The sequence below is a fragment of the Scomber japonicus genome, chromosome 13, assembly GCF_027409825.1.
Source record: "Scomber japonicus isolate fScoJap1 chromosome 13, fScoJap1.pri, whole genome shotgun sequence".
Lineage (NCBI taxonomy): Eukaryota > Metazoa > Chordata > Actinopteri > Scombriformes > Scombridae > Scomber > Scomber japonicus.
Window position 1 is genome coordinate 3,502,568 of NC_070590.1, and position 72,089 is coordinate 3,574,656.

Here is a 72,089-nt window from a genome sequence, read left to right on the forward strand (position 1 = left end):
GAAAGGAGTAAGGTAGGAAGGAAGGAAGGAGGGAAGGAAAGAAGGAGCGAGGCAGGAAGGAAGGATAGAAAGAAGGACAGAAGAAAAAAGGAAGGAAGGGAGGGAGGGAGGAAAGAAGGACAGAAGAAAAAAGGAAGGGAGTAAGGTAGGAAGGAAGAAAGAAAGGAAAGAAGGACAGAAGAAAAAAGAAAAGGAGTAAGGTAGGACGGAAGGAAGGAGGGAAGGAAAGAAGGAGCGAGGCAGGAAGGAAGGATAGAAAGAAGGAAAGAAGGACAGAAGAAAAAAGGAAGGAAGGAAGGAAGGAGGAAAGAAGGACAGAAGAAAAAAGGAAGGGAGTAAGGTAGGAAGGAAGAAAGAAAGGAAAGAAGGACAGAAGAAAAAAGGAAAGGGAGGTAAGGTAGGAAGGAAGGAAGGAGGGAGGGAAAGAAGGAGCGAGGGCAGGAAGGAAGGATAGAAAGAAGGAAAGAAGGACAGAAGAAAAAAGGAAGGAAGGAAGGAAGGAAGGAAGGAAGAAAGAAAGGAAAGAAGGACAGAAGAAAAAAAGGAAAGGAGTAAGGTAAGGAAGGGAAGGAAGGAGGGAAGGAAAGAAGGAGGGAGGCAGGAAGGAAGGATAGAAAGAAGGAAGGAAGGGAGGGGAGAGAGGAAAGAAGGACAGAAGAAAAAAGGAAGGGAGTAAGGTACGAAGGAAGAAAGAAAGGAAAGAAGGACAGAAGAAAAAAGGAAAGGAGTAAGGTAGGACGGAAGGAAGGAGGGAAGGAAAGAAGGAGCGAGGCAGGAAGGAAGGATAGAAGGACAGAAGAAAAAAGGAAGGAAGGGGAGGGAGGAAGGAAAGATGGACAGAAGAAAAAAGGAAAGGAGTAAGGTAGGAAGGAAGGAAGGAGGGAAGGAAAGAAGGAGCGAGGCAGGAAGGAAGGATAGAAAGAAGGAAAGAAGGACAGAAGAAAGAAGGAAGGAAAGGAATAAGGAAGGAGGGAGGAAGGAAGTAAGGAGAGAAGGAAGGAAAGGAGTAAGGAGGGAGGGAGGAAAGGAGGAAGGAAAGGAGTAAGAGGGAGGGAGGAAAGGAGGAAGAAGGAAGGAGCGAGGGAGGAAGGAAGTAAGGAAAGGAGTAAGGAGGGGAGGGAGGGAGGAAAGGAGGAAGGAACGACAGACGGAAGGAAGGAAAGAAGGAACAGTCAAAACAAACAGGGTCAGTTTGACCCGGGAGGACGACAGGAAGGTTAAATAATAAAATAATCGTTTGACAGCTTTACTTTAAATAAATCCTAAAACTGGAGAGGAGAGGAGAGAGAGAGAGAGAGAGAGAGAGAGAGAGAGAGAGAGAGAGAGAGAGAGAGAGAGAGAGAGAGAGAGAGAGAGAGAGGAGAGAGAGAGAGAGAGAGAGAGAGAGAGAGAGAGAGAGAGAGAGAGAGAGAGAGAGAGAGAGAGAGAGAGAGAGAGAGAGAGAGAGAGAGAGAGAATGAATCAGTGAAAGGCTTCGAGGTTGGACGTAATGACATCACTCCGCTCGTCTCTTGGCAGCAGCGTTTTGTAGCAGCTGCAGTCTTTGAACGCCCCGCTGACACCAGAGTAGAGTGGAGGAGATAAAAGCCTGGATAACCATTTCTCTACGTCTGCAAGATGAAAAGGAAACGGCCCTAAATTTAAATAATAACTGTCTCAAATTGGGCAAAAACAGGATTGCAGCACTTTGGTCACTTTGAGACAAAAACAGAGTGAAATATAAGAGTTAAGTTGCAGGATGAACAATAAGATAAGACTGTGTGTGTGTGTGTGTGTGTGTGTGTGTGTGTGTGTGTGTGTGTGTGTGTGTGTGTGTGTGTGTGTGTGTGTGTGTGTGTGTGTGTGTGTTGCAGGGACCAGCGGGGGGTAATTATAATGACAACTTCAAAACATGACATCCAGGGAAATACAGTCGTCCATACAGCTGCATGCATCCTCCTTTAAATATTTAAATATGGAAGGAAGAAAGGACAGATGGAAGGAAGAGAAGACAAGAAGGAAGAAAGGTAGGAAGGACAGACGGAAGGAAGGAAGGAAGGAAGGAATGAAGGAAGAAAAAGAAGACAGGGGAGGAAGATAGGTAGGAAGGACAGACGGAAGGATAGACGGAAGGAAGGAAAAGAAGAGAAGACAGGGAGGAAGAGAGGAAGAAAGGTAGGAAGGATAGATGGAAGGAAGGAAAAGAAGACAAGGAGGAAGGGAGGAAGGAAAGGTAGGAAAGACAGGCGGAAGGAAGGAAGGAAGGAAGGAAGGAAAAGAAGACAAGGAAGAAGGGAGGAAGAAAGGTAGTCCTGATTGACAGGTTGATTGACCAATGTCCTCCAGATCCAGCCCTCGCAACCATAGCAACCTCCCTGCTCCGCCCATGGCCCCGCCTCATACCCATATAAGTAGAATCTGTGTTTTTATTTTTCCCAGCATGCACCTGAAATTTTCAAGATGGCGCTGCCTAGATTAGAAACTATTGGCTTCTGAGCAGCAGTCGACGAACCAATGGGTGACGTCACGGATGTTACGTCCATTTCTTTTATACAGTCTATGGTTTATGGGGATATGATACCTGACAGGTGAGGCTATAGATCAGGGGTGTCAAACATGCGGCCCGCGGACCAGATCCGGCCCGCCAAGGGGTGTGATCCGGCCCACTTGCTATCCAGTGCTCTTTTCCTTCCCTCCATCTGAACTTCCTACCTTCCTTTTTTCCTTTCTTTGTTCATTCCTTCCTTTCTTCCTTTTTTCCTTCCTGCCATCTGTCCTTCTTTCTTTTCTTCCTTCCATCTGTCCTTCCTTCCTTTCTTCCTTCTTTCGTTCCTGCCATCTGTCCCTCCTTCCTTTCTTCCTTCCATCTGGCCTTCCTTCCTTTCTTCCTTCTTTCGTTCCTGCCATCTGTCCCTCCTTCCTTTCTTCCTTCCATCTGGCCTTCCTTCCTTCTGTCTTTCCTTCCTTTCTTCCTTCTGTCCTTCCTTCCTTTCTTCCTTCTTTCCTTCCTGCCATCTGTCCCTCCTTCCTTTCTTCCTTCCATCTGGCCTTCCTTCCTTCTGTCTTTCCTTCCTTTCTTCCTTCTGTCCTTCCTTCCTTTCTTCCTTCTGTCCTTCCTTCTATCTGTCTTTCCTTCCTTTCTTCCTTTCCCTTCTTCCCTTCCTTCCTTCCGTCTGTCCGTCCTTCACTATCTCTCTTTCTCACCTTTCTTACCTTTCTTCCCTCCTTCCCTCCTTCCTTCCCTTCTTATTTCCTTCCTTCCATCTTTTTAATGATCCGGCCCACATGAGATCAAAATGGTCTGTATGTGGCCCTTGAATGAAGATGAGTTTGACACCTCTGCTATAGATCATTGGGTCGGGAACCTTTCTTTCCTGGAGAGCCACTTTTACGTTACCACACATCAACGTTAACAAGTCTTCTTGTTGACGGAAATGGAGGGAATGTGAATTGCTGTAGAGACTAAATATGAGCCAGAATATAAACAGTATGTGAAGGGTTAAGTTGTAATTGTATTTCATTTAAACAGGGACGGTACAGTAATAAAACATTAACCTCACATTAAACAAGGGTAATGGGCCGTAGTTCCTCGGCAGGAAGGTGGAAGAATAAATTAAGGAGAGGAATTTGATGTAATTGGAGGACAGAATTGGGCAAACTTGTGAAGGCCATGAGATAATCTGAGAGGTCAGGAGATGATTGGGAGGAAAAGAGATGAAAAACCAGTTCTTCTGCAGACATCTTGATTCCTTTAATCTTTGCATAGAGTAACTAAAGCTGCCAAATAAATGTAGTGGAGTAGAAAGTAGAACATTTCCCTCTGAGATGTAGAAAGTAGAAATCACATGGAAATACTACAGTAAAGTACAAGTACCTCAAATACCTCTGTCTGTCTCTCTCTCTCTCTCTCTCTCTCTCTCTCTCTCTCTCTCTCTCTCTCTCTCTCTCTCTCTCTCTCTGTCTGTCTGTCTGTCTGTCTGTTTCTCTCTCTCTCTCTCTCTCTCTCTCTCTCTCTCTCTATCTGTCTCTCTTTGCCTCTCTCTCTCTCTCTCTCTCTCTCTCTCTCTGTCTCTCTCTCTCTATCTGTCTCTCTTTGCCTCTCTCTCTCTCTCTCTCTCTCTCTCTCTCTCTCTCTATCTGTGTCTCTCTCTTCACTTCCCTCTCTCTCTCTCTTTTTCTGTCTCTCTCTCTCCCTCTTTTTCTCTCTCTCTCTCTCTCCCTCTCTCTCTCTGTCTCTCTATCTGTGTCTCTCTCTTCACTTCCCTCTCGCTCTCTCTCTCTCTCTCTCTCTCTCTCCCTCTCCCCCCCCCCCCCCCCCCCCCCCCCCGCCTGCCTCTTCACTTCCCACTATCTAATAAAAACAGAAACGCCTCTTAGATCTTCACTTCCCACACACAGAGGTTTCAATTATCACCCTTTAAAATCTGACCGTGATGTCATCGCTCTGCTGTGAACAAACTCTCTAAACCGGCCCACAGAGGAGCGTGTAACCCTTTTTTAAATGTCAATAAATAAAACATGACAAGCACCAAAACTCACATTTAATAGGTTTCTCTTATCGTCATGCGCCACACGACGTTACGAATCACTGATTTAATTGTGATCCTGAATGGATTCCCCACAGCTTCACAAGCTGACGAGCTTTCCTTCAGGACACTTTGTGATTTAGACAAGCTGTGAGTTTGTTGTGGTGTTCTTTTTTTTTTTTTTTTTTTGTAACGTTTGACTGACTCACACTTCCTCACGGTCACAGTAACCTGCAGAAGTGGCTGTGTGCTGTGAAAACACTCTGCCAAAGAGTGACGTCTCAGCAAAAACAGCTTCCTGTTCGACCAGTTGTGGAACTTTGCCCAGAAAAACAAGGTCAGGTGGTTTCGGACTGCTATAGATTTTATCTGTTTGTATTGATGTGCTCAGTAAGTGGACACGGGGGGGAAAGACTAAAGACTTGTTTGTTAGAGGAGGATATCTTCTTATAGATCCACACAAGTTAAGACACGTTCATGTGTGTCTTAACCCTTAAACAGGAAGGAGGGGAACATGTAAATAACATAATGTGATGTTACTAGTTATCTCATTTGTACGGAAGCACAAGGCTGTAGCCAGAATTTTTCAAATACCGAGGTCAAAAAGAAGATCACAATTATAATCCATGATTACACTTGAACATGAACGCTTTCTAGCTGTGTATTTCTCAGTCATGGTCACTCTTGTGCTCCAGTTCTTTCTCATCACTTCTAGTTTTGCAACTTAAATCAACTCCAATTTCAGTATTCTACAACTTCCATGATTGTATATTTAATAAATGATAAATGCAATATATCATTTTATTTGTTTGTTCTTAAAAATGTGGACTGGAGCACGGCATGCTGGGAAAGAGAGAAAAGGGCTCATCCAATAAAAAGTCCAATTCACAAAAGTAGACAACATATTTCTGGCGATTTTCAAGTCGCAGTTCAACATCTACTGCAGCCAATATTTTTTCTGTGAGTTAGGGGCCATCCACATGGAGACGTTTTTTGGTTTAAACGCAGATGTTTTGCACCATTTTGGCCGATCGTCCAAACGAATACTGTAAACGCATTGCCTGAAAACGAAGCTTTCTGAAACCTGGTCCCAGGGTGGAAACATTCGCAAACACAGCCCTTGAGTGTTCGTTTGGATGGTGAAGACGCATACCTGCGTTTCGATGTCATCGCCACACCCCTCGAGCTTAGCCTTCCACCTCTTATAGCCTCTTCCTCTCCGTTTTTGGTGAATTTCTGAAACTGAAACAGCGCCGCCTATAGGCTGGAATATGAAGTAGCGTGTTGAGTCGTGTTGAGATGGATCCGTGTGTACGCAAATATTCTTGAAACGATGCGAGGGAAAACGGAGGGGGAAAATATCGTTTTGGTACGTGTGGACTTGGCCTAAGCACTATATAGCTGCAGCTGCGACTTAAAAATCTCTAGTAATACACTGGTTGTATATATTTGTGAATTTGTGATGAATCTGCTGACGGAAGCGCAACACAGCTGGAGCTGTTCGGTAAGGAAACCAGTTAAATTGGAAACCAGTTGGGACATTACACCGGGGCCGGTGAAAAAGGGACGATACAAAGGTTAAATTAAACCATAACGTCCAAAAATAAGTGTGAAGTTGGATAAAAAAAGAGTTTAACACAGAATTTGGTGATAATTTATGCAGAGTTGATGGGAGGAGAACAGGAAGGTTAAAGCAGCATTCAGGTCTGTATGAGCAGTGAAAGGTTTTCCTCGCTGTAAAGATCTCCTTCAAATCTGCTTTCAATGTAAAGTGATGGAGGACATAACCCACAGTGAGTCCACACAGTCATTTAACCCTCCTGTTGTCCTCGAGTCAAGGAAGGACGGGAGGGAGGAAGGGAAGAAGGAAGGAAGGAGGGAAGGACAGAAAGGAGTAAGGAGGGAGTTGAATATTTGACTCATTTGGACGCTGAAGCTTCATATTACAGACACACATTATTAATTTGACTGTTTATTATTCCCAGAGATTTAAAGATTTCACACAACTTAAAAAGTACATATAGATATGTTTTATCAGAATAACATACCACAGTACAGGATGATGTAGGATCAGTCCTCCTTTAGCTTCACATGTTTGAGGAGGAATTATGTTATATGATAAAAGTCTCTCATAGCTCACATTCAGCTCTTATTACCTTTCAGTTGGTATCTGAGATCATTCAAGTGTATCAAGTGAATCTGACCAAATAAAAAGTTATACATTCAAATAAACGGCTGCTCTTTTATAGATATATTACTTTATCTTATAAATATCTACATTTACATTTTCTGTTGAAGTCTTGAAGAGACAATGAGAAAACATGACAACATGCATGGGAGTCATATCTCACAGATGGGGGTCAGTTTTGACCCGGGAGGACGACACAAAGGTTAAAGTAAGAAAAAAAACTGCACTTGTTCATTTTATACATTCAAACACGAACAAGTGATACGAGTTAACATCCAAGTGTCGTCTACTGTGGAGCGAACAGGATCGGGAGTGTTTACAGTCCGAAAGGAAATGAGATGAAATCCTAAATGAGCAGAGATGCAGTGATTATATATTCTTCGCCTCCCTTCTTGCTTACTTTCTCTCTGCAGCTTCAATAAAAGAGCAAAAAAAATTATTATTCTTATCGTCAAGAAGTTCTATTTAAAAAACACCAAAACTATTTTCTATGTATCAAAAGCCTGATATATATATTTATATGTTTCTCCTTTTTGTGCTACAGAGCGCCGAAGCTCCAAAATCTACTAAAAACACTGAAAACGAGCCACAGGATCACGCTAGCTAGCTGCGGTCTTAAATTTGCACGATAAAGAAAGTTTGAAAAAAAAAATTGCTTGCTTAAGATGAAAACGTTGGCGTATTATAAAAGGATTTCAAACAGTATCTCTCCTCCGTATCGGGACACATTTCCAAACGAAACAAGACGGATGAGCTTTTGACGTATCATTATGAAATATTTGATTTTAACGTTAAAATGGGCGTGAAGATGTAAAAAACTGATTAATAGGTAAATTGGTTTGTAAGCACATGTCATATTTTGTTTTTCAGGGTTAGATTTTGATATAAGAATATAAAGAAAAGGATATATTATTGTTAAAGGACCAGTGTGTCGGATTTAGTGCCATCTAGTGGTGAGATTGCAGATTGCCTCCTCCACCTCAAACAGTGGCCGCTAAACTGAAACTCAAAAGTCCCTCACTAGAGCCAGTGTTTGGTTTGTCCATTCTGGGCTACCGTAGAAACATGGTGGTACAACCAGTGTTGCCAACTTGGCGACTTTCTCGCTAAATTTGATATTCTAACATTTAACAATACAGAACAAAATTGATTTAAATTAAGAAAAAACAAACCAATTATCAACATTAGTAAGTTCATTTGTAGTTCTAAACATATTTAGGTTTTTTTTAAAAACTTTCACTTCACTTTTTGTCTCTCCCAAGACGTTATTCCGCTCTCCTACAGCGTCCATTACAGTTAAATGCAAATGGTCAATTATGCTAATTAGGTGATGACATCATTTAGCGACTTTTAGGACAGCCAATAGCTACTTTCCTTACTGAGGAGTTGGCAACACTGGGTACAACATGGTGAAAGAGGACCTGTAGATATAAGGGCTCGTTCTAAGGTAACAAAAACACAACAATTCTTATCTTCCGGTGATTAAACACCAATTAAAACATACTTATGAACATTATAATCCATTTCTGCCACTAAATTCTACACACTGGAATTTATTAACCTTTGTGTTGTCCTCCCGGGTCAAATTGACCCCGTCTGTCCTTCCTCCTTTCCTTCCTCCCTCTCTCCTTTCCTTCCTTCTTCCTCCCTTCCTTCCTTTCCTTCTTCCTCCCTTCTTTCCTCCCTTCCTTCCTTCTTCCTTCCTCCCTCCCTCCCTCCCTCCTTTCCTTCCTCCTTCCTTCCTTCCTTCCTTCCTTCCTTCCTCCCTCCCTCCCTCCCTCCTTTCTTTCCTTCTTCCTTCGTTCCTTCCTCCCTCCCTCCTTTCCTTCCTTCTTCCTCCCTTCCTTCTTCCCTTCCTTCCTTGACCCAAGGACAACAGGAGGGTTAAATAGGTGCACAACATGACTGGGGATGTCATCTAAAATCATTTAATCTTTATTTTAAACATTCACTGAAGACACAAAAACATCAGATCTGTGTGCAGCGATGAGGAGACAAAGTCATATTTCCATCATGTTTTCTACATTGTTGTTTTTCATCTATTGAGTATTCACTGCTGCTCATCTCGCTGCACCCTCCCTCCTCCTCTGCAGTGGTTCAATGGCACAGATTTTTAAAAAATGAGCTCCACAAGCTGCATATATCAACAAATCAACTCATCATATTAGCATAATGGCAGTGAATGGAAATGCGCAATAATTTGCATTTTCTTTTGGTGATTTTCTTTCTGGAAACTCGGTTGACATTTGCACTTCAATTGGATGGAAACTTGACTATTGAATGACTTGTTCCTTCATTATCATGAACACACACACACACACACACTGGTTTATTTTGACTCAATCCCAAACACACCATCCTGCATGCTGCCAGAAATACTCGCTGGAGCACCAAATGTGGACTGAAAGTAGTCCCAACCCAACAAATGTACTATTTCTTCCAGTTTTTAAGGGTTTAAGGGTAATGTTTGAAAACTACATACAAGATTTTAGAGATTTATCTTCTCAATAGGAACCAATGGGCTTGCAGTTTTGACAAAGGGACAAACTCAATGTTAATTTTGGCCTTTGGGATTTATTAAAAAAAGACCAATATAGCACTACAGTTCTGCTATCTGATGGGTGCAGTCAACATAACAGGTTCTGAGTTAGTTGTATTGCGTAAATCCCTGGACTCAAGTTTAGGTTTAATTCGTTTAACACTTAATTTGTTAAGAAATCGATCTATCTCTCTGGCTGCTGGAGGCTGTGGGTAGATGGGGAAGAAGTTAGAAAGCTTAGCCTAGTTCGTTAGCGTTATCCTGTTGAGCTAATTAAGTAATTAAGAAGCTAAACTGTGCTTAAGATGAGCGTTTGCTACCGATAGAGGGAAGGATTTGACGCGCCTTGCACCGTTAAGTCCTTGATTAATTCCTGATTTGTGTCATCTGGAAAAGAAACTGTACATTTAACGCATTCATTTAGCTGTTTTGGAAAAGGCAAAGTGGAGTGTGATATGTGGAAGTGGGTAGGGCTGGGTATCGTTTAAAAAAATGATGATACCAGAACCAATCCAAGTACCTTTAAGTGGGAGCGTGTCTATGTTCCCACGTTTCTAAGACATTTTTAAAATGTAAGCCCTATGTTCCCACAGCCCTATGTCCCCAGAGCTCTATGTGTTGGAAGGGGAATGCAGCATTGAACCGTGGGTGTGGATTGAACTCACAGTTGCTGTGGGAACATAGGACCTAAATTTTAATAATCTCTTAGAAATATGCGGAGGGTTAGGGTTACATAGAGCTGTGGGAACATAGAGCTGTGGGAACATAGGGCTGAGGAAACATAGGGCTGTGGGAACATAGAGCTATGGGAACATAGGGCTGTGGGAACATAGAGCTGTGGGAACACAGGGCTGTGGGAACATAGAGCTATGGGAACATAGGGCTGTGGGAACATAGGGCTGGGGGACATAGAGCTGTGGGAACATAGGGCTGTGGGAACATAGGGCTGTGGGAACATAGGGCTGTGGGAACATAGGGCTGTGGGAACATAGGGCTATGGGAGCATAGAGCTATGGGACATAGAGCTGTGGGAACATAGGGCCTAAATTTCAATAATTTCTTAGAAACGTGGGAACATAGGGCTGTGGGAACATAGAGCTGTGGGAACATAGAGCTGAGGAAACATAGGGCTGTGGGAACATAGGGCTGTGGGAACATAGGGCTGGGGGAACAGAGTTGTGGGAACATAGAGCTGTGGGAACATAGAGCTGTGGGAACATAGAGCTGTGGGAGCATAGAGCTGTGGGAACATAGAGCTGTGGGAACATAGAGCTGTGGGAACATAGGGCTGTGGGAACATAGAGCTGTGGGGACATAGGGCTGAGGGAACATAGAGCTGTGGGGACATAGGGCTGAGGGAACATAGAGCTGTGGGGACATAGGGCTGTGGGAACATAGAGCTGTGGGAACATAGGGCTGTGGGGACATAGGGCTGTGGGAACATAGAGCTGTGGGAACATAGAGCTGTGGGAACATAGAGCTGACCCCCTCTTAAGTGATACCAACACCAATTGAGTACTTCATTCGATACCCATCATGTGAATAGAAGCATTAAATTGCAAAAAATGTTGTGGGCCAGTTGACAGATAATCATATTTTCTAGCTCTGGGTGCAAAAAGGATAATTTGCAGGTATCACTTGATGGGAGACGTTTCAATACTACTTGGTATCGATACCCAGCCCTATGTCTGGGACAAAAAACAAACAAACAAATGCAAAGAAAAGAAAGAAAGAAAACTCTGGTTTCAAAACAAAATGTTCTCAAGAAAGTCTTAAAACTTTCCCCCATAGTCCGACAAGAGTCATGAGGGAAAAACAATAAAATATACTACGTTTCAAAATGTCAAGAGGTCCTTTCAAATTCCCTTGCAAAAATTCCCCTAGATCTCAGAAAAGCCTCTGTGTAGAAGTCGGCGAGTATCCTCTTAAGACCCAGCTGATGAATTCACAGAGCTGGTGCAGTTCAAGTCTCAGAGGGCTCCAACCTGGAAAACCCTCAATGTTGCCTGTTCTGCTCTGCTGACTTCTGTGATCACACATAAAATAAAATAAAAGATAAAATAAAAAGGTTTTTCAAGTTACAGCAAACCGGACGACAATCTGTATGAGCATCCACAGACTCGACAGCTGACATTACATTTATATATGTACAGTGTAAATCTACATGCTTAAATTAACCCGTCACAGGTCGACATTAAGACTAGTCCGAAGTCTGAGTCACTGGCAGGAGTCGAGCAAACCCTCATATTTCTGTCCCCACCATCTGTCCTCATCCTCCTCCTCCTCCTCTCTTCACCTCCTCTTCTTCTTCGGTGAGTAAGACAAGACAAGGCAGACAAAAAAGTGTGAGATGACACGAGCTGAAAGAGGAGGAGGATTTTAGCTTTTTTCTTAAATTATGTAGTTTGAAAATAATTAGAAAGTAGACGAAGAGGAGGAGGAGGAGGAGGAGGAGGTACTTGGCATCTTCTCAATCTTCTCTTCTTCAAACAGCAAACTTCATCACCTCCTCCTCCTTTTGAACCAAAGCTTAAACAAGTAGGAGGAAGAAGAGGGCAAGATATCTTCTAGCCATTCCTTCCTTTCATTTCCATCCCTCCATCTCCTCCTCTGCTGCTCTGTGGGTGGGGGGTGAGATCAGACAAGTTGGAGCAGGAGGTCCTGGAAGGTGTCCAGGCCCTTGCAGGAGTTCCTCAGGGCTCCATCCGAGCCCAGCTGGGCAGCCAAGAGGAACAGCTTCCTTTCCTCGATCACGGAGCTCAGAGACAAGGCTTCATGGAGCTCGGACACGGTCACAGCGTTGGGCTTATCCTGTAAAAAGTAAGAAACAGGTCATTTGTTAGATCATAGATGAAAAAATTAGTTTTTCAAGTATAATAATCAAACTTTGCCAATATTTTGTACAGTACAGTCAACTATTGGACAGTATTTAGCAAATTGTGTCTTATAATTATGGTTATTTGTCAATCTGTGTGATTAATATCATCCAAACATTCATATTTGGTTGCTACTGTGGTTAGCTTCAGAGCTATGAGGTGAAGGTTTCATAGTCAAAACACAACGCAAACCTTAAATTCTGTTTAAAGTAAGAATAAATATGTGTTCTGAGTTTGACATACCACAGAAAAGTGTGTTGTTAACCACCCTGCCAAATTTGAATGATTAAAAAAAAAATCGCCAAATATATAAAATTAGGCTTCAAAGTTGTGTAAAAATCAGCCTCTTTCTCTGCTCCCAAACGCTGAAGCCCCGCCCCCTACCAAGTGTCACCTGTCAATCAAAGTCACCACCTCTACCAGAAACATGGACGCTACATCTGAGAGCTTTCTGCTGCTAGCTCAGCTGCTAGCTCGGTGGCTAACTCAGCTAACCGGCTAACTGTAGACTGTAGCTGGAAAAGGTTGGGCAGCGGCCTCTCGGTCTTATATAGTAGAGGAGTAGCCCTTTTTTGCAGGCTCAGAAAATCAGGAAAAATGAGAGAGTGAGAAACAGTTTAAGGCTCTATCAGCATAGTTATCAGACTGTTCACATGTTTTCTGTAACCATTTTCCAACATGTATAATAGCCTATGTTTAGAAGTAATGAAGCAATGAACGGACTTTACACTGACTTTATTTGTACCTTTTTAACTTTTGACACACAAATTATAGTTGTTTGTTCTGTAGTTTGTAATCAAGGATCGACAGTCACAGTACGATATCCACAGTTAACATCACCAACACATATTCCACACTCACAAAACACTGACTGAACAGTTTAAGAGTAAATTTACTATGAACTTAAAGCCATTACAAACGACTACGTGTCATATTTTCATAAACGGTTGATGTCTCAGCTTTGATCAGAACTTCTCTATGTGTGAAGACAGTCGATTTTAACGCCACCCTCCTACACGAAACCATTCAACCCAGGCTACAGTCTATAGATGTCCGCCTCGTTTCTCTTTTCCAACACACAGACTCTGCCGATGCTATTGTACTGTTTAAAACAGAGCGAGTGTTGAGGCAGAGAAGAAAGTGGAGGTGGGTGAAAAACACTATCACTGTCAAAAAAAGAGCTCCTCCTACTGAAGACATGGTTGCTTTTACTTTCACCTGCGTCATGTGAACAGCACGACACAGGCTTTAGACTTTAAGCTGAAGGCACTTTGATCATCTCGGAGACAACCTGTGCCAATTCTGCTCCAGTTTTCTTATTTTACTTATTTTTAGCTGGGTGTATGTTTTCATAAAGGCAGACATTGATTTCCATTCATTTCAACATGCTAAAACTTAGAGTATATCCTCTTTTATATGTGTCAAAGTTGCATTATCATTTCACAGTAAGGTAGTATACTTCACTGAAAACTATAATTATTAATATCTAAACCTTTAGCTGGTACAGTGAGCTGTTAAAAACCTTTGTCACTTGTATATTTAGTCATATTTTGGTAAAATTATGGTGAGAAGTTTAACCAACATATGCAGCGTTGGGGAGTAACCGACATCTAACCATAGACTGTATAAATGAAATCCGTGACGTCACCCATTGGTTTGTGGACTGCTGCTCGGAAGCCAATAGTTTCTAATCTGGGCAGCGCCATCTTGAAAATTTCAGGTGCATGCTGGGAAAAATAAAAACATGGATTCTACTTATATGGGCATGAGGCGGGGCCATGGGTGGAGCGGGGAGGTTGCTATGGTTACGAGGGCTGGATCTCGAGGACATTGGTCAATCAACCTGTCAATCAGGACGTAGACACGCCCTAATGCATACCCTGCTTTATCGTCAAATATAAAATCAGGGAGGCCAAAATGTCCCAAATGAACATCATACTGCATTGAAGAAGGCTTTAAACTAGCGATTGAGACCATAAACACATTTTGAAAACGTTTACTGAGGTTAGAAATCAAGTGAGAAGTTGGTGAATTCTCCATTGACTTGTATAGAGACGGTTGCCCCCTGGTGGCCTTTTGATAGAATGCAGTTCTAAGTTACTTCCTGGTTGGCCTCATTTCAGAGGACCAGAACTCCCCGCCTGCATCTAACAGTGTTACGTAATTTAATAACTAAATAAATTTAAGTGTAATCTGTTACATCTGAAGTCAGACCTTTTAAGATTTTGCTCAGGAGGTTTTTTTTAATAGTTATATGTAACGCAGACGTCTAATAAATGTTCATTACTCATCCAAATGTAGCCCATATGTAACTTAGACGTCTTCACATCACCAAAACCTTGTGCTTACTGAGAAATATCAAATTTGTTCTTCACATTTTTAATGTTTAATTCAAAGTTTACCAGCGGGCCCTAAGAGAAACTCACCCCTGGATAGAAATTCACATATCAATACGCAAGGTTTAAAAAGGCTTACGTCTTTTTTTTTTTTCCCCCATTTTGCTTTTTATACTTTTTGATTCATGTTTTTTATAAAATATTCATATTTTTTTGGTCCCATTATTCATCTCAAAATAGGGAAGGAAGAGAATGTTCCCTTCACAACAATAGGGATTTAAATGCCTCCTATTTGGATGTTTTAACCCTTAAACAGCCCTTACTAGTTATGTCATTTGCACCTCAAGTAAGGAAGGAAGGAAGGAAAGAAGGAAGGAAGGAAAGGAGGGAAGAAGGAAGGAAAGGAGGAAGGAAGGGAAGCAAGGGAGGAAGAAGGAAGGAAAGAAAGGAGGGAGGAAGGAAGGAAAGGAGGGAGGAAGGGAAGGAAGGGAGGAAGAAGGAAGGAAAGGAAGGAGGGAGGAAGGTAGGAAGGAAAAGAGGGAAGAAGGAAGGAAATGAGGGAGGAATGAAGGGAGGGAGGAAGGAAGGAAGAAAGAAAGGAAGGACAGATGAAGGAAGGAAGAAAGGACAGAAGGAGGGAACATTTACCCTAACAGCTGAACTTAGATCTGAGGAAGGAAGGAAGGAAGGAAGGAAGGACAGATGAAGGAAGGAAGGAAGGAAGGAAGGAAAGAAAGGAGGGAGGAAGGAAGGAAGGAAAGGAGGGAGGAAGGGAAGGAAGGGAGGAAGAAGGAAGGAAAGGAAGGAGGGAGGAAGGTAGGAAGGAAAAGAGGGAAGAAGGAAGGAAGGAAATGAGGGAGGAATGAAGGGAGGGAGGGAGGGAGGGAGGAAGGAAGGAAGGAAGGAAGAAAGGAAGGACAGATGAAGGAAGGAAGAAAGGACAGAAGGAGGGAACATTTACCCTAACAGCTGAACTTAGATCTGAGGAAGGAAGGAAGGAAGGAAGGAAGGAAGGACAGATGAAGGAAGGAAGGAAGGAAGGAAGGACAGATGAAGGAAGGAAGGAAGGACAGAGGAAGGACCCGGGAGGACAACAGGAAGGTTAAAGAGTCTGTATCTCCTGGTGCACGTTGTCTGTTTAAGGGTTAACATTGAGGTTTTTTTATTTTTTATCACAGATTCCTTTTTCTTGATAATAATGCAGTTAACCCGCCGCAGTCACTGAGCGGATGAGAGCCGCAGCGCTCTGACAGTAGATGTGACAAATATTCCTGCTTCCCTTGAAGCGTCATGTATAATTCCACTAGTGCCGCGCGGGCTGAAGAAATATGAGCCGAGGAGGAAATGTGGAAATGTTTATTTCAGGAGCCTGACGGATCATTTCTGTTGGATGAATGATGAAGAAATGCTGTGAATCAAACTCGCTCCGAGGCATCTTCTCTCTCTCTTTTTTTTTTTTTAACCTTTTAAAAATTTTAACCTCATGTAAGATATATTTATTTAGAATTAGACTTCAGTATCTTTCTGAGGGTTTAAACCAGTTCACCAGAGCATTTAATTGAAGATAAAAAAGACACTCCACTGTTTCCTTTTATATTTTTTACCAATATTAACCTTCCTGTCGTCCTCCCGGGTCAAATTGACCCCGTCTGGTTTGACTGTTCCTTCTTCCCTTCCTTCCTTCCTTCCTTCCTTCCTTCTGTCTGTCCTTCCTTCCTTCTGTCTGTCCTTCCTCCCTCCTTCCTTCCTCTCTTTCCTCCCTTCGTTCCTTTCCTTCCTCCCTTCCTTCATACCTCCCTTCCTCTTTTCCTTTCTCCCTTCTTTGCTTCTCCTTCCTTCCTCTTTTTCCTCCCTTCGTTCCTTTCCTTCCTCCCTTCCTTCTTTCCTTCCTACCTCACTTCCTCTTTTCCTTTCTCCCTCCCTCCTCCCTTCCTTCTTTCCTCCGTCCTTCCTTCCTTCCTCACTCCCTTCCTTCTTTCCTCTGTCCTCCTTTCCTTAGTTCCTTCCTCCCTCCCTCCTACCTTGTTTCCTTCCTTCCTCCCTCCCTTCCTCTCTTTCCTCCCTTCGTTCCTTTCCTTCCCCCCTTCCTTCTTTCCTGTCCTTCTTTCCTTCCTACCTCCCTTCCCCTTTTCCTTTCTCCCTCCCTCCTCCCTTCCTTCTTTCCTCCGTCCTTCCTTCCTTCCTTCCTCTCTCCTTTCCTTCCTTCTTTCCTCTGTCCTCCCTCCTTTCCTTCCTTCTTTCTTCTGTCCTCTTTTCCTTCCTTCTTTCCTCTGTCCTCATTTCCTTCCTTCCTTCCTTCCTTTCCTTCCTTCCTTCTTCCCTCCTTCCTACCTCCTTTCCTTCCTTCTTCCCTCCTTTCATTCCTCGACTTGAAGACAACAGGAGGGTTAAACAAGTTGTTAACACGGTAGCTTATTATTCTTGTTGTAAAATGTTAAGATCTTGCTATACATGTCTTACAGGTATTATTATTGACTTCATCTTGTTGTAAGCCTTGTTTCCTTGCTCCCTCCAGGCAAGGAAACACTTATTTATTGGATTATGGGGGTTGTGCTTTTTTATACAGTGTCTAAAGAGACGGATATGTCATGCCTCAGTCTGCCTCCGAGTGTTTCTTGGCTTCCTGTTTTCATTTTGATTCTCACCTCTTCTTTGTCTCGTTTCAGGTCCTTCACCTCCTGCCTGTGTGATTGCCTGACCCCCCCCCCCCCCCCCCCCGTCCTAATGTGTTGCACCTGTGTCTCATTGTCTCCCCTCCCCGTAGAGTATATAATCTGTTTTCTGCCCTCTGCTCCAGTTTGTCTTGTTCCCTTGTGACAGTGTTCAAGCATTGTTTAGTGTATTCCTTGTGAGCCTTTAGTGTTTTTTAACCACTTTCTGCTTTTTATGCCAGCTGATTTTTTCTGCATTTGAGTCCCTGCTCGTATATGACTATGCTTTATGTTTTATTCCTGGCTGTGGCAATTTTGTGCACCTCTGTACTCTGTATGCTGCATTGGTTGACTCAAATGACTCCATCTGTCCATGTGGTTTAGTTTAAATTTAAAGGGTTAAAATGTGGAAATAAATGTATGAATGAACTTGCACACATTCTTTTATTTTGTGGACCCAGCATCAAATTTCTGCTTTTAATCCATTTAGAGAGAATATATTAGAGGATTATAGCAAAAATGTCTAAGTGGTGTAACCATAAAAACTTTGTACCAAATAATTCAACTTGCTTAAAAACAGTAAATAGTCAATAAAACAGCATATCAACTAGTTTGGCATGATCTTACATTATAACTTTTATATTAAATAAAGCTAATGGAATACTATTGTTCTAAATATTACATTTAATCTGGTAACCATGGAGATCAGGACACTTAAATACACTGTAGGTGATAAAATATTTAATATATATCATTCTTTTGTGGTTACACCATTTGACATTTTCAGGAGCATTCAGTCTTACTTTTGGTTAAAAAAAAATGGTGCAAATGTCATTTCAAATGATATAAAACCAATTTTAACAAACTAGATGCTGCTTTTAAAACTATTTTTAACATATTTTTTGAATTGCTTGTCTTGCCAACCCTTATTTGTCACTGACCCATATACAGAATGTAGAAACAAAAAACAATACAGTCTGACGCTTGTTCCCCTCAAAAATCGATTAAATACGCTGCCCCTTCCTCCTGGAACAATGTACAGACGGATCTGAGATAGTCAGAGCTGATTACTGTCGGGGAATTTAAGTCAATATTAAAGGATTGAGAGAAGAGTCCTCTTGGTCAACGTGTCTTTCTCTGAGATTGTTCTCTCAGAGGAAAGTAATCTGATGTAATTGTTCCAGTTCATGTATCATAACTGGATTTTGTCCATAATCTTGTCCTGTATATTAATCTGGATGTTGTGTTCACTCGTCTGTAGCGCGGCAGATTATTGTTGTTTGTAGTTATTGTACCGCTAGTCCTGATTGTGCCAAAACAAACCAGTATAAGATATCCATGTCAGGGTCTGTCATGTGTCTGTTTCCTGTTTTATTTTGACACCCTAGTCTCTGTGCTCACTTCCTGCTCCCCGTGTGATTACCTGTCCCCGCCCTTATGTGTTTCACCTGTGTCTCGTTATCCCTTCCCTCCTGTGTGTATTTAACCAGTGCCAGATCGTCTTGTCAGTTTACTGTAAGAGTTCCAGCGTTATTCCTTGTTTTGATCCCTAGTGTTATCGACCCGTTTTGCCTTTTTGGATTCCGAGATTTTGCCTTGTGATTTTGTACTTCTGCCCTGTGGTTTTGGACTTCCTGGTTTTGGACTCTTGGACTGAATAAATACACTTGAGAACAGATCCTGCCTGCCTGCATTTGTGTCCGCCAGTCTCAGAGTTCTGATAATCCAGGACATTTGGTTTACCTGCTTGTTTCCCAGGATGACGACAGGCAGCTGAGGCTCCACCCTGAGGAGGCGGTGCAGTTCGGTCTTAGCCAAAGGGAGGCGGCTCCGGTCAGAGGAGTCCACCACGTAGACCAGAACATGAGTCCTGCTTAGGTATTCAGACCAGTACCGCCGCAGGTCCTCCCCACCACCGACTGCAGAGGAGAAAATACGAAGAGTTATAAAATACAGACATTTTGCTGTGAACTCCATAATCTTTCCTTTTTTTTAGGTTTCTGCAATGGTTACACGTGTGGGAAATGTTCAAAAATTAGTAAAGTTGCAGTATATTTTTGTTCTTGGGGTCAAGAATGAATCTCCACCTTCAAGTTTGGGTTGTTGTTTCACTAAAATGGGGCTTTTGTTATCACCTTACAATACAATATCTTAACCTTTTCTGCTGTGTTTCAAAGAGTTAAGGTTTAGGTGTTGGTTATATGTTTCGTTTTTTGCCTGTATTTACAAGTCAAATCACTTGGACACATGGATGAGTTTACATTTGTGTGGGACATGTTAAAAAAATGAATAATGTTTCAATATATTTTTGTTCTTGGGGTCAAGAATGAATCTCCACCTTCCAGTTTGGGTTGTAGTTTCACTAAAATGGGGCTGTTGTAATCACCTGTGTGATGTTGTGGATATCTGCAATTACGAATCTAACTATTAAATCAGGTTTCCCTAGCTAAGTGCCAACATGGTCTAATTCCATTTATTGTTGTTTGGAGACTAAAACAACCATGACGCTAGTGTCTCTCTCTAAATGGTCATATCAGCATGCTAACATGGTCACAGTGATGATGTGAGCGTGGTGAAGTTTACGATGTTGATTCAGTAACATTTGTGAATTAGCAGTAAACACAAAGCTAAGTTGTGGCAGATGGGAATCTCATACGTTTGGGAGGTTCTTGACAAATGATGAAAAAGCAGAACATCTATTTTTTTACAGTTCATCTCCTCGTGGGGACCATGAATGTGTGAATGAAATTTCACAGCAATCCATCCAATATTTGTTGAGTTATTTCAATAAATAAATAGAAAAGGTTATGGTGACACTAGAGGAAGAGTCAGAAGAAATCTAGAAACCAATCCATGAAGAAGATGTTGAGATATTTCACAGTAGAAGTGAAAACCTTAACCTGCTGTTGGCACTAGAGGAAAAATCTAGAGTGTTTGGGAATTTTCTATAATTAAGGTCAATCATGGGCTTTGAGTTCACAGTAAAGGCAGCACTATCATCTTGGCAGAGACACATACTGTTCCTCTCCTTGAGACGGTGAAGGCAGCTGTTTGTGGTGTTTTGGGGAAAGCAGGAGTCACTTTGATAACGGTGACAGTCAGAGGATATGAATGTCTGACTCCCTAAAAACACAGATGAGTAACTGTGTGTCCTTGTTTGTAGAATAATGAACCAATAGGCTAATTCGATTACTGTAGATGCATTGAGTATGACCATTTATTGACATAGAGTATTCGTGGTACTATCCATGGAGGACAGTTTCCTCTGAATCGTGGTGCCATCATGCATCAGATGGTGTATTTATAATACTTTGATTCTCCTCAGTCGAGCTTCAATAAACACTTTCAGCAGCAAGACATCATGGACGTCCGAGCACTCCGCAGCAAGACATCATGGACGTCCGAGCACTCTGCAGCAAGACATCATGGATGCCCGAGCACTCCGCAGCAAGACATCATGGACGTCCGAGCACTCCGCAGCAAGCCATCATGGACATCCGAGCACTCCGCAGCAAGACATCATGGACGCCCGAGCATTCAGCAGCAAGACATCATGGACACCCGAGCACTCCGCAGCAAGACATCGTGGACGTCCGAGCACGCCGCAGCAAGACATCATGGACTTCCGCACACTCTGCAGCAAGACATCATGGACGCCCTAGCACCCAGCAGCAAGACATCATGGACGCCCGAGCACTCCGCAGCAAGACATCATGGACGTCCGAGCACTCCGCAGCAAGACATCATGGACGTCCGAGCACTCCGCAGCAAGACATCATGGACGCCCGAGCACTGAGCAGCAAGACATCATGGACGCCCGAGCACTGAGCAGCAAGACATCATGGACGTCCGAGCACTCCGCAGCAAGACATCATGGACGCCCGAGCACTGAGCAGCAAGACATCATGGACGTCCGAGCACTTTATCTACTGATGATTTTAACCATTGACAAACGAATTCTCCATAACAATCAGGTCCTACTAATCCCAAATATCTAGTAGAAATTAAAAATGCATATCTCAGGAGGTTAAACATGTTCTCTAATCTAAATAACAAATATGTTTTTTTGTCATTTCTGTCCAACACAAACACACACACACACTGTGGCTAATTCTATGACTGTAGATGCATTGAGTATGTCCATTTATTTACATAGAGTATTTGTGGTCCTCAGAGTTGTGGTGGCATCATCCATCAGACGGTGTACTGATAATACTTTGATTCTCCTTGGCCAAATTTCAATAAACATTTTCAGTGTAAGACATCCTGGACTCTTGGATACTCCACCCACTGATGAGGTTAACCATTGACAAATTCTCCATGACACAGAGGATCATTAAAGCAGTTGAAGTGTATCCTCTAGAGACTTTGTGTTGTAAATTTGACAACAATCCACCAAATCCACCAAACATCAACCTCATGCTGGCACTAGAGCATAAATCAGAGCATCACCAAAGTCGGTAGGATTCATCCTCTGGGGGCTACAAATGGTTACACCAATTTTTATAGTAATCCATGAAGTAGTTGTTGAGATATTTCAGTTGGGATTAAAGTGATAGACGGCTGTTCTTACCAGCCTGATATGAATCATTCACACTGCGGAGGATCCAGCCTGTGAACTGTGGCACAGCAGGTGTTCCCAGTTGGGGTGTTTCCATAATTAAATTAGAGTTTAATAACAAAGGAGTGATGTGTTATCTGACTCCCTGAGGGGCTTATTTATCCAAAATATCAGTTTTTATTAAACAGCTGAAGAAACAACAGTGTGAAAACAGTAACATGACCCTGACTAAATGCATCGCTCGAAGGCTTTTCTGGTTTACTTTCAAATAAAGCGGACTGATCGATAAGTAGAATTAGATGAGATGTTCCCCTTTACACAAATTGGCTGCAGATTAATCTCAGATGTGCTCCACACAAATAAGATCTGTCGTCTACTTTTGACTGAGGATGAAATAGATTAAGACAGCACTCAGCCATTATTTATGTCTATGTTTCCCTGCTGGGGAAATTGATCCAATCTATTTTTCCTGTTGCCTCCAGTCATGACATGTCAAGCTTGGCTGTGAGCAAAATGAAACTGTACAGCTCCACTTTGTATTATTTTACAGGGTTAGGTTTTATGTCTCCTCTTTTGGACTTTGGAGTTACATCTGGGAGCGGGTGGGTGTTATCTTGAGCTTGTTATCCTGCTCTGTGGACTGATGGTTGATTGGTTGAGTGACTGATTGCCGAGGCTGTATGAAACACCCTTTGCCTCTGTTTGGGAATTTTCTCCACTTAAAATACAATATCAACTAAAGCGAGTTCTGCATTGTTAGGTTCCTTCGTGGCCCTGAAAACATGTCATTCTTTGTTTTTACTATGAAAGTGTCTGCCAAAAGTGCATTTCAACAGTTTTTGGTTATTTAAAATGAGAGATTTGTATTGTATATATTTGTGTCTGAGCTTTTCTCACTGGTTTAAAATGTGCTCGAGCTGCAACAAGTTAAACACATTAATTGATTAGTTACCAACTCTTAAATTAATCGCCAACTATTTTGATAATGAGAGATCCACATTGTCTGGTTCCAGCTTCTCACATGTGTAACATGTAAGACACTTGAGGATGTCTTCGTTGGGCTTTAGGAAACAATGATCAACACTTTTCACCATTTCCTGACATTTTATGGATCAAACCACGAATCAATTACTCAAGAAAATAATCAACAGTAACAATATTCTTATAACATATTTTGATTTTTGATACTTTAATCATGAATATTTAAATATCTAAACATGCTTATGTAATAGGCTTTAGTGCTATTAGCTGTAAACAAGCATTAAATAAATGGTTTACAACACAGTAGTAAGCAGATCTTAAGTGTTTATTAATGTACAGCATTTGTTAGCAAGTATAACCTCTCTTTTGAAGACATATTTTATATTATTACAGCTGCTTTGTTGTCATTCCTCATCTGTTTATACAGCAGCAAATATTTATAGGTGTCCATGTGAGGAGTTAAAATTGTTGACAATTAAATTAATAAACACTTATCTGCTTTCAAGTACATTATTATGGAAGTGTGTTGCATTCACAAGAGAATTTAAAACAACAGATGCTTTCATTCCCTTCTTGGGAACCTGATTTAATGGACCCAAACATGGCCCGCTTGTTTAGTTTAATATGGTTTTATTTTGTTTTGGGTTTGAGACACTGGGAGATACTCCTGTCTAAGTCATATAGATGGTATATGTGACTACATATACTACATATCTTATCTTGTTCATTCATAAAAACAGAGCTCTAGTAGGGGCCCCCAATGATTGCCCCATGGCCTCCAAACAGGTTAATTTGGCCATGCTGATTACTTGATCATGATGTAAAATGGTGTCATAAAGAAAGAAAATCTAGCTATCATCTTCAGCGGATGGGAAAGTTTCAAAGTGACTTAAGGTTTTAATTTCCCACTATCATCCTCATCCTCATCCTCATCCTGCTGTGTGGAAGACCCGCCCTGCAGCTTCAATGACCGGCATCACTCTGCGGCCAAATGAATCACCGCTAACACCCCGGCGGGTATGACTCCAGGTCCTCACCGCCTCAGACTTCAGCAGAGCGCCGTGCACAAAGAATTCATTAGTGCCGGACTTAATGGAGAATGTTGCTAGGAAACTGGGTAGTGATGTATCTTTAGCTGATGTGATGTGGCAGCAATAAATATGTGTTTACCTGATGTGACGCAGAGGATGGACCTGACACTCAGCGGGGGTTAGCAGCTTGTGTCCTACAGTCAGCAGGATGCTCATGCAGCTGCTCTACAGACCTCTTTTATTATGCTTACATTTACACACACACGCAGCAGACAGCGAGCCATATGCATGTGAATGATGTGATTGTGGACGCATATGCAAACTGGAAAACTGCATCCCAGATTTTCCTGCATATTAAAAGGGAGGCATGATCTGCACATTTCCAGCTCTATAGTCATATTCTCGGGTTCTACTGGAATATCTTTGCATGATTTACAGTTCAAAAGTACCTATTTATCTTATATTGGCTCATTATGCAGCCCCTCAGTTCTCTGGTCATGGGCAGATAGTGTCTCATAAAAAGGGATTGTGAAGAGCAATGACCAAACCAACGTCTAACGGTCTGAAAATTTGATGCTGTTTTTACATTCTGTTTAACATGAAACTTCAGTATTTCTGTTTTTGTGAATGAGTGACTAATGGGGACAACCGTTTTTGAGTCTAGTAGAGTATTGAGCGAGAGTGCTGCAGCCAGGATCTATGAAACGGGCCGCAGTGTAATCCGACAGGCCACTGGTGCTCCATCATTGTATGTCCACTAAAAGTGTTTGTGGTTTTGCTGCTGACAGGCTCAGACTGTTATTATAAGGGTCAGTGACAAATAAGGGTTGGCAAGATGCTCTTGAAAATGTCAAATGGTGTAACCACAAAAGAATGATAAATATTAAATATTTTATCACCTACAGTGTATTTAAGTGGACTTATACTAATAATGTAAATGTGTCCTGGTCTCCATGGTTACCCAGATGAAATGTAATATTTAGAACCATAGTATTCCATTAGCTTTATTTAATATAAAAGTTATAATGTAAGATCATGCCAAACTAGTTGATATGGTGTTTTATTGACTATTTACTGTTTTTAAGCAAGTTGAATTATTTGGTACAAAGTTTTTATGGTTACACCACTTAGACATTTTTACCATAATCCTCTAATATATTCTCTCTAAATGGATTAAAAGCAGAAATTTGATGCTGGGTCCACAAAATAAAAGAATGTGTGCAAATTATTCATAAGTTTATTTTCACCTTTTTAACCCTTTAAATTTGGCTAAACCACATGGACACAAAAAAATCCATCATTGACCCGTACGTGTCTTGAGTGCATTATTGAAAAGGCCATACAAAGAAATGAAATGTTTTCCTTTACCTTCCGCTTACAGGCAGTACTATGATCCTCTGGAGCAATAACGCCACATCAATGTAAGTCCACTAACAGCTGTTGTTTGTTTTTTGCCACTAACTAACCACGGAGACTCTGTCATGGCTCAATAATTAGCTGATTTTTGACAAATACTCAAATCTCAAAAGATTTCACGCTTGGTTAGACACAATAACAAATGGACCGAATCAAGCTTTATACCTTCTTTTCCATAATGTTGTCAGACACTAAAAATAAGCCCATCAGTGGCAAAAACAAGCTCTTTTGGTGGATGTGTATTGATGAAGAGCTATTGTTCCTTGGGATTATACTGCAGACTGTTTCACAGCTGCTGGCTGCAGCACTCTCGCTCAATACTGGACCAGTTTCAAAAACTGCTGTCCCCATTAGTCACTTCGACACAAAAAGATTGGACAATAGAGTCCAGCTTGTTTCATTTTAATGTCTTGCCAATGAAAGTGAAGTTAATTTAAATCTTTATTTTACAAGGTAGTTTCAGAGTTTTGAGATCTCTTTTTTTCTAAGGTAGGCCTGAGAAGTCAGCAAACACAAACAACCAGCCACAATCAATAAAAAATGAATACAAACAGTTACAAGAGTCATTAAAAAACATCAGATAATAAAGCTTTAAAACCTCTGAGGGGAATGACAGAGTGCAGTATGAAATGTGCAGAGTACCTGAAACCAGCTCTGCCAACATTTAATGTGTACATGAGGGATTATTTCTATTTACTTTTCCCCCGACGAATGTTTGTCCGGTGGCTCACTCAACAAGCTAAGGTGCAGAATGGGATGGTTGAAAGTTAGATAAGAAGGAGACTTTAGCAGGAAAGCTTAATGTGGGTTGCTGCTCTGAGTCTTGAGGCTCTTGTGTTGAGTATCAGGATGCAATCAGGCTCAGTGTGACCATGTGCTCTGCCTATGAGAAAACATGTTAACGCTTTATGTAAAGATTTGATTTGTTGTATCATAATATGGACTCTAGCTATGTGTGTGTTTTTTAAATAAATGTCTATAAAGTATAAATATTAGTTCCTCTTTTTGGAGAACACAGAGGAAAGTGGTTTATGTTGCTGTAGCAGACAAGACACGCAATCTAATTTCAGTTTGACTTTGAGAGGAAAGCTGAGAATATGATCCCTAACCACACACACACACACACACACATACACACACACACACAGTCACTTCCCCTCTAATACCAAGTTACACTTCTCTTTAGCACAAACTCAAAGTCTCAGCTGCTCAAAAAACTTCTCTAACAGATCTGAGCTGCTTCATTTAAGAGTTTAAAGGCTTTTAGCTGGATTTCCCTCAGCGGACTTCATAAAGAGAGAACTCATCGGGCTCTGTGCACCGTACAGCTCCCGATGTGTGTAAGTGTGCACTAAGCTGTCAACATGCCTCTGCGTCAATGTCACAGAGACAAAGACACTAACATTTACTGTGCAGACTTCTGACTGAGTGGGTGGTGACATGTGTTCCTCTTACTTTTCAGAGATGAAAAAGAGATTGGTGGCACCGCCGATCTGTGTTCAGATATCATGAATAAATCAGCCACTGAGCGAGACACGCTCCTCCCCAATATATAGCCACTGATAGAAACTGCAGCTGATGGTCTCACACTACTCAGACCGGTTCAATGAAGAGAGAAGTCATTTATGTTATTTTTGGTGCAGTGCTGTGGCTTTCAGTGGAGCTCTAATTTGCAGGTTGATGAGTTTTTCTGTTAATACAACGCAGTCAAACTGACAACAAGGTCACAGTGAGGTTTAAGCGTCAACTTTCATGATATTTTTATATTGAACTGAAATTTCTGGAAGTTTTCCTCAATCACTGCACTAATGGCGCTTTTCCACTACACAGTTCAGGCACTACTCGGCTCGACTCGACTCGGCTTGGTTCCAGGAACGACCTTTTCCATTACAACGGAAGTAATGGAGGACTAAATCCACACAAATGCATTTAAAAGTTGATCTGAAGCTAATATGAAGCTTCAGCGTCCAAATGAGTCAAATCTTCATCTTCTATGTTTCAGCGTTACAGTGTTTTTAGTAGCAAAGTCTTTTTGTTCCTATACTTCCACCACAGCTCAACAGGAAACACTAAGAGGGAATCTGATGCTAAAAAGACTGTAAATGTGTCAGATATCTCTTGATATGACTAACTCACACTGCTGAAGCTCAATAGAAGCTTCATACTGTGTGGATTTTGTCCTCCGTCTCTTCCATTGAAAGCACATTTGAAGGAGATCTTTTAATAGTCAGTATGAACAGGAGGAATGATCACAGCTGCTGGTTTAAGATAGACTTTAACAATTGTGAGCCTGTCCTTTTAGCTTTAGCCCTGACTCACTTTCTATAACCACTTCAGTCTGTCAATGGCTTGTGAGAGAATCATGAGTCTGTGAGGAGTTGTTTAGCACTTTGCGAGTTAAATGAAACAAATGAGCTGAACTGAACAGAGCTCTTTCCATTTCTCCATTTCATGGCGTTTTGATAAAACATAAAGAGTCTCCAGACTGCACACTGAGCCCTGTGGTGTTTTTTGATTTGGTGGGATAAAAGGAAGCCTTACTCTCCAGGAAGTCGAGCTGACAGGCGGGGGCGTTGAGGCTCATGAAGTTGAAGCCGCGGGTTGGGCGGCAGCGACCTCTCTTACCCGCTGGCTCTCCGGGGGTCAAACCCTGCAGCATGCTGCTCTTCCCGGCCCCGTCCAGACCGAGGACCAGGACCTGACGCTTCCCACGATCCTCCTCCTCCTGCGAGCAGAGCATGAGAGAGATGTTCAGACTCCAGGAAGCTTAAAGACTGTGTAAAGTGAATTCAGACATTTTCTTCTAAACACATTAAATAGGTCATAAATGTATTTCTAAAAAAGGTGTAAAAAGCATTTCAACCATTTAGATTTGAATTGTGGAGCTAGGCTTCACAAACTGTGTTTCAAGATTTCTGTGTTCAGGATTTAGTGATTAGCATAAACCCGCCCCTGCTGCTGTAGAGGTATAAATACATTCAGTGCACACTACTACTACTACACTCTACAGTTAGCCAGTTAGCTGTGTTAGCTGTGTTAGCTGCGGAGTTAGCCGCCGAGTTCGAGCCAAGCTAGCAGCTGAGCTAGCCGCCGAGCTAGCAGCTGAGTTAGCAGCAGAAAGCTCTCAGACGTAGCGTCCATGTTTCTGGTAGAGGTGGTGACTTTGATTGACCAGTGACACAAACCGCTAAAAGCAAGACATAAGAGTTCAGTTTAAGTATTCTATGTTTCTTAATTCTTCATAATGTCTTATACCTTATTATCCCTTTAATCCTCAAACGTTTTAGGAATCCCTTTAAGAGGTCCCGACTATATGTGAGGCTGTTCCTCCAGGATTAAAAAACATGAGAAAAGTGGTTAATTTTACTTGGAGCTGCAAAAAGTAATGCACAACCATCTTCATCATTGTTTCAGTCATTTACATTCAACGGGCTCCAGCTTCTGCAATGAGAGGATTTACTGTAGTGCTTTCCTCTGTTTCATATCTTTATGATTTTGTGGAGGAAAGAGTTTGTTGGTTGGGATAAAACGAGACATTTTGTGAACATAACCTCAGGGACATTGTGACATTAAAGACAGAAGTTGTTATAGATCCTGGACTGAGTTTTACCTAAACAGGATAATCAAAACTGTGTTTCTCCACCTTTTATAAATGTTTCCCTGGTTCGCCTTTTTTTTAATTCAACATAATGCAGAAAGAATTGGCTTCATTTCAACGTTTTAGGAATCCCTAACCCTAACCCTATATTTGAGGCTATTTTTCCTTCCTTCTTCCCTTCCTGCCCTCTCTCTTTGCTCCCTCCTCCTTCCTTCCTTCCTTGCTTCCTTTCCTTCCTTCCTTCTCTCCTAAATTCCTTCCTCTTTTCGTCCTTACTCCTTTCCTCCCTTCCTTACTTCCTTCCTTCCTTCCATCCATCCTTCCTTCCTTTCCTCCCTCCCTCCTTACTCCTTTCCTTCCTTCGTTCATTCCTTCCTTCCTTCCTCCCTCCCTCCTTACTCATTTCCTTCCTTCCTTCCTTCCTTCGTTCATTCCTTCCTCCCTCCCTCCCTCCTTACTCCTTTCCTTCCTTCCTTCCTTCCGTCCTTCCTTCCTTCGTTCATTCCTTCCTCACTTCCTTCCTCCCTCCCTCCCTCCTTACTCCTTTCCTTCCTTCCTTCCTTCGTTCATTCGTGAGAGGATTTAGTGCTTTTCTCTGTTTTTGGAGAGGAAAGAGTTTGCTGGTTGGGATAAAACTTGACATTTTGTGAACATAACCTCAGGGACATTGTGACATTAAAGACAGAAGTTGTTATAGATCCTGGACTGAGTTTTACCTAAACAGGATAATCAAAACTGTGTTTCTCCACCTTTTTATAAATGTTTCCCTGGTTCGCCTCTTTTTAATTCAACATAATGCAGAAAGAATTGGCTTCATTACACCGGCTCCCGGGAGCTTTTTGCATCGATTATAAAGTTCTTATATTGCTTTACGAAGCTGTTAATGGCTCATGCTCGGGTCTATTTGCCCAAACTTTTAAATCCATATGTTCCTGAACGAGCCCTCAGGTCCTCAAATACCCATCTGCTCTCTCAGCACTCTGCTTAACCTTCCTGTTGTCCTCCCGTCAACCATGAAACTTTCGTCCTCCGGGTCAATTTTGACTGTTAATAAAACATAAAGTATAAATCATCACCCGATTCTGTGTTAGACCTTTTTAGCCAACTTCATTCCATATATCACCCAACTTGCACACACTCTTTTTTTTTGTGGACCCAGCATCAAATTTCTGCTTTTAATCCATTTAGAGAGAATATATTAGAGGATTATGGTAAAAATGTCTAAGTGGTGTAACCATAAAAACTTTGTACCAAATAATTGAACGTTGCTTAAAAACAGTAAATAGTCAATAAAACACCTTCCTTCCTTCCTTCCTTCCTTCCTTCCTTCCTTCCTTCCTTCCTTCCTTCCTACCTACCTTCCTTCCTTCCTTCCTTCCTAACACCATATCAACTAGTTTGTCATGATCTTACATTATAACTTTTATATTAAATAAAGCTAATGGAATACTATTGTTCTACATATTACATTTCATCTGGGTAACCATGGAGATCAGGAACCAGCTAGTAATTAACCCTCCTGTTGTCCTCGAGTCAAGGAAGGAAGTTAGGAAGGGAGGAAGAAGGAAGTAAAGGAGGAAGGAAGGGAGGAAGAAAGAAGGAAAGGCAGGAAGGATGAAAGAAAGAAGGATGGAGGGAAATAAGGCAGGAAAGAAGGAGGGAGGAAGGAAGGTAGGAGGGAGGGAGGGAAGAAAGGAAGGAGTGAGGGAAATGGAAGGAAGGGAGGAAGGTAGGAAGGAAGGAAGGAAGGACAGAAGGAAAGAAGGAAGGAAGGAAGGAAGGAAAGAGGAAGGAAGGAAGGAAGGAAGGAAGGAAGGAAGGAAGGAAGGAAGGAAAGGAAAGAAAGAGGGAAGGGAAGGAAGGAAGGAAGAAAGGAAGGGAGGAAGGAAGGTCCACTTAAATACACTGTAGGTGATAAAATATTTAATATTTATCATTCTTTTGTGGTTACACCATTTGACATTTTCAGGAGCATTCAGTCTTACTTTTGGTAAAAAATGGTGCAAATATCATTTCAAATGATATAAAACCAACAAAAATACTAAATGTACATTTTAACAAACCTGATGCTGCTTTTAAAACTAGTTGTAAAGATATTTTTGAATTGCCACTGACCCTTTAATGTGAAGGCACGGGAGTAACTTACATTTTGATTGGATTTCAGTGATTGGTACCTCTGCAGATTAGATCATCATTATGTAACCAAATGAAAGCTTTATACAGTTGGGAATTTGAGCCCCGGCAGTGCAAAAGACGTGTGAGATAATGTTCAGAAATATGAATCAGTGTCTGCAGACCTCTGGAGGTAATAGTGGCGATATTATACTTTAATAACAGATATCACAGCTCTGCGTCTTTAGGGTCAGCTCTGAGCCTGAGTCCGCTTGTTTCTGCAGAGCAAGAAGTGACTGACACAGAAGAAATTAAAAAAGGTTAGCAGGCGGATTGAAGATTGAAAACCTCGGAGAGACACACCGGGACGCCGTAATCCCACCGAGATCCTGCACACGTCAGTCATCTTCCTTTTTAAAAGTCACACAAGGTTAGTCTTTATTCATGCCGTGTGCAGACGTGCTGCGGCAGATCTGTGGAGGTTAATTAGCAAGTCATATCAGCCCTTTTTAGGACCTGCTGTGATCTTCATTGAAAATATCGAGCTTCTACTTCAAATTATTGATGGATGTCTGAGTTTAAAGCTTTTTAAAAATGTCTTATGTCAAATTGACACCAGAACCTTCCCTGTAATTGTTTCATTAACCCTTTATAGGACATTGAAAGGAAGGAAGGATGGAGGAAGGATGGAGGAAGGAAAGGAAGGAAAGGAAGGAGGGAAGGTAGGGGGGAGGAAAGAAAGAGAGAAGGAGGGAGGGAGGAAGGGAAGAAAGAAGGAAGGAAGGAAGAATAAAGGGGGATGGAGGAAGGAAAGAAGGAAGGGAGGAGAGAAGGAGGGAGGGAGTAAGGACAGATGGAAGTAAGGAAAGGAAGGAAGGAAGGACGGAGGAAAGAAAGAAGGAAGGGAGGAGAGAAGGAGGGAGGGAGGAAGAACAGATGGAAGGAAGGAAGGACGGAGGAAGGAAAGAAGGAAGGGAGGAGAGAAGGAGGGAGGGAGGAAGGACAGATGGAAGGAAGGAAGGACGGAGGAAGGAAAGAAGGAAGGGAGGAGAGAAGGAGGGAGGGTGGAAGGACAGATGGAAGGAAGGAAAGGAAGGAAGGACGGAGGAAATAAGGAACGAGGGAGGGAGAAAGGAAAAGAGGAAGGAAGGAAGGAAAGAAGGAAGGAAGGAAGGAAGGATATTTTGGGATATTTACAGTTTTAACAAATATAATTATTTGCCCAATAAAGGGTTAAAAAGGTCAGAGGATGAATTTGACATTTCATTTCCCTTTTTCCCTGACTTGTTTCTGGTTGGTGTTGTTGCTGAGTAAACAGCAGCAGATAAACACGGCTGCTGCTGCTGCTGCTGCTTTGACACTTCAGTAGCTTTTTCCTCTATGTATTTCTGGCTTATGCGGCCCGCTGGGAGCCAAAAAGCTCAAACCCTGACAGAGCTGAAGAAGCCCAGCTGCAGCTCTGAGTCGGCACAGCTTGTTCTGCTTCTACACTTCATGTCTTTTCTTTGGGTTCTTTAAGGCATCGGCAATATATTGATATTATATCGATATCATGATATGAGACTAGATATCGTCTTAGATTTTGGATATCGTAATATCGTGATATGTCATCAGAGTTGTCTTTTCCTGGTTTTAAAGGCTACATTACAGTAAAATGTATCATCAATTGCTTTTGTAATGAATTTCTTAAACTGTAAAGAGACTTTGTGGACACTTCTTCCTATTCCCCATTCTGATGTAGTTGCCAGTCTAGCATTGCATCATGATTACTGTTATGTGTAAAGTCATTGCTCTCAGTATACTATCTTTGTTTTTCGCTTTCAAACATTAACAAAACTCCAATTCAGACATTTCTCATAAAAAGCCAATGATCCTCTATTGATTCTTTTTAAGGGATTTACTTTTATAATGTTATTCTGAAAGGCATGAGAAAAACAGCTCTCTTCAGCTCAGCTACAGATCTGCACTGCTGTATCTGACAGGGATTTAACGTCTTGCTCAAGGACACTCCAGCAAAGCAGAACGCTTGGCAACACCGGTGATGCTTTATCACGCTGAGGCAGTAAAGCCAGCTTCGCCCCTGCAGAGAGACCGACAGCAAAAAACACCCCAGAGCTGTGAGAGAAGTGAAGGAAACTGTGATCCTCTAACACTGTCACATATCATCAGTTCCTCACTTCAACGCCGCCTCCTCCTCCTCCCCTGTGATTGAATGTTGTAATTTCTTTTCCGCCAGACGTACGCACTCTCTATCTCGTCTGCTGACATCTTACATTCTCCAGAATGCCTTTTAACAACCTCCAGATAACAAGCTTGAATTTGTTGCATCCAGGCGGGGAGTTCTGGTCCTCTGAAATGAGGCCAACCAGGAAGTAACTTAGAGCTGCATTCTATCAAAAGGCCACCAGGGGGCGACCGTCTCTATACAAGTCAATGGAGAATTCACCAACTTCTCACTTGATTTCTAACCTCAGTAAACGTTTTCAAAATGTGTTTATGGTCTCAATCGCTAGTTTAAAGCCTTCTTCAATGCAGTATGATGTTCATTTGGGACATTTTGGCCTCCCTGATTTTATATGTGACGATAAAGCAGGGTATGCATTAGGGCGTGGCTACGTCCTGATTGACAGGTTGATTGACCAATGTCCTCGAGATCCAGCCCTCGCAACCATAGCAACCTCCCCGCTCCGCCCATGGCTCCGCCTCATGCCCATATAAGTAGAATCCGTGTTTTTATTTTTCCCAGCATGCACCTGAAATTTTCAAGATGGCGCTGCCTAGATCCGAAACTATTGGTAACATCAGAAAAGTTTCATTATAAGTCCACTTAAATACACTGTAGGTGATAAAATATTTAATATCTATCATTCTTTTGTGGTTACACCATTTGACATTTTCAGGAGCATTCAGTCTTACTTTTGGTTAAAAAATGCAAATGTCATTTCAAATGATATAAAACCAACAAAAATACTAAATGTACATTTTAACAAACCTGATGCTGCTTTTAAAACTAGTTTTAAAGATATTTTATAATTATTATTATAATTGCTCATCTTGCCAACCCTTATATGTCACCGAGCATGTTGAGCTTGACTAACGGCTCTGTTGTTTCCTGTTAATCTCTGGTGTGCAGGTCTCCAGTTTGAATACTGCGGGGGTAACAATGAACCACTTTTAAAAAAAGGTAATAACAGATACATTGAATGGCTGCGGCTAAAATAAAATAAAATATCTAGCAATAAATTGTGTCAAAAATGTGATTTTAAAGGATGGAAACCTTGAGAATTATATGAAGGGAGGAAGAAGGAAGCAAAGGAGGGAAGGGAGGAAGGAAGGGAGGAAAGTAAAGAAGGAAGGGAGGAAGAAGGAAGGAAAGGAGGGAGGGAGGAAAGAAAGAAGTAGGAAAGGAAAGAAGGAAGGTAGGAGGGAGAGAGAAAGGACAAGAGTAAGGGAGGAAGGAAGGAAAGAAAGAGAGAAGGAGGGAGGAAGGAAGGAAAGAAAGAGAGAAGGAGGGAGGAAAGAAGGAAGGAAGGAAGGAAGGAAGGAAAGAAGGAAGGAAGGAAGGAAGGAAAGAAAGAAAGAAGGAAAGAAGGAACAGTCAAAGCAGACGGGGTCAATTTGACCTGGGAGGACGACAGGAAGTTTAAAGGCTCATCCTGAAACTCTCTCAGACTCCGAAAAACCCCACGCTAATAGTCGACCCCCCCCCCCCCCCTTCCTCCCTCCCTCCCTCCGCTTTCCGAAGCATTTAGTCGTCATGTTTACGCTACACTTTGACTCCGGGGGGATGAAACCACCGACGTCCCAACGCTGCATTGAGCTGTCGGCAGACACTGACGACATGATCCGGTAAAGACAGGCTGAGCCTGATGAAGCAGGCTAAGCTTATTACCGGCTGCTGCTGATTGAATCCAAGAAACCAGATTAGAGACACGATTAGAGACATGCTAATAGATTTTATTAAGAGATCCGAGCTGCAGCTGCGGAGCTTCAGCGGAGAGTCATCGGTGGTTCAGAGTCTGAATCTCGACACTTTATTATTTATGTGGTGAAACTGAAATAGACGCCGGCAGTTACCATTAACCCCTCCTGTTGTCCTCGAGTCAAGGAAGGAAGGGAGGAAGAAGGAAGGAAAGGAGGAAGGAGAGGAAGGAAAGGAGGGAAGGAAGGAAAGGAGGGAGGAAGGAAGGGAGGAAGAAGGAAGGACAGGAGGGAAGGAAGGACAGGAGGGAAGGAAGGAAAGGAGGGAGAAAGGAAGGGAGGAAGAAGGAAGGAAAGGAGGGAGAAAGGAAGGGAGGAAGGGAAGGAGGGAGGGAGGAAGGAAGGGAGGAAGAAGGAAGGACAGGAGGGAAGGAAGGAAAGGTGGGAGGAAGAAGGAAGGAAAGAAGGAGGAAAGGGGGTTGGAGGAAGGAAGGAAGCAGCTGCGGAGCTTCAGCGGTTCAGAGTCTGAATCTCAACACTTTATTATTAATGTGGTGAAACTGAAATAGACGCCGGCAGTTACTATTAACCCCTCCTGTTGTCATCGAGTCAAGGAAGGAAGGGAGGAAGAAGGAAGGAAGGGAGGGAAGGAAAGGAGGGAGGAAGGAAGGGAGGAAGAAGGAAGGACAGGATGGAAGGAAGGAAAGGAGGGAGGAAGAAGGAAGGAAGGGAGGGAAGGAAAGGAAGGAAAGGAGGGACGAAGAAGGAAGGAAAAGAGGGAAGAAGAAGGAAAGAAGGAAGGAGGAAAGGAAAGAAGGAAGGAAAGAAAGAGAGAAGGAGGGAGGAAAGAAGGAAGGAAGGAAGGAGGGAGGGAGGAAAGAAGGAAGGAGAAAGGAAAGGAGGAAAGTAAAGAAGGAAGGTAGGGAGGGAGGAAGGAAAGGAGGGAGGAAGAAGGAAGGAAGGGAGGGAAGGAAAGGAGGGAGGAAGGAAGGGAGGAAGAAGGAAGGACAGGAGTGAAGGAAGGAAAGGAGGGAGGAAGAAGGAAGGAAAGGAGGGAAGGAAAGAAAGGAGGGAGGAAGGAAGGGAGGAAAGTAAAGAAGGAAGGTAGGAGGGAGGAAGGAAGGAAGAAAGGAAGGAAGAAAGGGGGTTGGAGGAAGGAAGGAAGGAAGGAAGGAAGAAAGGGGGTTGGAGGAAGGAAGGAAGGAAGGAAAGAAAGGGGGTTGGAGGAAGGAAGGAAGGAAGGAAGGAAGGAAGAAAGGGGGTTGGAGGAAGGAAGGAAGGAAGAAAGGGGGTTGGAGGAAGGAAGGAAGGAAGGAAGGAAGCTTCTGCAGCTGTGGAGCTTCAGCGGAGAGTCAGTGGCGGTTCAGAGTCTGAATCTCGACACTTTATTATTTATGTGGTGAAACTGAAATAGACGCCGACAGTTACCATTAACCCCTCCTGTTGTCCTCGAGTCAAGGAAGGAAGGGAGGAAGGGAAGGGAGGAAGGGAAGAAGGAGAGGAAGGGAGGAAAGGAGGGAAGGGAGGAAGGAAGGAAGGGAGGAAGAAGGAAGGAAAGGAGGGAAGGAAGGACAGGAGGGAAGGAAGGAAAGGAGGGAGGAAGGAAGGATGAAAGGGGGTTGGAGGAAGGAAGGAAGGAAGGAAGAAAGGGGGTTGGAGGAAGGAAAGAAGGAAAGTAAGGAAGGAAGGAAGAAAGAGGGTTGGAGGAAGGAAGGAAGGAAGGAAGCTTCTGCAGCTGCGGTTCAGAGTCTGAATCTCGACACTTTATTATTTATGTGGTGAAACTGAAATAGACGCCGGCAGTTATTTTCATCTTCGAGCTGAAACGATTAATCGCTTACAGGATGAAGGAAGAAGATTAATCGACCAAAAACAGCTGATTCGGTAGGGAAGGGAGGAAGAAGGAAGGAAAGGAGGGAAGGAGGGAAGGAAGGAAAGGAGGGAGGAAGGAAGGGAGGAAGAAGGAAGGAAAGGAGGGAAGGGAGGAAGGGAGGAAGGAAAGGACGGAAGGGAGGAAGAAAAGGAGGGAAGAAGAAGGAAGGAAAGGAGGGAAGGAAGGAAAGGAGGGAGGAAGGAAGGGAGGAAAGTAAAGAAGGAAGGTAGGGAAGGAAGGAAAGGAGGGAGGGAGGAAGAAGAAAGGAGGGAGGAAGGAAGGGAGGAAGGAAAGGAGGGAGGAAGGAAGGGAGGAAGGAAAGAAGGAAGGAAGGAAGAAAGGGGGTTGGAGGAAGGAAGAAAGGGGGTTGGAGGAAGGAAGGAAGGAAGGAAAGAAGGAAGGTTCACTTTCTGGGAACTGGTTTAAGAATTAAAGGATCATTCTGCTGTTTTTCTTCTTGTTAACAAATTTTATTTAATTATTAATTATTCTTCATCATCATCATTACCCTCCTCTTCATCATCATTACCCTCCTCTTCATCACATCATCATTATCCTCCTCTTCATCACATCATCATTATCCTCCTCTTCATCATCATTACCCTCCTCTTCATCACATCATCATTATCCTCCTCTTCATCACATCATCGTTATCCTCCTCTTCATCACCATCATCACATCATCATTACCCTCCTCTTCATTACCATCATTACCCTCCTCTTCCTCCTCTTCATCACCATCATTACCCTCCTCTTCATCATACCATTACCCTCCTCTTCCTCCTCTTCATTACCATCATTACCCTCCTCTTCCTCCTCTTCATTACCATCATTACCCTCCTCTTCATCATCATCATTACCCTCCTCTTCATCATCATCATCATTACCCTCCTCTTCATCACATCATTACCCTCCTCTTCATCACCATCATTATCCTCTTCATTACCCTCCTCTTCCTCCTCTTCATCACATCAGTACCCTCCTCTTCCTCACATCAGCTTGTTATTAATTACCACCTTCATCATCACCACTGTCAACACTCATTCATCATCATCACCATCATAATTACCCTCCTCTTCATCACCATCATTACCCTGCTCTTCCTCCTCTTCATCACCATAATCACATCATTACCCTCCTCTTCCTCCTCTTCATCACCATAAACACATCATTACCCTCCTCTTCATCACATCAGCATGTTATTAATTACCACCTTCATCATCACCACTGTCAACACTCATTCATCATCATCACCATCATTACCCTCCTCTTCATCACCATCATCATTACCCTCCTCTTCATCACCATCATTACCCTCCTCTTCATCACCATCATCATTACCCTCCTCTTCATCACATCAGCATGTTATTAATTACCACCTTCATCATCACCACTGTCAACACTCATCATCACCATTACCCTCCTCTTCATCATCATCATTACCTTCCTCTTCCTCACATCAGCTTGTTATTAATTACCACCTTCATCATCACCACTGTCAACACTCATTCATCATCTTCATGATTACCCTCCTCTTCCTCCTCTTCATCACCATAATCACATCATTACCCTCCTCTTCATCACATCAGCATGTTATTAATTACCACCTTCATCATCACCACTGTCAACACTCATTCATCATCATCATAATCACATAATTACCCTCCTCTTCATCACCATCATCATTACCCCCCCCCCCCTTCATCACCATCATCATTACCCTCCTCTTCCTCTTCCTGACATCTGCTTGTTATCAATTACCATCACTTCGGAAAACCACCTTCATCATCACCACTGCCAACACTCATTCATCATCACCATCATCATCATCATTACCCTCCTCTTCATCACCATCATCACCATAATCACATCATTACCCTCCTCTTCCTCTTCCTCACATCTGCTTGCTTATCAATTACCATCACTTCGGAACACCACCTTCATCATCACCACTGTCAACACTCATTCATCATCACCATCATCATCATCATCATTACCCTCCTCTTCATCATCATTACCCTCCTCTTCATCACCATCATCATTACCCTCCTCTTCCTCACATCAGCTCGTTATTAATTACCACCTTCATCATCACCACTGTCAACACTCATTCATCATCATCATCATCATTACCCTCCTCTTCATCACCATCATAATTACCCTCTTCTTCCTCCTCTTCATCAGCATAATCACATCACTACCCTCCTCTTCCTCCTCTTCATCAGCATAATCACATCATTGTTATTAATTACCACCTTCATCATCACCACTGTCAACACTCATTCATCATCATCATCATTACCCTCCTCTTCATCACCATCATCACCATAATCACATCATTACCCTCCTCTTCCTCTTCCTCAAATCTGCTTGCTTATCAAATACCATCACCTTAGGAAAACCACCTTCATCATCACCACTGTCAACACTCATTCATCATCACCATCATCATCATCATCATCATCATCATCATTACCCTCCTCTTCCTCACATCAGCTTGTTATTAATTACCACCTTCATCATCACCACTGTCAACACTCATTCATCATCATCACCATCATTACCCTCCTCTTCATCACCATCATCATTACCCTCCTCTTCATCACCATAATCACATCATTACCCTCCTCTTCCTCCTCTTCATTAACACCATTACCCTCCTCTTCATCATAGCATTACCCTCCTCTTCATCACCATCATTACCCTCCTCTTCATCACATCTGCTTGTTATCAATTACCACCTTCATCATCACCACTGTCAACACTCATTCATCATCACCATCATTACCCTCCTCTTCATCACCATCATCATTACCCTCCTCTTCATCACCATAATCACATCATTACCCTCCTCTTCCTCTTCTTCATTAACACCATTACCCTCCTCTTCATCATATCATTACCCTCCTCTTCATCACCATCATTACCCTCCTCTTCCTCATATCTGTTTATCAATTACCACCTTCATCATCACCACTGTCAACACTCATTCATCATCATTACCCTCCTCTTCATCAGCATAATCACACGATTACCCTCCTCTTCCTCTTCATCATCTGCTTATTATCATCAATTACCACCTTCATCATCACCACTGTCAACACTCATTCATCATCACCATCACCCTCCTCTTCATCAGCATAATCACACTATTACCCTCCTCTTCCTCTTCCACATCTGCTTATTATCAATTACCACCTTCATCATCACCACTGTCAACACTCATTCATCATCACCACCATCATCATCATCATCATCATCATCATCTCAGTCCCATTGATCACTGATCAGCAGATCGATCAGCAGTGATCAGTGATCGATAACAGCCTCTCTGAGTGTCTCCAACCCTCCGGAGCTCCTCTCACCTCTTTGATGGTGCAGTAGTCCGCCTGAGGAGACCATACCCGCCGCTTGTAGAAGTAGTTCAGGGCGATGAACAGCGCGGAGCCCAAAGCAGCCACGGCGGCGGTCAGCGCGATGGAGATGTGCCGGAGGAGAACCATAGGAGGGCTGTCAGCTGTGGAGCGGCTCCCCGGGGAAGTCACCTGCAGCGCGGGTAGAGCTGAGACAGAAGTGCCGGTGCCAGTGCTTCTACCGTCCTACCTTCCTTCCTTCCTCTCCTCCTCCTCAGACTCTTCTACATGTGACCGAGAGCTCCGCTTGTTTTTGTTTCGAGACACGCAAGAAAAAGGAGGAGGGTTAAACGAAAAAAAGGAAAAAAAGAAAAGAGGAAGTGATGCGTTCAGGGGTTGCTTGTAAATTACTAAACCATAACAGGGAATGTGGTTTCTGGTGTATTTACAACTAAGTTTAAAGTGTAGGTTTAAAACAGAGTAAAATCTGAGTAAATCTGAACTGAACAACTACTGAGAAGCATTGAATAAATAAGATAAGATAGATTTTTATTTGTCATTCAGATTATACACTATACAATAAAACTACGGAGTAATGACTCAAAATAGTACAGAATATTAAAATAGTGCTGATTTCAAAGATAATAAAACTGGGGTAATTTATAAAACTAAACAAAAACTATGTATATATATATATATATATATATATATATATATATATATATATATATATATATGAGAAAAAAATATATAGCACATTTCAAACTTTGTGTCGTCCTCCCGGGTCAAATTGATCCGTCTGTTTTGACTGTTCCTTCTTTCTTCCCTTCCTTCCTCCCTTCCTTCCTTCCTTCCCTCCTACCTTCCTTCCTCCTTTCCTATCTTCTTCCCCCTTCCATCCTTCCTTCCGCCCCCTTCTTTCTTCCTCCCTCCCTTCCACCCTTCCTTCCTTCCTCCCTCCCTCCCTCCTACCTTCCTTCCTACCTTCCTTTCCTTCCACCATTCCATCCCAGTAAAAATATAATTTAAATGATTAAACCAACCTGCTCACACTGATAATACTGATTTAATTTAGATTTCAGTCGTTTACTGAACTTTGGATCAAGTTAACTGAAAAATAAAAACTATTAATGACATTATTTTTGATCCTCACTTTACTTTTAGGGTCTAAAAGTAATGTACAGTAATATACGTCCAAATTAATTTAGGGACATAATGAGAAAATTAATCCCATAATAAAAAAATATAGTTTTTACCATGTCACTATATTATGGACATATTGTAATTTTGTGGGGTTAAACCTGCTGCTGAAGTAGAAAGCTGTAATAAAAGCTCTATAAATTAAACAGCACAAATAAAAACTGAGAAATGTGTTGATCCACAGCTACTAATCATTTATATTTGATAACCTATGAGTCATATAAATCTCTTTATTGTATTATATTCAGGGGTGTTTGAAACCAGATATGATTTAAACATATTAGTTTGGATCATTCAATCTGAAGTCCCATATTTCCAACAGGCCCTGAAGGCATCAGAGGCAACAGGTCGAACAAGAAATGAAATGTTATGATCTGAAGCACATGTGGTCACATAAAACATAAAACATAAAACATGATGTTGGATAAACAGAGCTGACCAACACAGGCTCATAAAAAGCTTCATGGAGGTGAAAGTTTGACTCTAGCGCCCCCTAGAGGCAAACTGTACTCCCCGGTTTTGATGGTTTCAACAGTGATAAACATGACTGATGGTTCCTGAATCATCACATTCATTAATTAGTCACTCCATAAAAAGCAGAGTTAGGGTTAAAGAGAAAGCTCTGAACAGTACTTAAATAATACATCTATATATTTCCTTCTAGTTAAGAGTTGATTAATGATTGAAAATAGATTAAAGTGGCAAAAATACCCATATAACATCATCATTAGTCAACTTTAAAGGGTTAAAATGTGAAAATAAAAGTATGAATAACTTGCACACATTCTTATTTTGTGGACCCAGCATCAAGTTTCTGCTTTTAATCCATTTAGAGAGAATATATTAGAGGATTATGGTAAAAATGTCTAAGTGGTGTAACCATAAAAACTTTGTACCAAATAATTGAACGTTGCTTAAAAACAGTAACTAGTCAATAAAACACCTTCCTTCCTTCCTTCCTTCATACCTAACACCATATCAACTAGTTTGGCATGATCTTACATTATAACTTTTATATTAAATAAAGCTAATGGAATACTATTGTTCTAAATAATACATTTCATCTGGGTTACCATGAAGACCAAGAAACATTTAGGAAGGAAAGGCGGAAGGAAAGGCGGAAGGAAGGGAGGGAAGAAGGGAGGAAGGGAGGAAGGAAAGTAGGAGAGAGGGAAGGAAGGAAGGAGGAAGGAAAGGAGGGAGGAAGGGAGGAAGGAAGGTAGGAGGGAGGGAAGGAAGGAAGGAAGGAGGGAGGAAGGGAGGTAGGGAAGCAAGGAAGGAAGGAAGGAGGGAAAGACGGAAGGAAGGAAGGAAGGAAGGATCAGTATCAGTATAAGTCCACTTAAATACGCTGTAGGTGATAAAATATTTAATATGTATCATTCTTTTGTGGTTACACCATTTGACATTTTCAGGAGCATTCAGTCTTACTTTTGGTAAAAAATGGTGCATAGATCAAGATATTTTTGAATTGATCATCTTGTCAAACCTTATTTATCACATACCCTTAAATAAAAATGACACAGAGAGCTGTTTCTGCAGGTTTCACCCAAACCTGAGCAGAAGCACCTGAGCTGCAGTTCCGTTTATCGCCCTCTAGATGGCGCTGCAGCACTGAGCGGCTAAAAACATACAAGTCAAATAAAAGTCAGATTAGTAAAGCTGCTAAAAATATACACAGACACAAAGAAATTGAATAAAAGAAAAGATGATAATGAATATATAAAGAGCAATAAAGATAATAATAATAATAACTAATAAATAACTAAAGTCTCCTCACTCCTTCTTTCTTTCTTTCCTTCCTTCCTTCCTTCCTTCCTTCCCTCCTTCTTCCTACAGCTGTTTGACCCTGACGAGGTTTACTCTATTACTTTCTACTTCACTACAACCAAGAGGGTTATATTGTACTTTAACCCTTTATAGGACACTCATTGAAAGGAAGGGAGGAAGGAAGGAAGGAAAGAAAAGGAAGGAGGGAGGAAAGGAAGGAAGGGAAAGAAAGGAGTAAGGAGGGACGGAGGAAAAGAGGAAGGTGGAAAAGAGGAAGGAAGTAAGGAGAGAAGGAAGGAAGGAAGGAAGTGAGGAAGGAAGGTAGGAAGGAAGGAAGGAAGGAAGGAAGGAGGGAGGGAAGGAAGGAAGGAAGGAAAGGAAGGAAGGGAAAGAAAGGAGTAAGGAGGGACGGAGGAAAAGATGAAGGTGGAAAAGAGGAAGGAAGTAAGGAGAGAAGGAAGGAAGGAAGGAAGGATATTTTGGGATATTTACAGAAGTTACCAAATATAATTATTTGCCCAACTTAACGCACGCTGTTCCGTTCACGGGACGGGTCGGAAGATGGGAGGTAGCGACACGTTCTTCTGGATGTTTTAAACACCAACCCTTAAACATATATATTCATGCCGTACATTGTTAGAAAGCTTAGATTGTCCCGATTCATTCAAGACCACTCACGACTTATATGGTTGCTCACAGCCGTCATAGTATTAGCAGTTAGCTCGGCTAGCCACTCAGCTAAAGTAAGCTAACAGCTATAATGCTACATACCTTCAAAGTCTTCCCTTTATCCACAACGATCATCTTATGACTCAGGACTTTCTGTACAGCTCGCCAAGTATCCATTCTTGTGAAATATGAAATCCGTTTCCATAAAACCGAAATACTTTCCTCAATATGTCCATGATGGATTTAGTCCAACACGTAACGTAATAACACAAATAACAAACCATACACGGTCCGTTTACGTCATTTCCTGACCTGCGCGTCCATCTCAGAGTACACGTGACTAGATGTTTACGACCGTGAGCGTCTTCTGCTTCTGACGACACCACACACAAGCCAATCAGTGTTTAGGATTAGGCAGTACATGTCTCCAAAGCCAATGAGCACATGTGACCGACGACATGGCTTTGATTGACTGCTGTTCTAGCCTATGGAAATATTCGGTGAAATGAAGTTGATAACCTTTTAGCCAATAGGCAGAGGTTTCCAACGGTGTATGACACTAAGCTATTAGTTTGGCTGTCCATAAACAAACTCCAAGCGTAACCGGCGTGCGCCCTGTGCGTAAAAGAAAAATAAATAGATAGATAGATAGATAGATATGGCCAAACAAAAAAATATGGTTATATGTAATAATAATAATAATAATAATAATAATATGGCGTCAGCTTTCATTAGAGACCAAGATTTTGATTGTAGGCAAAGGGGATGTGAAGTTATAGGTGTTTGATTGCGGTTATACAGCTTTGGTAACCATGGTAACCAAGTGTCCATTTGGAGTCTCCAAAAAGGACCTGAGGAAAACGCATGGACATACCTGTTGAAAAATAATTCATCTTTTGGTCTTTTGACTCCAAATTTGGACTGCATGAAGCCAAGACCTGTGGCTGTGGCCTCATTGTGTCTATATCCTGCTGAGAGGTCCCTGACCCCTAACCCTGAGAGGTCCCTGAATGTCTGTACACATGTCATTGTAAAGGCAAACCTATGGGCGAGTAAACAACCCCATCATTGTAACCTCTGCCACTCTTTGTCAGTAAAGTCACAGAATCACACAGAGTCCTGAGTGTTTCCTTTCCAATGATACCAGACACATCTCTGAGTCTCTAACTATGTGGGATCTGTGCTGCTCACAACTTGGGCATGTTGTTTAGGCTAACAGCATAAAAAACAGGGGCGTGTGTTAAGTGGTTAATAATACTTTACTTTAATAAAAGAGTCAGACTGATAATAAACTAGGATGTAATATTAAAGGTTCAGATAAGATAAAACTTTATTGATCTTCGAGGGGAAGTTAAAAGCTTCCACTGCGGCATATAAAGTCATTAAGTAGCCCTATACGTTAACCATCTGTAATATTACACATACATATTACAGGCAATAAAATAATAATCATTACTCTAAAATGCATGAAAAGTACTTTTACTTTTGGTTTTAATATATTTTGTGTAGTTTTTGAAAGTAAAAGTTGGTATCTGAGTACTTTTTCCACCACTGGTAATAAATGGAATCTATCATCATAAATTGGAGATTGTAAATGAAAATTATTTAAGTCAAGTGTTGTGAAAGACAATCAGAAACGTAGTAAATGAAGTAATACATTAAAGATAAAATAAAGTCCCTAAAAGTCTCTACTAAAATATTGATTTACTTGACTTGTTATTTGGAGTTATTACTAATCAATAACTTTAACTTTTAACTTCTAACTTCTAACTTTTGTTACTATAGAGATCTTTATTTAATGCATTATTTCTTATGAATAATGTAAAATTAAAAAAACCTCACAACACAATAGAAAATGTAATAATGTTATTACAATATTGGGAAATTATTACATTATTGGGTTCTGCAAAAATAAGGTTAATTAATCCAATAATGTAATAATTTATGACTTCAGCGCTACAGAGATAATTACATTATTCTGAAATGCACTTTATTACATTAATTATAATACAATAATTACATTTTTTTGTAAAATACTTCCTCATGCCTCCAATTTGGAAAATATAATAATATTGGGAAATGCATTTTATTACATCATCAGGTTTAATTATTTTTTTGTTGTTGCGTTATGTTGAGTTTTTAATACATTATTGGGATATTATTACATTATTAGGTTTAATTACATTTGTCTAAGTCCAAGTTTTCTGATTATTCCTGCACCTCTTGAACTGCACATCAGTGTGACCGGAAGTTTTATTTTGCTAGGAGCGTTCTCCTGTTTTATTTTTTGAAACCATTACCGGAAGTCGCGCTAAATGTGGAATACTTGACAGCCGCAGACTGGCCGAAGTCATCGGGACTGGGAGAGAAAACACTTTACCGCCGCCGCTGCTTCTTCTCCTGCCCGGTTTATAAAAAAAGAAACAGAAGAAATAAACAGCCGAGTTTGAGGCGGATTTATCGGATTTTATTTTTGTAGCTTCCGCCCGTTGCTCCGGTTCTTTCAGCGGCTGCTCGGACTGCTCGTTCCCCGGCGGACAGGCGGCTACATTCGGATACTGCTGCTAAACATGGTGGCCTGTATGCAAGCAGAGGAGGAGACGAGCCCAGTCTGGGGATGTTTGGAGGGGTTTTAAAAGCACTTTGTTGGTGTGTGCAGCTGCTGTGAACTCTAATACATCCTCTTACTTCTTTATAATTATTATTTCTTTTCATGTTTTTATTTAAAAGCACTTGGACCTTTTTGTTTACATTAAAAAAAACCTGAGCAGCAGTGGACCATCCGTGCTCTGTGGACCGTGCATAATTTGCAGTTTACTAAAAGTTGTCACCAGCAGGAAAACTTTTTCCCAATTGTTAAATTTGTAATTTGAGGGAGGGGGGAAAAAGCTGCAAAAACATGCATTTAAAATTGGGGAAAATGCGTTAAAAAGCTGCAACACTGCTACCTTTTCTAACCTGAATGAATTGGTGCACAAGTGCAAGCCTGCAGGAGCTACTTTACCCTCTGAAATAGTTGCTTTTAACACCCACCCACCCCTCCTCCTCCTCCTCCTCCTCTACCCTTCCTCCTTTAATCTGTGGATTATTATGGATTATTGTTATGGCTTAATCCAAAACCACGCCAGACCAGGAATTTTGGGAATAACTTGCTGATTTTTCATTGATGTGGATGATGATGATGATGATGATGATGAAGGTGATGGTGATGGTGATGACAGAAAAAAGCGATGGTCTCCCTTCGTTATGATTTTGAGTAGAGAGGAGTTAATTACATGGAGACTCGCCTGACATGCCAAGGAAGGAGTTGCCACTACCTGAGGGTTGGGAGGAAGCCAGAGACTTTGATGGCAAAGTCTATTACATTGACCACATTAACCAGTGCACGAGCTGGATCGACCCCAGAGACAGGTATGTACAGTATGTATGGGTTGACCTTTGACCTGCTGAGGGTGGCCATCATTAGTCAAACATCGGCTATATTGTTAAAAATGCAATAATTGTGAGGCAGTAATTACGCTTTTAGGCCATTTTATACATTAATAATGACGTAATTAATTATTTTAATTTAAAGCTGCAAGAGTTAATTGGTTTATTGATTAGTTGTCAACTACTCAATGAATCCCCAACTGCTTTAACCCTTTATAGGACACTCATTGAAAGGAAGGGAGGAAGGAAGGGAGGGAGGAAGGAAGGAAGGGAGGGAAGGAAGGAGGGAGGAAGGAAAGGAAGGAAGGAAGGACGGAGGAAAGAACGAAGGAAGGAAGGTAGGGGGGAGGAAAGAAAGAGAGAAGGAGGGAGGAAGGGAAGGAAGGAAGGGAGGAGAGAAGGAGGGAGGGAGGAAGAACAGATGGAAGTAAGGAAAGGAAGGAAGGAAGGACGGAGGAAGGAAAGAAAGAAAGAAGGAAGGGAGGAGAGAAGGAGGGAGGGAGGAAAGACAGATGGAAGGAAGGACAGAGGAAATAAGGAACGAGGGAGGGAGAAAGGAAAAGAGGAAGGAAAGGAAGGAAGGAAGGATATTTTGGGATATTTACAGAAGTTACCAAATATAATTATTTGCCCAATAAAGGGTTAATAGTTGACTTAATAGTTTTTGACTTTAAAAAAAAGATGATTTTCTGGTGTATTTTGGGGCTTCAACCAATCTTTATTTCCTTTATCAATTTCTCTGTTGGTCGACTGATTGATTGTCAACTACTCAATTAATCCCAGAGTGTTTTAATAGTTAATTGTTTTTAATGTTCTTGCACTTTAGCTAACGTAAACTAACATAACCAGGGTTCCCACGGGGTCTTAAAAAGTCTTAAAAGCATTGAATTTCAAATTTGAAAATAATACCTTAAAAAGTCTTGAATTTTTATATTTGGGTCTTAAAAATTGTGCTGTTTGTAACTTCTCTCTATTTTTAAGTTTTTATTTGTCAATCGCGAATATTTAATAAAAAATAATGTAAATACAGAGAGGCGGAACTAATCATTTCGACCGCACCGCAATCAGGAGGGTATAAATAATCTGAACACAAGCTAGATACGTCACTGCAGATTATGCACTACAGGAGACCGACGTGACGAGCTGGAAGAAGCTAATAATGGGGAAGTGTAAGTTTAATGAGGGTTGGTTGGATTCTGTGCATTACCGTAAATGGTTAAAACCCGTAGTTGGTAATATTTGTGAGGCCTACTGCACCATGTGCAAGAAAAAAAATTCAACTCGGCACAATGGGGGTAAAGGCGCTCGACTCGCATGCCAAATCTGTTAAGCATGCAAATAACGCATCAGGTATAATACTAATAATAATAGTGCATTTTATTTATAACGCGCTTTTACAAGTGCTCAAAGACGCTTACAAGTAAAAAAAAAAAAAGACATAAAATGAAAAGAACAAACAATATAGAAGATTAAAAAGACATAAAATGGAAAAAGGATTTTTAAAAAAAACAGTGTACAGGTTAAAAGCCAGTTTAAAAAGGTGTGTATGGTAATCAAATCATATTTAAACTTCATAAAGAGTCCCGGAGCAACAGGTGAGCCAGCTGTCAATCAAAGCCGATACCAGACATCAAAGTAGGGTTGGTATCGATATCATAGAGCAGGGATGTCAAACATGCGGCCCGTGGGCCAGATCCGGCCCGCTGAGGTGTCTTATTCGGCCCACTTTCCTTATTCCTCCCTTCCTTCCTTCCTGTCTTCTTTTTCTTCCTTCTTTTCTTCCTTCCTGTCTTATTTTCCTTCCTTCCTTCCTACTCTTCCTTCTCCTCCTTCTTTTCCTTACTTTCTTCCTTCTATCTGTCCTTCCTCCCTTCCTTCCTTCCTTCCTTCCTGTCTACTCTTCCTTCTCCTCCTTCTTTTCCTTACTTTCTTCCTTCCATCTCTCCTTCCTTCCTTCCTTCCATCTTTTTAATGATCTGGCCCCCATGAGATTAAATTGGGCATTATGTGGCCCTTGAATGAAAATGAGTTTGACACCCATGTCATAGAGTCTGAATATGGTGATATAAGTGTATTTAACTGGTTTTTAAGGCTGAATTACACTAAATGTAATTTTCTGACTGTTATAGCTGTCCTGTTATTTATCTTTACCCACTTAGTCACTATATCCACATTATGGTGATTAATTCATCAAACATCTCATTGTTTAAGGCACCAATAGTCGTCCTTACAATATTAAAGCAATATCAATATTGAGGTATGTGGTCAAAAGTATTGTCCATATCACCCTAACCCTACATCAAAGCTACTGTAAGTCTTCAAATCTTAAATTAATGGAGCAATAATTCCTAAAATGACCTCCAGCACACTCAATAGAAGGCCTGAATTTAGAGATAGGGACCAAAATAATTTAAAGTTGAGGCTTTTTCAATGGAAGTCTGTTGGAGGCGGCATCTAAAGACCATCTTTTACCTCCATCTCCATTTTTATTCTGTTTTTACCTCCATCTCCACCTTTATTCTCTGTTTTTACCTCCACCTCCTCCTGAATTTAGAGATTGGGACCAAATAATTTAAAGTTGAGGCTTTTTCAATGGAAGTCTGTTGGGGGGCAGCACTGTTTCTACCTCCATCTCCTCCTTTTAATCTCTGTTTTTACCTCCATCTCCACCTTTATTCTCTGTTTTTACCTCCACCTCCACCTTTATTCTCTTGTTTTTACCTCCATCTCCATCTTTAGTCTCTGTTTTCACCTCCATCTCCTCCTTTTAATCTCTGTTTTTACCTCTACCTCCTCCTTTTAATCTGTTTTTACCTCCATCTCCTCCTTTATTCTGTTTTTACCTCCATCTCCACCTTTATTCTCTGTTTTTACCTCCACCTCCTCCTTTTAATCTGTTTTTACCTCCATCTCCACCTTTATTCTCTGTTTTTACCTCCATCTCCATCTTTATTCTCTGTTTTTACCTCCACCTCCTCCTTTTAATCTCTGTTTTTACCTCCACCTCCACCTTTTAATCTCTGTTTTTACCTCCACCTCCTCCTTTTAATCTCTGTTTTTACCTCCATCTCCATCTTTATTCTCTGTTTTTACCTCCACCTCCTCCTTTATTCTCTGTTTTTACCTCCACCTCCACCTTTTAATCTCTGTTTTTACCTCCACCTCCTCCTTTATTCTCTGTTTTTACCTCCATCTCCTCCTTTATTCTCTGTTTTTACCTCCATCTCCTCCATTATTCTCTGTTTTTACCTCCACCTCCATCTTTATTCTCTGTTTTTACCTCCATCTCCTCCTTTATTCTCTGATTTTACCTCCACCTCCATCTTTATTCTCTGTTTTTACCTCCATCTCCACCTTTATTCTCTGATTTTACCTCCACCTCCTCCTTTATTCTCTGTTTTTACCTCCATCTCCTCCTTTATTCTCTGTTTTTACCTCCATCTCCTCCTTTATTCTCTGTTTTTACCTCCACCTCCTCCTTTATTCTCTGTTTTTACCTCCATCTCCTCCTTTATTCTCTGTTTTTACCTCCATCTCCACCTTTATTCTCTGTTTTTACCTCCATCTCCTCCTTTATTCTCTGTTTTTACCTCCATCTCCTCCTTCTAATCTCTGTTTTTACCTCCATCTCCATCTTTATTCTGTGTTTTTACCTCCATCTCCTCCTTTTAATCTGTTTTTACCTCCATCTCCATCTTTATTCTGTGTTTTTACCTCCACCTCCACCTATTTTCTCTGTTTTTACCTCCATTTCCTCCTTTTAATCTCTGTTTTTACCTCCATTTCCTCCTTTTAATCTCTGTTTTTACCTCCATCTCCTCCTTTATTCTCTGTTTTTACCTCCATCTCCACCTTTAATCTCTGTTTTTACCTCCACCTCCACCTTTATTCTCTGTTTTTACCTCCACCTCCTCCTTCTAATCTCTGTTTTTACCTCCATCTCCTCCTTCTAATCTCTGTTTTTACCTCCATCTCCTCCTTTATTCTCTGTTTTTACCTCCATCTCCTCCTTTTAATCTGTTTTTACCTCCATCTCCACCTTTTATTCTCTGTTTTTACCTCCATCTCCACCTTTTATTCTCTGTTTTTACCTCCATCTCCATCTTTAATCTCTGTTTTTACCTCCATCTCCTCCTTTTATTCTCTGTTTTTACCTCCACCTCCTCCTTTTAATCTCTGTTTTTACCTCCATCTCCTCCTTTTAATTTCTGTTTTTACCTCCATCTCCTCCTTTATTCTCTGTTTTTACCTCCACCTCCATCTTTAGTCTCTGTTTTTACCTCCATCTCCTCCTTTTAATCTCTGTTTTTACCTCCATCTCCTCCTTTTAATCTCTGTTTTTACCTCCATCTCCTCCTTTTATTCTCTGTTTTTACCTCCATCTCCTCCTTTTATTCTCTGTTTTTACCTCCATCTCCTCCTTTTAATCTCTGTTTTTACCTCCATCTCCCCCTTTATTCTCTGTTTTTACCTCCATCTCCTCCTTTTAATCTCTGTTTTTACCTCCATCTCCTCCTTTATTCTCTGTTTTTACCTCCATCTCCATCTTTAATCTCTGTTTTTACCTCCATCTCCTCCTTTTAATCTCTGTTTTTACCTCCATCTCCTCCTTTATTCTCTGTTTTTACCTCCACCTCCTCCTTTTATTCTCTGTTTTTACCTCCACCTCCACCTATTTTCTCTGTTTTTACCTCCATCTCCACCTTTATTCTGTTTTTACCTCCATCTCCTCCTTTTAATCTCTGTTTTACCTCCACCTCCTCCTTTATTCTCTGTTTTTACCTCCTCCTCCTCCTTTATTCTCTGTTTTTACCCCCATCTCCTCCTGAATTTAGAGATTGGGACCAAAATAATTTAAAGTTGAGGCTTTTTCAATGGAAGTCTGTTGGGGGGGCGGCATCTAAAGACTGTCTAATGGGTGATATTGCTTCAATTTCAAGCTGTGTTTGATGCCGTTTGACCCAAAAAACAAGCAGAGTTCGAGCCCAAAGAGCACTTTATATCCACAATAGTACACACTTAACATTATTTAGTAATAAAAACCCTAAAAAGCTTCAGTCCTCCGTCTGCTCAGCACTTCTTTCCTGACGTCTCACAGTTGACGCTACCTGCAGCCAGTGTGAAATATCAGATGGGACGTTTGCATAAGACGTAGGAGCGTTGTTGTTGTTTTAAGGTATAATAACCTAGATAAGTGTGACAACGGCAGCCGAGACTAGAATCAGGTTAAATGGCTGAGTGACGAACAAAAGAGAAGAAGAAGAAGCAGCTCTTAACAATAATGCAAAAGTTAAGTCTGTTTTTAGAGCTGCAGTCTTTAGACGTTTAACCTTGACGCTTTGACAGGAGCAGCAGTCAGAGTCCTTTAGTGAAACTGAAGGCATCAACATCTCAATGTCTCGCTGTGAGAGGGAATAAATGGAGAGCAGGACTTCAACACTCCTCTTCCAACCATATGAGAAAGAACTTAATAGATTTTATAGAAAGAAAATGTGACTAAATCAACAATATAACAGATAATACACTCTATCTCACTCTAAATTTAAACCTTTTCTGTACCTTTTCAATGGTTACACATAAAGACATATTAAAAGCGTGTTATAGATAATGGGCACTCTTGCTCTTGATGTACATGAACATGTTTTTTATTATGACTATTTTAATGACTTTTATCCATTTTAATGATTGCTGTTTACTAAATTCAATTTGCGCTATTATTTTTACTTTTCATTTAAAGCTACCCGTACCTTTGTTACATTTTTACACATTTTTTTTATTAATAAGGTAATGGCACTATAAAATGTTAGAGAGAACTCATCATTATTCCAAGGTAAACAATATTTGTGTGTTTCTTATGTATGGAAGTGGATAATCTTGAAAAGACGTTGCCACTAGTCCTGCCAAATAAACTAACAAATCATGACTATGTTATTATAGCTAACGTTAATGCTAACTGTTAGCGTTACCGAAAGCAAAAAGGTTTTGATTTAGGTAATAAATTACTCTGTAAAATTCAAATATTTGTGCAAAGGTTTCTGTTAAATGTAACAAATATATTATAATGATGGGTGCTGATGGTGATATAGATTTGTGCAAATAAACTACTAAATCATGATTACGTTACTGTAGCTAATGTTAATGCTAAATGCTAATGTAAAGCCAGACATTGGTTTCCATTGAGTCACACTGAAATAGTTTTTTTGAAGGTATTAAATAACTCCATAAAATACAAACAAAGGTTTCTCTTAAATGTACTAAATATTTTATAATGATAGGTGCAAAACGTCTACGTTACTATAGCTAACGTTAATGCCAACTGCTAACGTAATGCCAGCCACTGGTTTCCATTCATTCATATCATTAGCGTTATTGAAAGAAAAATAGTTAGTTTAAGGTAGTAAATTACTCTGTTAAATACAAGTATCTGTATAAAGGCTTCTCTCAAATATACCAAATATTTTATGATTGGTTCAAAATAAACTACTAAATTATGTCTACGTTGTTATAGCTAACGTTAATGCCAACCGCTAACGTAAAGCCATCCATTGGTTTCCACTGATTCACACTGCCAGCGTTACGGAAAAGCAAAATATTTTTTTGGGGGGTAGTAAATACAAGTATCTGTATAAAGGCTTTCTCTCAAATATACCAATTTTTTTATGATTGGTGCAAAATCAACTACCAAATCATATCTACGTTATTATAGCTAACATTAATGCCAATTGCTAACGTAAAGCCAGCCATTGGTCTCCATTGAGTCACACTGCCAGCGTTATGGAAAGTAAGGTATTAATTAACTCAAAACACTAAAATACAATTATCTGTATAAAGGTCCCAAACCAGACAAAGCTGAAGATGATTTCTTTTCTTTTTTTACTGAGTTCGTCCCTCGCTCATTTACATTCCTGTTATTAGAGAAATCAGGTCTGGAGGTGTGAGTTACCTTTCCCCCCCCCCGTGTGTCTTATAGAAATCCTTCTGTGTGTAATAAGCTTAAAGTGCCGAGCGTGACACAGAATAAAAACACTCACGGGAGCGAAGGAGAGAGGCTGGTTTTTTCATCTTCATACCAGTTACTTAAGACCCCTCGGACTTTGACACCAAATCCCTTTAATGGCTTATGTCTGGAATTCAGGAGGCTTAAAGGTTGTTTTTTTCTTGTTGCTGTATTTTTTTCTCTCTCTCTCTCCATTTGCTTTAAAATATTTAGTTAATGTCCTCCAGGGTTCCTGCCAATCCCTTTAAAATAATTATAGTACATTTTCAGAATTTAAAATAATAAAATGTCTTAATAAGTCTAATTATTAATCAGTAAATTGACAAAATTGTAATTAAAAATAAATATAAACACAGTATGGGACCCAGTTAATTGCATTTTCCATTAATTTCATTACTCTGTATGATTTATTCTCATATGCAGATATAAAAACGTCCCTGTTAATACCTATTTATATTAATATCTAATCTAATCAAGCTTTAAGCATAGCCTGAATGTCCAACTAATTGATTATAATATAATATAATCAATCAATCTTCATTATTTTCTGTTAAAAAAGTGACATATTCATCGCTTTTAGCTTCTTTTATTATGAAAAATCTAAAACAGTCGTATTTTTGGGGGCTCCATGAATACAACAATCGCCACATTTCAATGAATATAAATGTACTAAAATGAACAGATAAAGGCAAGGCAGTTTTATTTGTATAGAGCATTTCATACACAATGGAAACTCAATGTGCTTTATATAAAACAGAAAACATGTAATTTGAGAAACATTAAAACATACAATTAACCCCCCCACCCCCACTAATAATACATAAATAGAAAGACAGAAATAAAATACAAAAATACTATAAATACTAATAAATCTATATTAATCTTTCTGTCAATAAGATTATATTTTGTGAGGAAAGAAAGTGTTGATGGAGCTTTGAGTTGAGATGATTTTTGTCACAGTACAGTCTGCTCAGTGTGTTGAGGACTCAAGTTTGAGTTGGGAGTAAACTTCTGATATCGTGAGGGGCATTTAATAAAATAATAAGTTTATATTTATTTAAATGTGGTGATACCTTTAAATAAAGAGCACCAGAGGCAACTTTAATGTTCTGTCCAGTAAAAACATGAAGCTTAACTTTACATTCAGACAAACTAGTGTTGTTAAATTTCATCTGTGAGACCCGCAAAAGGAATTATATCATATATATCGAAATGCTAAAATGCTTTGATAAATTGATAAAACGTTCACGCAGATATCTTGGATACAGGGATAAACTTGTGTAACCATGAACCCCCGAAGACAGACGTATTTATGTAACATCGGACGGACTTTACTCGTAGATTAGATACGAAAAACGGGAACCTTGCTAGTTGTGACTATTACACATGATGCTGAAAGGGTCATACCAAAATTTTATTTATTTACTTTATTTTATGTTATTTTTGTATTATCTCTATCATTCTATATCTTTATTTTCTTATAGATTTTATCTTTTTTTGTCGTTTTTAATCTATTTTAACCTAGTTTTTACTCTAACTCAGGGATGTCAAACATGTGGCCCGTGGGCCAGATCCGGCCCGCCGAGGGGTCTAATCCGGCCCGCTTTCCTTATTCCTCCCTTCAATCCTTTCTGTCTTCTTTTTCTTCCTTCCTTCCTGTCTTATTTTCCTTCCTTCCTTCCTCTCTTCCTTCCTTCCTGTCTTCTTTTCCTTCCTTCCTTTCTGTCTTCTTTTCCTTCCTTCCTTCCTGTCTTATTTTCCTTCCTTCCTTCCTCTCTTCCTTCCTTCCTGTCTTCTTTTTCTTCCTTCTTTCCTTCCTTCCTGTCTTATTTTCCTTCCTTCCTGTCTTCTTTTTCTTACTTCTTTCCTTTCTGTCTTATTTTCCTTCCTTCCTTCCTTCCTGTCTTTTTTTTCTTCGTTCCTGTCTTATTTTCCTTCCTTCCTTCCTTCCTTCCTTCCATCTTTTTAATGATCCGGCCCACATGAGATTAAATTGGGCATTATGTGGCCCTTGAATGAAAATGAGTTTGACACCCATGCTCAAACCCTTTCTCTTCTTTTTTTAATTTTATACTTTTATTATAGATCCTACATCTTCATCATTACATTTTTAATCATTCATACTTTCTCTCTTTTCTTTTATTCCTTTTTTTTACATTGTCACTTGTTCATTGTCTCATCATCAGCTTGTCAATCACCTGCGAAGCACTTTGAACGACATTAACCTGATTTAAAGGTGCTGTATAAATAGTTTGAGTGATATGCAACCCTAGATGTAGTAATCAGAAGTTTAATTGCTTAAGAAAGTAATAGTTAATTGCAGCCATAAATTGAACTTTATACTTTTCACTATCAGTTAATTGTTGATTATTTTCAGAAGATGTGAAAATCCCCCAAATGTTCTAGCTTAACCCGACCAACGTTCAAAAGATATTTAGTTGGCTGTCATATTTGATGAAGAAGGAAGGAAAGGAGGAATGAGGTAAGGAAGGAAGGAATGAGGGAGGGAAGGAAGGACGGAAAGGAGGAAAGGAAAGAAGGAAGGAAGGGAGGAAAGAATGACAGAGGAAAGGAGGAAAGAAAGGAAGGAAGGAATAAAGTGGGATGGAGGAAGGAAAGACAGAAGGGAGGAAGGAAAGAATGAAGGAAGGAAGGAACGAAGGGAGGAAAGGAAAAGAAGACAGGAAGGAAGGAGGGAGGGAAGGAAGGAAAAGAAGACAGGAAGGAAAGATGGAAGGAATGAAGGAAGGAAAGAGGGAAAAAAGAAAGAAAGAAAGGGAGGAATGACTGAAGGAAGGAAGGGAGGACAGATGGAAGGAAGGAAGGAAGGAAGGAAAAGAAGACAGGAAGGAAAGAAGGAAAAAAATAAAGAAAGAAAGGGAGGAAGGACAGGAGGAAGGAAGGAAAAGAAGACAGGAAGGAAGGGAGGAAGGAAGGAAGGAAAGTGGGCCAGCTTTGTACTGATGATGAAATACACACACACTCGTTTAGGTGTCATAAAAAAGACTTTCTACTGTTTGTTAAACTCTCGAGGTAAAGAAAAAAATCCTCCACCCCCCTCGAAAAAAAAACACGAAATAATAACCCCCCCCCCCCCGAAAAACAAACCACGGATTCCTGAAACACACGACGTGAAGGGCCGAGCAGCGAAACCAAAGGCCTGATTCATGTGAAATCTCTTTCACTGGCTGCCAAGGTGCACGGGGTCAAAGTGCAGCGTGAGGCCCTGCAGACTGTTAACTGGGATCCGAAAACACAGGCCGGCTCACAACAGTTGCAGCAGTGTGTAGTTTTTTTTTTTTAATGCATAACTTTTTATTTAAAACATAACTTATTTATTCTGTGGCGGCAGCGGCGGTGTTAAGAGCCGACTGTGCACAACAAGCAAGCAGCATAGTTTGTGTTCCTGGGGGGTAAAATAAAGTGTTTTTGTGCTTTTGGTAAAGAAAGAGAAGCTTATTTATTTTAACCCTCCTAACCCTTCCAGGAAGGAGGGAAGGAAGGGAGTAAAGGATAGAAGGAATGAAGGGAGTAAAGGATAAGGAAGGATGGGAGTAAAGGAAAGAAGGCAGGGAGGAAGGAAGGACGGAGGAAAGAAGTAAGTGAGGAAGGAAGGGAGGAGGAGGAGGGAGGGAGGAAAGAAGGTAGGAGGGTGGGAGGAAGGAAGGAAGGAAAGAAGGACAGAGGAAAGAAGGAAGGAAGGAAAGAAGAAAGGGAGGAAAGAGAGAGGAAGGTAGGGGAGAGGAAGGACAGAAGGAAGGAAGAAAGGGGGATGGAAGAAGGAAAGAAGGAAGGAGGAAAGAGAGAAGAAGGAGAGAAGGAGAGAGGAAGGACAGATAGAAAGAAGGAAGGAAGGAAGGAAGGAAGGAAGGAACAGTCAAAACAGACGGGATTTGACCCGGGAGGATGACAGGAAGGTTAATGGAAAGTGTCTTGGCTTTGCTTTGGTTCCCATTCGTACTCTTGAACTTGTGTTTATTAGTCTATTAATTGATAAATTGATCTATTTGACATCTCCTACCCTTCCTTCTCCAGCTGGAAGTGATCAGTTTTTTTTCTTTTGAAGTACTACTGAAAAGAAAATGAGCTTTAGTTTGTATTAGGGCTGTCAAACGATTAATTTTTTAAATCGAGATTAATCGCAGAATTTCCATAGTTAATCACGATTAATGGCGTTTTGAATTGCATGTTTAAAATTCTGTTATTTTACATTTGAAGGCAGTTTTAAGCCCATAATGTAAAGCATTTCTTACCAGAGTGTCTTAACTGGGAATCAATCACGGCTCTGCTGCGACTCCCACACTCCAAAATGGTCCTTTGGTGGAGCTGAGGCTGGCTTGGCTGCACCTGGGTGTTTAGCGTGGAGGTGCTAACTCAAACTCCACGTACTCCGGTGGTAGTTAAACTCCGTTTGACACAGGTTGCATTTTACTTTTGACTTGTCAACTGAAGCGTCTGGAAGTGTTTTAAAGTTAAACAAGCCGTTCAAAAGTCCAGTAGCTCTCTTACTTTCCATCAGCGCGGTAGGTTTACTGCAGGAGGCCACTTCAAAGCATAGCGCTACAGCTAGAGGAGCCGTCTAATACGTTAATGCTGACAGCCCTAATAAATTAATAATGTTAACAAGAAAAAGTGAGTCTTTTGTTTTGTCTTGTTAAAAAACTTGTCTTCCATATTTTTGTTAATACAGTACACATTATAGCCCAATAAATATCCTGGTGTAATCTTGGCGCTTTTTTCTAAAACCGCGTTATAAGTAAGGCTGCTCAATTAATCGCAATTTGATCGCGATTACGATTTAGGGGCCAAACGATCTCGAAACTAATAAAATCGAGGGGAAACGATTTTTAATAATAATAATGAGATAGCGCTCAATGACAAAGGTTTTATTTTGAAAAGCTCAGACAGGAAGCCGCCGCAGCTCCGTTAGCATAGAAGCTGAAACACACGGCGAAATGTTTTAACTGTAAATAAAAGTGCAGAGTTTCCAGCCTGCGTCAGACGATGCTGAGTTTTTACTGACTAATTATTAAAAACCAAGAAGTGATGTGTGAACTATCGTCATGGTAACCAGCTCAGCTCTAATATCTCTGCACATTTTCTGCTGTGAGTTGCGTTAAGCGGCAGATAAAAAGGCTGCTGCTGGGAGAGAAAATTAATTAAACCGAATGAACAAGAAATGCAGCATGTTTCTAAAGTTAAAAAATCATTTTAATAACCGTGATTTCAATTTTGACCCAAATAAACGTGATTATGATTTTTTCCATAATCAAGCAGCCCTAGTTATAATTCACATTTACGTTAAATCCAACACCTGTGATTTTAACAAAGCCTCATTTCACCGCTTGTTTTGGGAAGAGGAAGCAAATACTTTCAGGCTTAGTTGTATATATATATATATATATATATATATATATATATATATACTGGCAGCAGACGACACGTTTGACCAGTTATGATCCGCATGATTGAGAGAAATACACCAAACACTTTGAACGGAGGCCCTGATACGCAGAGAGGCTCTCCATTGTTTGTGGTTTATTACAAGTTTTTATCTTCTATCAGTTGATTGTTGAGTGTTGACATCTGATATTTGCTTTGGATTGAAATGTCAGCACAGAAAAAAACCTTCCTTAACCCTTCATGTCGTCTCTTTTGACTCTTTCTTCTTTCCTTCCTTCCTTCCTTCCTCTTTCTTTAATTTTTCCTTCGTTCTTCCCCTCCTTCCCTCTTTCTTTGCTCCCTTCTTTCCATACTTAGTTCCTCACTTCTTCCTTCCTTCCTCCTTTCCTCCTCTACTTCCTTCCTTCCTCTTTTCCTCCCTTCTTACTCATTTCCTTCCTTCCTCCCTCACTCCCTTCCTCCTTTCCTTGTTTCTCTCCTTACTTATTTCCTCTTTTCCCCCTGCCTCCCTCCTTACTCCTTTCCTTCCTTCTTCTTTCTTTAATTTTTCCTTCCCACTGTCTTTGCTCCCTCCTCCTTCCATACTTAGTTCCTCACTTCCTTCCTTCCTTCCCTCCTACCTCCTTTCCTTCCTTCCTCCATTACTTCTTCACTCCCTTCCTCCTTTCCTTCCTTCTCTCCTTACTTCTTTCCTCTTTCCCCCCTCCCTCTCTCCTTACTCCTTTCCTTCCTTCCTTCCTTCCTCCTGTCCTTCTTCACTTCCTTCCTTTCTTCCTCCCTTCCTTCCTCTGTTAACCACAGAAACTTGTAGCGTGTCAGAAGTTGCGAAGTAGGTCAAGTTCAGGGTTTAGAGCCGACCCGTCCTCCTTCCAGCGATACTCACGTTTGAAAGTTAGTCCACAGATGACAGCGAAACAAAAGCCGAGGAGACAAACATGAAGGAAATACCAGGACTGCCACTGCGGTCATGTGAAAACGCTCCCATTATACTTCGGGTTTTAGGAATGAAGACAGACAACCAGGCTTATTCTGACACTGACAGCTTTGTGTGTGTGTGTGTGTGTGTTTCTTTTAAGCTTGTCCTGCCCGAGGGCCGATAGAAGAAGAGAGCCGCAGATATCTGATGTTTCTTTATTTGAATAGCTAATAGAGCCGAGGCACTTCTCAATAACTTGAGAAGTTATTGGAAGGAAGAAGGAAGGAAGGAAGGGAGGAAGGAAGGATGGAAAGGAAGGAAGGAAGGATAGAGGAAAGAAGAAAGGAAGGAAGGTAGGAGGGAAGGAGGAAAGAAGGAAGGAGGGAGGGAGAAAGGAAAAGAGGAAGGGAGGAAAGAAGGAAGGTAGGGGGAGGAAAGAAAGGGAGAAAGGAAAGGAAAGAAGGACAGAAGGAAGGAAGAAAGGGGGATGGAGGAAGGAAAGAAGGAAGGGAGGAAAGAGAGAAGGAGGGAGGGAGGAAGAACGAATTGAAGGGAGGGAGGAAGGAAGGAACAGTCAAAACAAGGAATGAAGACAGACAACCAGGCTTATTCTGACACTGACAGCTTTGTGTGTGTGTGTGTGTGTGTGTGTGTGTGTGTGTGTGTGTGTGTGTGTTTCTTTTGAGCTTGTCCTGCCCGAGGGCCGATAGAAGAAGAGAGCCGCAGATATCTGATGTTTCTCTATTTGAATAGCTAATAGAGCCGAGGCAATCAATAGAGAAGTTATTGGAAGGAAGGAAGGAAGGAAAGGAGGAAGGAAGGAAGGGAGGAAGGAAGGATAGAGGAAAGAAGAAGGAGGGAAGGAGGAAAGAAGGAAGGAGGGAGGGAGAAAGGAAAAGAGGAAGGGAGGAAAGAAGGAAGGGAGGAAGGTAGGGGGAGGAAAGAAAGGGAGGAAGGAAAGGAAGGAAGGAGGGAAGGAAAGAAGGACAGAAGGAAGGAAGAAAGGGGGAAGAAGGAAGGGAGGAAAGAGAGAAGGAGGGAGGGAGGAAGAACAAACTGAAGGAAGGACGAGATGGAGGGAGGAAGGAAGGAAGGAAGGAACAGTCAAAACAAGGAATGAAGACAGACAACCAGGCTTATTCTGACACTGACAGCTTTGTGTGTGTGTGTGTGTGTGTGTGTGTGTGTGTCTGTGTGTGTGTGTGTGTGTGTGTGTGTGTGTGTGTGTGTGTGTGTGTGTGTGTGTGTGTGTTTCTTTTTAAGCTCGTCCTGCCCGAGGGCCGATAGAGGAAGAGAGCCGCAGATATCTGATGTTTCTTTATTTGAATAGCTAATAGAGCCGAGGCGATTAATAGAGAAGTTATTGAGACTTGACAGTTTGACTCCTAACCAGCCAAATGTCTGTCTCATGTCTGCGTGGTTTGATTAATTCATCACGCTGACACTTGGCTGGGTTGTTAGAAATGTAATAGATTACTTTAGATTACTAGTTACTCTGTTTAAAATGTAATAAGTAATGTAACTATTTCAATGACTTCATCAAAGTAATGTAACTTATTACATTTGATGACTTTTCTAATTTACTAATCAATGTTTTCATCTGTTAGGCTAAATGTTCCCTCCTTCCTTCCTTCTTTCCTTTATTCCTTCCTCCCTTTCTCTCTTTCTTTCTTCCTACCGTCCTTCCTTTATTCCTTCTTTCCTTCCTTCCTTTCTTCCCTCGTTTGTTCCTTCCTTCCCTGTGTCCTTCCTTCTTTGCTTTCTTCGTTTGTTTGTTCCTTCCTTCCTTCCTCCATTCATTCATTCCTTCCTTTCTTCCTTCCTTTCCTTTCTTCCTTCTTTCCTATTTTCCTTTCTTCCTTCCTTCTTTCCTTTCTTCATTCCTCCCTTCCTTCCTTCCTCCATTCATTCCTTCCTTTCTTCCTCCCTTCCTTATTTCCTTTCTTCCTTACTTCCTATTTTCCTTTCTTCCTTCCATCTTTCCTTCCTTCTTTCTTTCCTTCCTTCCTTCCTTCCTAACATCTAAGATCAGCTGTTAGGGTAAATGTTCCCTCCTTCCTTCCTTCCTTCCTTCCTACCTAAGATCTAAGATCAGCTGTAGGGTAAATGTTGGATAGATGGACAGATATATAGATAGATAGATAACTTCATACAGGTATAGTAAAACAAACATAACTTTATAAAACACAACATAGATTTCGCGTAATACAACAAAAACAAGGGCGGAGACACGTGAGGTGCATAGTAGAAGTAGAAGTGAGTCTATTTAAATAAGAGCTAAGCTTAAATAATAGTAAATAACATAAAGGGCAGAGTACTAATGCTGTAGTGCTGTAATACGGATACTGTAATACCTTGTTGAGTTTTCAGAGTGGTGAGTACACAGCATCGTGTTTGTACATCTCAACGGAAAGGTATTAGAAGGTCTTAAGTTTAATTTGCATTTCATTTAAGTCCTTCCTGCCGCACGCAGTAATGTTAGCGGTGTTTGTCGGCTGTCGTGAGAGCTAGCGGTGATGCGTGGGACGGTGGATCGTGCTGCAGGAATCTTTTTTTTTTTTTTTGCTATTGCTGAGGTTGTCGGCAAACTGTCACTTAACCCTCCTGTTGTCCTCGAGTCAAGGAAGGAAGGGAAGGAAAGAGGGAAGGAAAGAGGGAAGGAAAGGAAGGGAGGGGGTGAGGGAGGAAGGAAAGGAGGAGGAAGGAGGGAGGGAGGGAGGAAGCAAAAGAGGAAGGGAGGAAAGAAGGACAGAGGAACGAAGGAAGGGAGGAAGGTAGGGGGAGGAAAGAAAGGGAGGAAGGAGGGAAGGAAAGAAGGACAGAAGGAAGGAAGAAAGGGGGATGGAGGAAGGAAAGAAGGAAGGGAGGAAAGAGAGAAGGAAGGAAGGAGGGAGGAAGAGCGAACTGAAGGAAGGGAGGAAGGAAGAAAGGAACAGTCAAAACAGACAGGGTCAATTTGACCCGGGAGGATGACACAAAGGTTAATCCAGTTTTTTTGCTATTGCTGAACTTCGTAGGCAAACTGTTAATTTAAGCAAAACTTAAATGAACTTTAATTAATTATTTTCCACATATCTGTATCCGGGTCATGTTAATTAATTATTTAGCTGGGAACTGCTGATTCAAGCGTGATGTAAATTTAAGTACTTGATAAATGATCGTAGGCGTTAGTGTGCGTACTGGTTTTCCGTCATTCTTTGATCATTACGACTGTGAAAAAAGTATTTAATTAAATTCGGATTATACGTGGTGTTAAAAAGGTTTGAGTGAACCGTACGGAAAGTCATTGAGAGTTGAGTGCCTGTTTTGATTGGCAGCAAAACACTGTTACGGGTATCGATGCTAACGTTATCTACACCTTGAGCGGTACGACTGTAAAAAATTTATTTAATTAAATTCAGATCATACGTGGTTTTAAAAATGTAGTCCGAAACTAAAATGCTACAACAGTTCATTGAGAGTTGAGAGTTCCCATTTTGATTGGCAGCTAAACACTGCTACGGGTATCGATGCTAACGTTATGTCCAACTTGTATTTTATTAAATTCAGATTATATATATATATGTGGTATTAAAAATGTGTGAGTGTATGTAGGGAAAGTCTTGACGCTGTAATTAGACCGAAACAGCTCATTGATAGTCAAGCTAAACACAACAACGGGTATTGATGCTAACGTTAGCCACAACTTGGCTATAGAGTGAAATTCTGGCTCGATACCTTGAACGGTACTGCTGTAAAGAATGTATTTAATTAAATTCAGATTATACATGGTATTAAAAATGTTTGAGTGTACGTACGGAAAGTCTGGCGGTGTAATTATTCCGATATTAAAAACTTGAACAGTTCATTGAGAGTTGAACAGAGTTCCCGTTTTGATTGGCAGCTAAACACTGTTATGGGTATCGATGCTAACGTTATGTACAACTTTTATTTAATTAAATTCAGATTATACGTGGTATTAAAAATGTTTGAGTGTACGTACGGAAAGTCTTGACGGTGTAATTAGTCCGAAATTAAAATGCTACAACAGCTCATTGAGAGTCAAGCTAATCACAACAAGCTAACGGCTATTGATGCTAACGTTATCTACAACTTGGCTCGATACCTTGAGCAGTGTGGCTTTAAAAAAATTATTAAATTAAATTCAGATCATATATACGTGGTATTAAAAAATGTTTGAGTGTACATACGGAAAGTCTTGATGCTGTAATTAGTCCGAAACTACTACAACAGCCCATTGAGAGTCAAGCTAAACACAACAAGATAACAGCTATTGATGCTAACGTTATCTACAACTTTGCCCTGGAGTTAGTTTGTGGCTCGGTACCGTAAAATATCCAGCAGACTTGTGTGTATTTTTTTTTTTGAAAACATATCTAAAAGTATTCTTGACTATTAAATATTTAACACAATAACTTTTTTTTATCGCCTTGTTTTCATTTATATTCACTATTACAGGCAGTTTTTTTTTAAAAAGTGTTTAATTTGCAGGGTGTACCTTCTCAGACGTTAAAATTTGAAGCTTTTATGAGTCAAACATTATTTTAAACTGAATATCTTTTTATTTTTTAAACTGTCAATTGGACAAAACAAAACATTCAAAGACCTCAATGAAAGTATAACGGACTTTTTTCACTATTTTTTTTTTTACGATAAACAATAAATTAATAATAAGGGTAGAAAGGAAAAGAGGAAAGAAGGAAGGGAGGAAAGAAAGAGAGAAGGAGGAAGGAAAGAATAAAGGAAGGAAGGGGGAAGGAAGGATGCAGGGAGGGAGGAAGGAAGGAAGGAAGGAAGGAACACTCAAAACAGAAGGGGTCAATTAAGATTAAAACTGAATAAAAACTAAACTGAAATTTAGTTTTTAACTGAAAAACTAAATGAAAATAAAAAATAAAGAAAATTTCAAAACTATAATAACCTTGGTGCAGAAGGGGCCAAAAACGCATTAATAAGAGCTAGCCCTTATTAATTGTCCTCCAGTGTAATACCATCTATCCACCCTTGCAGTGACGCATTGGATGCATATCGTCAGGTGAAAGGAATGTTATCTGCCGAGATAATGTGCCGTCACCGGTGTGAGGGGGGGGGGTAATGTGCAGCGAGGCCGATCTCTGCTGTCATTTATTATGTCGGTTTGTTTTATGATGAATCCACATTTTATATGGATTATGATTTATACTGTGAAAGGGTGAGTGGAGTGGAGTATAGTGGTGTGTGTGTGTGTGTGTGTGTGTGTGTGCTCTACTGTACATCCCAAGTTTTTACTGTCGGACCTTGAGCCTTTGGCCTGCGAGGTGTCGTTTGAAAGCCTCGTAACTCGACTTGAGGAATTTATACACCGCTCTGAATGAACATTTCTCTGCGTCGGCGTCTGACTCACCGCTCAGCTATGCGGGGCCCGCCTCCCTTGTGTGTTTGCACTCTGCCGCACGCTTTAGTCAGTCATGCGTCAGTTTGCATTAGAGCAGCGAGCCTCGGCCTGGTTGTTTACCTTGGAATGTGAAACCTGCAGGGGAGGTGTGTGTGTGTGTGTGTACTCGGCTTCGACTGATATCAGGTTTTTGTTTTTTCCCCAATATGTGGAACCGGTATTGATTGATTGATATCCCAGCTAATTAATTTTCCTCCCCGAAACATCACAAGAATTTGGTGTTTTCCTCCCCAGACTCTCCGATAAGCTCCTTAAAACACACGCAGACCATCATGTGACACTTTAAACTCTCCACTGAAACCCTCGGTTATTAATTGGTCGGGTTAGCTGTTATGTAAAAGGGCCTTTCTAGAGTCAGTAATGTGGCTTATTTGCAGTAGATAAAGTAGCTACACCTATAACTGTTTTTATTTATAATTGTTAGTTTTATCAATTAAAATGAAATAGAAATAGTGAAAATGCCCAAAGTAGCAAATTAGTTAATTGATTAATTGCCAGATATTAAATAAAATGAGGATTTTTAAGGATTCCAGCTTCTTAAATGTGAATATTTGAATACTGTTCTTTCTTTCCTCCCTTCCTTTCTTCCTCCCTCCCTCCTTCTCTCTTTCTTTCCTCCATCCCCCTTTCTTCCTTCCTCCCTTCCTCCCTTCCTTCCTTCCTTACTCCAACCCCCTTTCTTCCTTCCTTCTGTCCTTCTTTTCTTTCCTTCCCTCCCTCCGTCCTTCCTTTCCTTCCTTCCTTCCTTCTTTCCTTCCTCCATCCCCCTTTCTTCCTTCCTCCCTTCCTTCCTTCCTTTTTTCCTTTCCTTTCCTCCCTTTCTTCCTAACTTCCTTTCCTTCCTTCCTCCCTCCTTTCCTTCCTTCCTTCTTCCTCCCTCTCAGTTTTCTTTCATATATGACAGAAAAAGCACCAAATCCTCACAGTTAAGAGGCTTAAAAATAAAAAAATAAAAATGATTATTAAAATAGTTGCATGTTAATTTTAAGTGACTAATTCTGATGTATTAGTCGGCAGGTTTCTGACAGCGTGTGTAATCAGCTTGCAGGTGTAACCAGTCCCATCCTGTGTGTGTGTGTGTGTGTGTGTGTGTGTGTGTGTGTGTGTGTGTGTGTGTGTGTGTGTGTGTGTGTGTGTATTTGTTCTCTTACATGCTCTCGTGCACTGTGCACATAGAGATGTTTTCACCAGTCAGACACTTGTTGAACCTGCTATGAAAACCAGTACGAGCGACATTGCGACACAGCGCAGCTCACACTGGTCAACAAGCAGCGAGCTGTCAGTCCTCACGGAGCTCAGGTGACATGTGGTTTAACCCTCCTGTTGTCCTCGAGTCAAGGGAGGAAGGGAGGAAGGAAGGAAGGAAAGAAGGAGGGAGGGAGGAAGGAACGAGGGAGGGAGGAAGGGAAGAAGGAAAGAGGAAGGAAGGAGAGGGAAGGAAGGAAGGAAGGAAAGGAGGGAAGGAAGGAAAGGAGGAAGGAAGGAAAGGAGGAAGGAAGGAGGGAAGGAAGGAGGGAGGGAGGGAAGGGAAGGAAGGAATAGGGAGGAAGGAAAGGAGGGAGGGAAGGAAGGAATAAAGAGGGAGGGAGGAGGGGGAGAGGGAAGGAAGTAAGGAAGGAAAGGAGGAAGGAAGGAAGGAAGGAATTGGGAGGGAGGAAGGAAGGGAGGGAGGGAGCGAGAGAAGGAAGGAAGAGGGAGGGAGGGAGGGAGGAAGGAAGGAGGGAGGGATGGAAGGAAGGAATAGGGAGCAAGGAAGGAAGAAATGTTTGGCATTTTATTTTGAAAAACACTCGATTAATTGATGATCACCAAAGTTGCCAATGAATTAACAATCACCTAATATTGATTAGTCGACTTAACACTCGCAGCTTAAGTTCGTCTCTCTTTGAATAAAAACAGGAAGTAAACCAGGGTTAGTATTTTTTGGGCTCATGGAGGTATTTCCGTCAGCCATGGCCGGCAGCAGTCTGAGCTCCTAAAGCAGTGAAGCATGCGAGACGCACTACAAGTGGCTATTGAATGACTGACAGTGAAATGGAGGCCGGGCCCGCCGCTGCCAGCTGGTCCTTCGCTCTCTCTCCGAGGGGGGGGGGGGGCGAAACTGTGACGGAAGAGCGACGAGTTTAGGTCAGCGGCTCCCCTTCCAGCTCGGCGATTAGAGGACAGGATTTAGTGGGTGAGAGGGAGAGAGGAATCAAATAATGGGATGTGGACAGCCAGCCAGCCAACCAGTCAGTCAGTCAGCCGGCCCGACTTTTTTCTCTGGGATCAGCCGTTCGGTTTGGCAGAAGCCTCTCCTCCGTCTTCCCGAAGCTAAATTTAGAGCCCAAAGCTGAGGGGGTCTTCTCCGGGCCCCTTTCATTATTCATCAGCTGAAAAAGGACCCAGTTCAGTTTCTCCCTTCAGCAGCGAGCCACGACTCTCTCTCTCTCTCTGTGTGTGTGTGTGTGTGTGTGTGTGTGTGTGTGTGTGTGTGTGTGTGTGTGTGTGTGTGTGTGTGTCTGAAGTCTCGCTTTTTACTCTGCTGTTTGATTAGCCGCTCCTCCTTGCTTTTGTTTTTGGGAGGAAAGAAGGAAGGAAGGAAGGAAGAAGGAAGGAAGGAAAGGAGGGAAGGGGGGAAGAAGGAAGGAAGGATGGACGAGAGGAAGAAGGAAGGGAGGGAGGAAGAAGGATGGGAGGATGGAAGGGAGGAAGGAAGGAAGGAAGGAAGGGAGGAAGAAGGAAGGAAAGAGTTAAGAGAGGGAGGGAGGAAGAAGGAAGGAAAGGAGGGAGGGAGGAAGAAGGAAGGAAAGGAGGGAGGGAGGAAGAAGGAAGGAAAGGATGAAAGGGAGGAAGAAGGAAGGAAAGGAGGGAGGAAGAAGGAAGGAATGGTGGAAGAGAGGAAGAAGGAAAGAAGGATGGAAGAGAGGAAGAAGGAAGGATGGAAGAAGGAAGGGAGGAAGGAAGAAGGAACGATGGAAGAGAGGAAGAAGGAAGGGAGGGAGGATGGAAGGGAGGAAGAAGGAAGGAAATGGTGGAAGGGAGGAAGGAAGAATGGAAGGAAGGACGGATGGAAGAGAGGAAAAAGAAAGGGAGGAAGAAGGAAGGAAGGAAGGATGGAAGGGAGGAAGAAGAAAGGAAGGATGGAAGGGAGGAAGAAGAAAGGAAGGAAGGACGGATGGAAGAGAGGAAAAAGAAAGGGAGGAAGAAGGAAGGAAGGAAGGATGGAAGGGAGGAAGAAGAAAGGAAGGAAGAGAGGAAGAAGGAAGGAAAGGAGGGAGGGTTAGGGTTAGTTGATGGTTATATTTGTTGTTCAGTTTCTCCCTTCAGCAGCGAGCCACGACTCTGTGTGTGTGTGTGTGTGTGTGTGTTTGTAGCGTTGGGCAAAGCTTCCTTCCTTCTTTCTTTCCTTTCCTTCCTTCCTCCCTCCTTTCCCACTTTAAATGAGTTTCTGATCACCCGCAGATGCAAAAACTAAACAACCAAAACAAAAAAAAGTTGTGTGATAGAAGGAATTTAACACAACTTCCTAACTTTGTGTCACATGACTTAAAATCAAACACCTGCAACACGTGCAAGGGTCGTAACCCCCCCCCCCCCCCAAAAAAAAGTAAGGAGCAGCGGTTTAAAAGCAGCGCGGTAGGGTTAGGGTCTGCAGTGAGCTCACTGTTGGGCCGAAGGGTTGCCCCAGAAACCTCCAGGCGATGCGTCAGCGCTGCTTGTGGAATGCCGCGGGCCAGCTTCCTCCCATTGTGGCCGGCTAGAGGGACACCCCCCACTTATTTCTCCCCCACCCCCGTCTCTCCTCCTCCTCCACCCTCCTCAGAGGTGAATAGAGGACTCAGTGAAACGCCAGACTAGCCAAAAAACCCCCAACCAACCAACCAACCAACCAACCCCCCTGTTCTCCACTCACACACACACTCACACACACACACACACACACACACACACACACACACACACACACACACACACACACACACACACACACACTCATCCCCACCTCCTCCTCTTGAAACTCTCAGACCAACACACTGAGCTTCTGGCTTCTCAACATAAATTTTGCTTTAAATTTAGGAAAGGAGGGAGGAAAGGAAAGAAGGAAGGGAGGAAGGAAATTAAGGAAGGACAGAGGAAAGAAGGAAGGAGAGAGAGAAGAGAATAAAGAGAGAAGGAGGGAGAGAAGAAGGAAGGAAGGGAGGGAGGAAGGAAAGAGAGAAGGAAGGAGGGAGGGAGGGAGGCAGGAAGGAAGGAAGGAAAGAAGAAAGGAAGGAGGGAGGGAGGATGGATAGACGGAAGGAAGGAAGGAAGGAAAGGAAGAGAGAAGGAGGGAGGGAGGAAGGAAAGAAGGAACAGTCTATCTTTCTCCACACACACACACAGACACACACACACACACACACACACACTCATCCCCACCTCCTCCTCTTCAAACTCTCAGACCAACACACTGAGCTTCTCAACACAAATTAAACTTTATTATGATGTATTTTGTATTTTTTAAATTTTGTATTGATTAGGGTCCGACTGATACTAGGGAAAAGGAAGGAAGAAAGGAAGGAAAGGAGTAAGGAGGGAGGGAGGAAAGAAGGAAGGAAGGAAGGAAGGAAAAGAGTAATGACCACACACACACACACACACACACACACACACACACACACACACACACACACACACACACAGAGTAATGAGGGAGGGAGGAAGGAAGTAATGAAGGAAGGAAGGAAAGTAGTAAGGAGGGAGGGAGGAAGGAAAGGAGGGATGTAGGAAGGAAGAATGGAAGGAAGTGAGGAAAGAAGTATGGAAGGAAGGGAAGAAGGAAGGAAAGAAGGAACAGTCAAAAGAGACGGGGGTCAATTTGACCCGAGAGGACAACAGGAGGGTTAAACTCACTGATGGTGTAAAGCCGAGTGATTACCAAACACTAACAACAAAGCTGTGTAATGGAAGCTGTGATATTTTAGGATGTTCAAGTTTGTTTATTGTCATTCTACATGTCAAATAAATGTCAAAAATGTGCTGGTTTCTGCTTCTCCAGTGTGATCATGTGACGCTTTTCTTCATCAGACATGAAAGTGAAACAAATATCTGGACAAATAAGACATTTAAAGAAGATGTTTCATTATTTCTAACTCATTATAGACGTGTGTTGTGAGGTTTCTGTCTCAGTGGGTTAACTCTGGTCTCTGGTTGTGTTTCCTCCTCCAGGCAGACGAAGCCTCTGACGTTCGCTGACTGTATCGGAGATGAGCTTCCGATCGGCTGGGAGGAGGCGTTCGACCCCCGTCGTCGGAGCGTACTATGTCGACCACAACACCAGTGAGTTCTCCACCTCGGCCTCCATCTTTCCTGCTGCTCGTCACTCATTAACTATTGAGGATTTCTGTGTTATATATCTCACACTCAGCTCTATTTATACATCTAAGTCATTTATTGAGCAGACATGACATGGGATGTAGTGTTATTCTTGATATAAACTGGACAGATGGAGTCTTTTCTACTCATTATTTCATTTGGAAACAGCAGCTTTGATAGTCATGAAGCAGTTTACTTGACATAGTGCTGCAACTACTGCTTATTTTCTCATTTAATTGATTGTTTTGGTATGTCAGAATTTGGTTTTTTACTTTTTTAAATACTTTTTTTAGAGCCTAAGTGTCTTTGTATGCCTCATAGGACACAAAAAATGTTAAAATTCTCATATTTTTTGTCATTTTCCCTTTAATAAAAACATCCAGAGTGATTATTCATTCATCAAAATAGTTGCTGATTCATTCCCTGTCGCTGCTTTTAGATGTTAAACAGTTAAAACCTTTTTGTTCATTATTAACCAGAATAAATAAAAGTAATGGGTCTGATAACTCCTGGCACTCAGCTCTGATTGGCTGAGTCATGTTTGTAAGCTGATGTGAAATAAAAACACCTTTTAAACGCTAAATACTCATTTATAGATAAGATAAGATGTTCCTGTATTAGTCCCACGATGGGGGAATTTCACAGTATTGCAGCAGAAAAGTAAAGACAGTGGAAAATAAATGGAAAGTACAGAGGCAAATAAAAAAGCAATAGATGACAGATCAGGTCACTTTGTTTCCTGATATCTGATTAAAACTAAAATCTATTGAACCCATTTAACTTTTAGGTCAATCTTTAGCACTTGTATGAGGAATGTAATGCACAGACAGACCATCAGATTGTTCTATGGTTGCTATAGATACAGGTTGTTCTATGGTTGCTATAGATACAGGTTGTTCTATGGTTGCTATAGATACAGGTTGTTCTATGGTTGCTATAGATACAGGTTGTTCTATGGTTGCTATAGATACAGGTTGTACTATGGTTGCTATAG

General features: G+C 41.4%; 1 protein-coding gene across 1 annotated transcript; it reads right to left on the reverse strand.

The window, feature by feature from the left end:
* Nucleotides 1–11,869: 11,869 nt before the first annotated feature.
* arl10 (ADP-ribosylation factor-like 10) lies at nt 11,870–40,090 on the reverse strand. The gene is made up of 4 exons (XM_053331232.1): nt 39,953–40,090; nt 27,626–27,809; nt 18,839–19,014; nt 11,870–12,043 (listed from the first exon to the last, which is right to left on the reverse strand). The coding sequence occupies exons 1-4, from the start codon at nt 40,088–40,090 to the stop codon at nt 11,870–11,872; spliced, it is 672 nt and encodes a 223-aa protein (XP_053187207.1).
* Between the last annotated feature and the right edge of the window lie 31,999 nt (nt 40,091–72,089).

Bases quoted from the DNA above. Each gene is read 5' to 3' on its own strand.
- arl10 (XM_053331232.1), bottom strand. From the start codon at position 40,090: ATGGTTCTCCTCCGGCACATCTCCATCGCGCTGACCGCCGCCGTGGCT. The intron at 27,810-39,952 runs GTGAGAGGAGCT...CTCTGCTCGCAG, and splicing joins ACTACTGCACCATCAAAGAG to GAGGAGGAGGATCGTGGGAA. The intron at 12,044-18,838 runs GTAAACCAAATG...TACTTTTTACAG, and splicing joins TCATCCTGGGAAACAAGCAG to GATAAGCCCAACGCTGTGAC.